General features: G+C 48.5%; 3 protein-coding genes and 1 long non-coding RNA gene across 4 annotated transcripts in view; 3 read left to right on the top strand and 1 right to left on the bottom strand.

The window, feature by feature from the left end:
• Nucleotides 1–256, top strand: part of LOC144112390 (uncharacterized) — a 5,115-nt gene extending 4,859 nt beyond the window's left edge. The window contains exon 3 of the long non-coding RNA XR_013310242.1: nt 190–256. This is a non-coding gene — a long non-coding RNA (uncharacterized LOC144112390). The remainder of the gene's footprint in view (nt 1–189) is intronic.
• A 55-nt stretch (nt 257–311) lies between these two features.
• Nucleotides 312–7,502, top strand: LOC144112393 (uncharacterized). Its single transcript, XM_077645234.1, has 5 exons — nt 312–514; nt 1,890–2,015; nt 4,478–4,707; nt 6,437–6,596; nt 7,084–7,502. The coding sequence occupies exons 2-5, from the start codon at nt 1,910–1,912 to the stop codon at nt 7,500–7,502; spliced, it is 915 nt and encodes a 304-aa protein (XP_077501360.1). The 5' UTR covers nt 312–514; nt 1,890–1,909.
• Nucleotides 7,503–8,123: 621 nt separating this feature from the next.
• Nucleotides 8,124–10,553, bottom strand: LOC144112394 (uncharacterized). Its single transcript, XM_077645235.1, has one exon. The coding sequence runs from the start codon at nt 10,366–10,368 to the stop codon at nt 8,569–8,571; it is 1,800 nt and encodes a 599-aa protein (XP_077501361.1). The 5' UTR covers nt 10,369–10,553; the 3' UTR covers nt 8,124–8,568.
• Nucleotides 10,554–13,211: 2,658 nt separating this feature from the next.
• Nucleotides 13,212–25,616, top strand: LOC144112389 (uncharacterized). Its single transcript, XM_077645232.1, has 8 exons — nt 13,212–13,368; nt 13,709–13,923; nt 18,307–18,381; nt 18,461–18,610; nt 19,988–20,113; nt 22,576–22,805; nt 24,536–24,695; nt 25,183–25,616. Exons 2-8 carry the CDS (start codon nt 13,710–13,712, stop codon nt 25,599–25,601), a joined length of 1,374 nt encoding a protein of 457 aa, XP_077501358.1. The 5' UTR covers nt 13,212–13,368; nt 13,709; the 3' UTR covers nt 25,602–25,616.
• Nucleotides 25,617–71,588: the final 45,972 nt, after the last annotated feature.

Raw genomic sequence — 71,588 nt, forward strand, 5'->3', positions numbered from 1 at the left:
TTTCATAGCCCACAGGCTGCTTCAAGATGCCTACTGTAAAGTGTTTTTGTTTGCAATAGCCAGGAATTATTGCATTAAAAGTAATATCCAGGAATTGTTGCATTAAATGTTTGCCTTATTTTCATGTGAAGCAGCAATTTTAGTGTGGACTGCACTTGAGTTGGGTGTTTGATCTCTAACCTTTTGCAGGATCATACAAGAATGCAGAGAAAAAAGCTAAGAAATATGAGATGAGCTCTGCAGTGGAAAGCTCTGCCATTTCTGGTAAGTGGAAAATCCTAAATTTTTAAACATTAGTAAAATTAATGCATATTCAAAATATGCACGCATTTTTCTGTTTTAGGCAATGAAGGTCCGGATGGGCCTGACGTCCGGCTGCCATCGCCACCACCCCGGCTGCCATCGCCACCACCCCGGCTGCCATCGCCACCACCCCGGCTGCCATCGCCACCACCCCGTCTCCCGTCGCCACCACCCCAGCTGCCATCGCCACCCCGGCTGATATCACCACCCTGTAAGCCTTTATCTGTGTTTAGCCTTTAGATTTGCATTGTTTCAGTTATGGCTTAGTGAATTTATGGTAATATCACATAGGAGAAAGGGGGGACACCCACCCTATAGCCGTGCCTGCTTTTTATTGATCGCAAAAAATGCATATGGGTGACTCATGAATTTGAGCTCAATTAAGACCCTGTTGCAAAACTGCATTAAGTCTGCTTTCCTGCATAGCAAAAACCCCTTTACCACAGAGTCCATGCGAGTCCTTGAAAACCTTTCAAGAGGGAGAAGTTATTTTCAAGGGCTGAAGAACAATTTGAGATGAAGGCAACGGAACAGATTCTTTCAGTTGTCAACACGTGTGCCCTATCCTTAGACGATGTCATGGCCAGTTGATACAGTGTTAGGTGGTAGCTTTAGAGATCACTTCTTGGTTTTTATCGTTGTTACAATGTTCTTTTTGGTGCCTTTAAAATCACCAGTCACACCTCTGTAGGCATGCGCTGTACCCTCAGAAGACCGAAGCATGCGGTGATTGATGTCAGACGTTCTTTCTGAGAAAAATGTACCCGGGCGTTGTTTACGGCGTCCCGTGTTCCGAATGTGAGTGTCTACATTGGCGAGACTGGCAATTTTAAAAGGCACCTAAAAAAACATTGCAACGATAAGTTTGCCGAGAAGAGCAATTGTAGTGAGGTACTGTAAAAATTGAGTCATGAAGTTTAGCATTTCATTGTTTTCAAGCAAAGGATGGAAGGTAGAATATAGTTTTTGTACTGAAAATTTAAAAGTGCACAGAAGACAGGGACAAGAGGACTGGATGGGACAAACGCTGCTCACAACTGGGTTTATAAACATTTTTCATTAACAGCCCACCTGTGAAGTCATAGTCAGCATTGACTTGCACAATGTAACTGCCAAAGGCAGGAGAGAATTTTAAAATTGTAATTCATCAGAATGTAATCAATTGCCAGCAGAATAAGCAAGGCTAATCCCACCTGTAGCATGCAACTCAACTCTGTGGTTCTCTCATTCAAGTTGTTCTTGTGCTTTCAAATTTGCAGCATGATACCAGCTGGGGCAGCATACAGCTTCGTTAAGGCTTTTTGTGTTTTTGAGGGTCCGCCAGAATAAAGGAGCAGTTTAAATTACTAAATCTGGTAGAATGAGATGACACCCTGAACAAGCATGGTCTTAATGAATGGGAGCTCATAAATGCTTGATGCTAATTCTGTACGAGGCAGTTACGGTGTATATATATGTATCCTTTCAGCAGAAGTGCTGATGTAGCATTTTGGCATTATCTGTGTAGCATTACCTGTTTTATACTGAGTAATTTTTCCGTTCTTCCTGCATCAACACTAATGCTTCATGTTCGTGTCCAACTTCAGCCCTGCTTAGCAGCCACTCAATGGAGGCGGCCACACCAGCTGGTGCAAATTGCACTGCGGGCTGCCCGGCTGGTTCGGCCTCCACTGCAGGTGACCTTGAGGATGTGGAGGAAGCAACTAGCGATCGTAAGGCTTTTCGCTTTCTTTACTTGTATATGAAGAGCCTGAAAAGACGAGAATGCAGTGAGAGGATAGGATGAGAATCTATTTTTTTGAAGTATGAGCCTAAACAGGCCTTGGTAGAAGTTCTGTTTTGCCTTAAAGGAGACCTAGTTGGTGGATATTTCAAAACGTGTGCTTTGAAAATGACCACTGTTTGTATAAATATGCCTGCTGCAAGTAATTCTTAATAGAAGTACTGAACCTAAGCGGTGATAAAATTTGCTACTTGACACTTCCACAGCTCTATCTCATTCCTACTAACTAGTTGCAGTGTGTTTTCCCGGCGAGTAGCAGTTTGTTTCCTTTAATTTCTTTTTATGGTTCTGGATTGTGGTTTTGGTTCTGTTATTGTTGTTTCCCTTGGCCTATGCCACTAGAAAGCCACAACCTTTTAAAGACGGACCAATAGAAATAAAACAAACATTACAGATTGTGGCTCAGGACTGCAAAGTGGTCACTGTACTCTATACAGTTTCTCTAGTTTTTGTGCATATATTTTTTATGTGCCCAGCCTGCTGTGCTTTCTCACTACCACTGGCAGCTGTTGTCACAATGGAAGAATACACTTATGGCTGTTTCCATCCTTGCCATGATGTGACGGCAATCAAAATGGCAACCAAGCTGAATAGAAAACTGGTGGTACATAGAAGGAACAGTATTCAGAGCAGCTATTTTTAACTAAGGCATTGTCAGTGCATGGTGCATTTTTGATATATAGATCTGCAAGGGATAGAGCAGCTGTGCCTTGTGGTGGAATCAATGGCAATTTAGTAGCTTAATGCAGAGCATGTTGACGCCCAGTGTTGGTTTACATTACCATCATCGATGCTGCAGTCCCACAGGGTGTTAATTGTTCTGACGTCCAGTGAAATCTTCCACAGCAGTTCATCATCCTGCAGAATCTCGCACTTCACAAACAACCTCACCATGACATCGTGTAGAACAGCCACAAATATGTTCCCTCGAGGCATCCACCACATTTGCATTACCCGTCCTGATATGTCAAACTTGCGGCCAGGTGCGCAGTTGTTCTCTGAAGGATGACAGCCATCTTGAACATATTCGTGAAGAAGCACCGAATGCTTAAGGGGCATTCACTCTTGGACACTCGGCGGAGAGAGCAAGCGAAATCCTCTGCCACCGAAAAAGCTGCATCGTTCACACTTCCCAACCACCTCGTCTGCGCTCATCGTCTGTGTGTCGTCTGCTCAAGGCGTACACAGATATGGCAAGAGGTTAATCCATGCTGTCTACGTACAATAACTGTATGCACGCTTACTTACGCTAAATGCAGCTATTTTGCCAGACGTTACGCCATTTCTAGCATTGTCGCTTTTAAATACATAAGATTAGCCTAGTGGCGCCATCTGGTGGTTACTCTCAAGCCTTTTTAAAAAAGGAAAGGATCGTCACCTAAAATAAAAAAAGAACACATTTATCACTCACACTTTTTTTATGGGTGAGATGAGACAAAGCGAAAGAGCGCTGGCGCTTTTATGGGCATTGAACGCGCTCAAACAGGCAGTAACAGCGACGAATTCAGTCCCAAACGAGGCGTCCCGCACCGAAGGGCGTCGCCATGTTTGTTGCCGAACTTCGTACTCTCCTTCCTATTGGCTGACGGGATTCGGCGGATTTTTTTCCGGTGGCAGAATTCGGTCCTGGACCGATCAGGCTTACCGCTTGGTATTTCGGCGCAATCTCTGCCGCGGCAGCGGATTCCGCTCGTTCTCTCTGCCGAATGTCCACTAAGTGTGAACGCGCCATTACTTGGCCCTGAGCACAATTGATGAAGCACCGCATTACAAACTGGTAAAATATGTAGCCAGGAGACATTACATGCATCAAACAGCCACAGAGAAACTGTGTGCGTGGCATCAGCTCTTTTGTCAGCTGCAGAAGAACCAACAACAGAGTGAGCTGGTGCATCAGTGAAGAACCAAAAACAGCGCTCGCCCATCTTCTAGTCTGTCTTTATGGCGCTGTTTTTAGGTTTTCATCAGGTACCGGCACTCCCTGCAAGCGTTGCTGTTCTGAGTGGCAGTTCCACTGCAATTGGAACAGTGCCCCTTTCATCAACTATCAACACTCCCAAGAGTGCTGAGCATACAGCTAAAAGTAGAAAGGAAAACGAAAAATCGTTCTCAAGAACCATGCAGAAAATTCTGGGCAGAGCTGTGGAGCAAACATAAAATTTCATTTACCGCATCATCCCTGATGCTAGTTTGTCTCCCCTTTATTTATGGTGCCATGCTCTGATTTTCGATTGCAAGCCAACACCCGCATTTCGGATTTTCAAATTTGAAAACAATAGGTCGACTTGCAAGCGTGTAAATGCAGTATATTGCTCATATTGCGTCCTTGAGGTGTAAATATATACATCTGCTGTGAAAGCCTGCCCTCACTGGAAACCTTGCTCGTTTCAGCGACAATGCTCAAGGTGCTGCGGCTGCTGCTAGAAATACGGCAGCAGCAGCGGGAAATCCTGCAGAGGGTGAGCCGGCTGGAGCAAGCTCGGCAAGAGCCGAGGACACGGTCGCCGTCTCCTCCTGTGAGCTCCCTCCCGCCACTGTGCCCTCAGCTGCCAGCCTTCAGTATTGAAGATTTTGAGGCGGCAGAAGCTGCTGTCAGAGATGACAGAGTAGCAGCTGCCCTGGTAATTTAATTTTTCATTCAATGTTTTATTACAGTAGTCTGTTGGGTGCTTAATGTATATAGTTGAGATATTTATTGAAAAATCTGAGCCCCAGAAGTAGATGCTTGCCATGCCTAAGCCATAATCATGCTGTTCTTGTATAAGTTTTCAGCTAATATAGTGGGAATGGATGAATTTTGAAAAGTCCGCACATAGTAGGGTTACTGTGACATTGTTAATAGTCTGTTTTATTACAACTGAAAATTCCGGAAACAGTCGCGCCCACTTATACCGAACATGACAGTTGCATAGATTACTTTATACTAAGTCTAATTCCTGTATTACAGTGAAAAATTCAAACTCTCGTACAGAATTAACATTTGTTTCTTTTTTATTCGAAATAAGTGCCTTAATTGTTTTTGCTTCTTCTACATTGGAAAGGAATGCATTGTTTCTGTTCCTTCTAAAATCGGATTGAACGTTTCTTCAAAATAGACCCTATTTAATGCACTTTATAAGCTCCCAAGCGCAGCCGTGTGCTCCTTATCAAGATCCTTGGCTATAAGCGGACTGCAGGCACTATGCAATTAATCCCCATTGCCGCTTTCACGGCAGCTAGTGGTAGGTCAGGCCTGTTGTCATTAGCTTCCTACTAGTTCAGTGCTTGTAGTTCACATGGCATATTCGTTTAAAAGCATCAACTATAGGGTTCATGACCTCTGCAACAAAGCACACAAGATGGTACAAAGGAAAGAAATTAACACGGACAGCACAGCTGTATCGGGGTATATAGCACAATTTCAGCTGATGGAAAAGGTGCGAAGGAAACAGGGCGAGAATTAACAAGAGTAATTAACATTTTGATTAGTAATTATATGCTGTCATTGACATATAGCACATTCTTGGCCACATGAGCAAGTTCTTCACTGATACTGATGGGGTACTAAGGCAAGGTTTACCTGCTTGGATATATGAGGGTGCAACTCTGATGATTCAGACGAAAATCTCTGTTACCTTGAAGTTTGAATTACAGAGTACTGTATCTGTGCTGCTAACAATGCTTTCAAGAGATATTTTAAGGCTGTCTTGATTTATTTAATCACAGGACTATGTTATGCTCTACTATACTATTTGTGGCACATTCCATCAAAGTATTGAGCCTCATGAAGCTAGTGTAGTGTAATGTTAAGTCTATATTTTGGTATGTATTTTGTTCACAAAGTTTGGCTGAGTTAAGGTGGCACACAAATTATTTTAATTATTGGTTTGAGACGATTGACTGGGAGTGTTGTTTCGGAGCTAATTTTTTACATTATTCGTTGTTTTCCAATTAAGGAGACAGCTTTGATCAGTCTTTTGCCTGGCTATTGCTTTTTATGCCTTTCATTAATTGAAGTGCAGTACTCCACTCCAACCAGGACAGTTTCAAGAACCATAGATGCTAATTTTAGTTGCATATTTTCCCTGTAGTGATGCATAAGACATGAATCACCGTGGAGTATTCCCTTACGAGTGCTAAACAATTTAATATTGAACTTCTTGATGCTGTTACGGTGGTCAAAATGTAAGATAAGAAGTGTTTCACATGAGGTGTAAAAAAACACTATAATTGCTGCTGTGTTGTAGCAGGTATACTACGATTACTTTCGAAGTCACACCGTTGTCTTTGCTATTGCGTTCTACAAGTGGTTATAGAATGTGATTTTTCATGTGAAATAACCGTTGGGCAACTGCAAATTTTTCCTTTCAGAAGAAGCAGCTTCTCCGCCTAGGCGGAAACAATTTAAAGGAGGTGGCGGCGAATGTCATGGGTGCTGTGATGGGGGTGGCTGTGCAGAGACTATTCAGCCTGCGGGGGAGGAAAGGAAAACGGCCATTCGTTGGCACAAAGCTGTGCAGGGTGGCAACAGGTATACCTGATTTTGAATTGCTGTAGCTTTTAATTTAGAAATATTGAGATTCCTGCTTTTAAACATGTACAAGTTTTTCCAAGCTATTTTCTTGCTGTATCTTACTGTAATTTTTTATAACAGCTGATGAATATTCTGTTGCTGTGTTTATGTGATTAGTTTGGGGGTCTTAGTCATAAAACTCCATAAAGAAGCAGCAGATGCCCTCAATCAAACCAATCATTTCCATTTGTCATATTGTAATCCGTTGTCATAAACTTCCCTGCAATGGCCACTTTGACGTTGACTGCAGTGCCTTCATGATAGCTCAATTTTTTTGCATTTCACTACTGTACAGTACTTGTGTTGTTTGTTGGGATACCTTGCGTGTCAGTAACGTGTGGTTTTTCTGTGTCAAATCATGAACTTGGATTTCCATATGCTTGCAGGAAGTGTATCGTTTTAAAAGTTGCATTTCTTGGTCTTAATGCACACTCACCTTGCACAGATGCCATCTGCGAGAGGCAGGGTGTCGACATCCTGGCAGCACAGGGTTTTATTGGCAGGTGGCTGCCCGGTGCGTGCGACCGAGGGGGCGGCCGAAAGAGGCGCTATGCCCAAGCTTTAGAGCCTCCTGGGTCTCACGCTCAAGCGCCACCTGCTAACCCCTGTGCTGGGTCAGCACCCTGCCCAGGCGCGCCCTCAGCCTCCTGCCCTGCAACCCCTCCAGGCATGGCCATCCTGTCCCCCTCAGGGGTCCACCCAAGCTCTGCCCCCCCACAGCCTCCTCCTCACGCCCAGCCACCCTCCACCCAAGCTCTGCCCCTTCCCCTGCCCCCCCCCCCCACAGCCTCCTCGTCACGCCCAGCCACCCCACGTAGCACCCTTGCCACATGGGTTATTGCCCCACGGGCACATGAGAAATAAAAAAACATTTTTCTGAAATTCCTGTTTGCTTGTTTCATTTGGTAGCTGCTGGACATTAAGTAAAAAATGTGCATGAAATATTGTTTGCAAGTCAAAATACATATGCAATGAAAATACTGCATGCAGTTTTGAAATTTTAATGGGAGTTCGAACCAATTGCATATATATACAGCTAGAAGTCGCACGGTATTGAAAGCCACGGACGGGACCTCTAAATGCATGCGATAATTCTGCACTGGTCTCGGAAAATAATGGAAATGCCTAGAGGTAGCCAAGATATGCCGGTATCCGAAAGGCCACTATTCGGCCATATTGGGGCCACTATTCGGCCATATTGGAGCCACTATTCGGCCATATTGGAGCCACTATTCGGCCATATTGGAGCCACTATTCGGCCATACTGGAGCCATATTGGGCCCTATATTGGCAGTGATGTTTGGGCCATTCTTGGCATTCAGATTGGCTGAACATCGGCCCAATCTTGGCGGGAATGTTGGGCCATGCTTGGAAAGAGTTGCAATTTGCCTAAATGCCAATGAAGGGCCGATATTCGCGCCAATTTTCGCCAATGATATGCCAACGGTGGCCCGATATTGGCGTGCTGCTTGGGTTGGGTGGCCCTGAAGAGGGCCATTATAGCTTCAAAGTTGATGTTCCCCAAAAGATGAAATTCCAAGTGCTTCAATGCAGATCTAGTATGCAACGGTGGCTCAGTGGTTATGGTGCTTGGCTGCCGACTTGAAAGATTCAGATTCCATCCGGGCTGCAGCAGTCACATTTTGATGAGCATTGAATACTATAGAGGCCTTTGTACAGTGCGATGTCAGTGCATGTTAAAGAACTGCATGGCGGTCGAAATTTCTGGACCCCTCAACTATGGCGTCTGTCATAGCCTGAGTCGCTATGGGATGTTAAGCCCCATACAACCAAATCCAAACCATGCAAAGGATGGTGATGTAGAAGTTGCTGTCTTCAGCACCAATTAACACTTCAAGCAAGATGCTGCAATCTGCAGCTATCTTAATAGAGGCACATAATCCTTCAGGCACCACAGAAATGTAAAGCCTCACTGAAGGTGAAGCAAAGGGAAAACGACATGCCCCCTCTTGTACTGAAGCTTTATACATCGAACTTTATTCTTGATGTACGAAATGGGCCAGATTTTGGTTTCTTGACCAAGAGCACTGTAGCGACGCACGTCCATCCTTGAAGAGTCAATTGGGACTCTAAAAAACTCTCTGCCATTTGGCAAGATGCCAGCTTTGGCATTGCCCCCCAGGAGATCAACAATGACTACAGCGCAGTTATCCACCAGAAAGCAGTCACCGACTTTCACGTCACCACCCACTTGTCCTGTAGAGAGCGGTGTGCACGCCCTCACCTCTGACATTCGTCGGCTGAGTTGCGCCAGAGGCTTATTTGTCGTCCGCAGTCTCTTCTTTACCTTTCCTAGGTAACTTTCAAATGGAAATGCACTGAACTCATCGACAGTGCCATGCTCCAGGCATTGCTCTGCCAAGTGTGCAAGGGTGTGCACATTGTACACGAGTTGTTTTTGTCCGTACAGTCTGCCAAATTCTTGCACAAAGTACCGCAGCAGGTCGTGAGCAAACTGGTTGAGGTCTCTGTGATGCTGAGGAGAGGCAAGTACCCTAACAGATACATGCAAATATAAAAAATGCTTATAAAGCTCATCAGGCAGGATGGATTTCAGGAGAACAGGCCCCAGGTATAGTAAAAAAGTCCTGAACTCTGTGGCCTTCCATCTGTCGAGTTCTTCGGTGCCCCTTGGTTTCCTCTGAAAGTACTTTGGAAATGCAGTTGCTGCTTCTCGCAGCTTGTCGTTGAGTGCACTCCTGTCAGCCCGGCTCAGCCTGGCAGCGTGCCCCTTGCATATCCAATTCCTAAGGAGCCGCCGCATAACCCCCAAACAGACTAAATGCATATACTCTGTAGGAAAGCATTTCACCATATCTACGTTCAGAGATGTAAATGGTGAAACACCAGTGTGATGGCGCCGATCCTCTTGCGAACGAAAAGAGGAGTCTGTTCGCTGTGGTGCATGCAGGTCAGGGAAAGTCATCCTGTTTTCCAGATAGTGCCCTTTTTGGCTGCAACGTTCACAGGCATGATAGCCTGTGTGGCCAGTGATTGCCTTCACGAAACTCCTTGCTGGAGCGTCACAGATCACGGCTTTTAAGCACACATTGACGTGCACCCCTTTCACCATCAGTCCGTTGCAACTAAGGTTGCGCACTTCATCAATGAAAGGCCTGAGGTATTCCTGGAGGCACGGAGGTTTCCCTGCACCGCAGTACGCACTGACCATAAATGGTTCAGATTTCTTGATGTTAATTACTCTGCACAGAATTGGCCAGAGTGCAGTCTGGCTACTCCTATGCAGAGGCAGCCCATCAATATTTGCGTGCAGCTCGACATTCTCAGGCGCTGGTCCTTGGCCAACAGCATGCTGAATTCCCTCAGCAAGGCCAAAATGCACAAACGAGTCGCCGTGTTCTAAATTAGCTTTCCGCTTCGTCTGCATGATGGTCCTTGCATCTTTCGGGAGCTCTACAATCCCACGCCGACGGCAGAAGTCCAGCAAATCGTTGATGCAGGCGTGCGTCAAATTGTGCTTGCTAGCTATGCTAGCTAACTCCTGCGCTGTCGAGAGATGGCGATAACAAAGCTCAGGAGACTCCTCACGAGGCTGGCCCATTTCCACGTTCTCAGCAGTAAGGCTGTTCGTGGACGAGGTCTCATCGCTTGAGTTGCACGAGGTAGCGGTATGCTCGCTAGAAAGGCTTTCAGCGCAACTCTCGGACACATAAGCCTGCTCGTTGAGCTCGCTCTGAACAGATGGCATCGACGGGTCTGCAGGTAGCGACGAAGTAGCTCGTCCGCTGCCACTAGCGCAAGCGCCGCTTGCGTAGGCTTCGCTATTCGGCCGTTTGCTTGCTCCGGACGGTAGCGGGAGTGGAGGGGCGCTGACGACGTCCAAGGCCGCTTCGCCGCCCGTTCTCTTGCTTCCGGAGGATTTCAGATGCGTAGACGGTGGCCGTCGGATACCGAGCTCTCCAAAAAGTTCCCTGTACTCTTTTTCGATGATACGGTACCTCCGCCACTTGCTCATGACCTCCGTCTCCATGCTCATGACGGAGCGCTAAAGATCAGAGTGACGAACAATCAACAAACCTAACCGCTCAGAGCTACAGTTAAAAAGGAAAAGAGGCCTAACAATGAAGATACTCGCAGCGCACAAAAGCACAAACATCACAAAAAGGCGTTAACACTGTGCATAAAAAAGACCTCCGGTTGCGAATTATTCGGTATTATATTAGGTCACTATCTTTAGTAAATAAAAAAAATAGTTGAGTTGTTTTTATTTTTAATTCACGGAGAAAATAAGTGGCCGCAGCGGCACGTCTTAGTAGAATGCGTCTAAAATACGGTCGTGCCGCACCTCCATATTTACCACCACTCGCTAATAACTGTTCAGGTCATATAGCCTCCTTGACTCGCTCATCCATCCACTCCAGTGAGAGCTACACTCTACTGTAGTTGCCGGAGCAAATGTAGTCACTGTCTGTAATTTATATTTTTTTGTGATTTGTTTACAGCCTTTCTCGGCTTTGTGCCAGTGATCGATGCAGATCGAGGCTATTTTCTCTATTTAAGCGCTGATAGCTGGTAGAAAACTTGTCGTGAAATATTGTGTGGGCCTCGGGACAGACGGGGCATCAGCCCAACAGCCTTTACACAAAACTCAAGGCACAAAATGCGTGGTTCTAGCGTGGTCCTAAAGTGCGTGGGCTACCCCCACATTGACTGCTTTTCATATAATGTACTAGAATCCTTTACGTCAGGCTTTCAAATGAAGCACAGGTACTCCAAAACGGCAGCATGAGTACGGAGAAACGTACGCCGGCCTCATGTGACGCCGCTGATTATTCGTAATATAGTCCGAGGTGATGGCGGCCGTGCTAGACATCTTATCTTCCCGCATACACCTAACGGCTTGTGTGCGTCAAGTTGGCTCAGCATAGCACCTGCCTTGCGATTAATTGTGAATAAATTGGCTATACTGGAAGGCCGCTTTAATCAGTGCATTGAAAAGTAGAGAACGCTGCTACGCAGAAAGAATACATATGGAAATATACACCGATGATCAACATTTGCCTTTTGTTGGATTTGTAATCGGTGAAATTAATTTGAGCGAATGAACAAGGGCTTCGGTGGAAGACCCCGGCCCCTGTCCGGCGAGCTTTAGCTCTACCGTACGGTAACTACGCCAATTCTTTTGCGAAAACGCTGAGTTGCGTGCAGCTACGCAGAACGACAACACCGAATGGGAGCAGCACATATGTTACATTTCAGGGCATGCGGTAGGGTTTTTTCTAGACAGCCCCGAAATATCTTCCCCTGATCAGCATCTCTGACAAACGATTCCTGCTGGATAGGTGCCGCAGCGTTTCTTCTTTTTTTTCCTGCATTAAATGTGAGCTGAAGAGGCATTACTGCGAACCTAAAGCTTCTGAGTGACCGGCGCCGACCCGAACTCCATCGGTTTTGTCTATTGTCCATTCGGTGATTTCGTAGCAACAAAGTCAATTTATGCAATCGAATCTGACAATCGCGTGCTCAAACGAAAGTTGACGATCTGTCAGACAATACCCGGTTCTGCGTGATAACTGCAAAAAATGTTGGAAAGCCGATAGACGTTCCCGCTGATGAAGTTGAAGGTCACATGACCGCGCATGTCGAGATGATGAGCCGTACGTATGGGTTCAGAAACGTCTATCGTAACCTGGACATGGTCAGTGACTTTCAAATTCATCAGTATATCATGCCTCCAGACGGACTTTCCCATTGATGTCTGAGCTGGCACTCTCTTTGTTGTCACTGCCGTCATCAAACGCAGCCGTCAAACAAATGCTCAGCTAAGTCTTAGGGCTGAGACGGGACAAAAATTCTTGGCCGGTTTAAAATCCTAGCAGCCTCCATTCCCGGCGATACCAAACTTCACGTACATGGAGGAGCGCTTGCAAAGTCTTGTTATAGATCTACATTCTATTTCGCAGGTAGGTTTTATAGTGAACGAGACCTGGCTGAACATTTGTTCGGTGGCTGCGTTTGATGACGGTAGGGACAACAAAGATAATGCCAGCTCAGACATCAATGGGAACACATATATGCTAGGGCTCGACGAAAGTTCGTCTCCATGGTCAGGCATGATACTGATGAATTTGAAGGTCACTGACCATGTATGGGCCAAACTTTTCCCCTTCGAATCAGGTCACGATGCCTGAGATCTCTCTCTAGACTACTTCCGTCTATTGTGCTATATCTTGTCTAGCCGCGACCTCTGTACTAGAGTTTGTCTTGGAATTTATTGCAGTGTATTTATTTTATTGTGTTTAGTGAAAATGTCGTGAGCTGTACCTATATGCATTGCTGAATGCATATCATTACTGAGTGTGTTTATTGTGCGATGTTTTTTGCGTGTTGTTATTTTCCCGATACTGCTATGCTTTGAGAAAAAAATAAAACACGACGTTTATGATAAACACCACATTTGCTTAATCATGAACTCGCTTGCAGGCAAGCCTTGCGCTACTTCTAATAGTATTATGTAGATATACTTGCGAAAAATCGTTTAATATGGCTAAGGAGTTTTCCATGCAAAAACAAAGTTTTTTGGCTTTATTTGGGCTACTACGGAGGCCAGCTTGGCTACCTGTGCTTGGAGCTATCTGGCAACCCTTGCTGCCCGTCCGACCGCTCCGACGGATGCCATCTCTTTCTTTGTTCGGTCGTCGCTGTGTATACATCGTGTTTTCCCGTGATCTTCAAGCCCGCCACTTGCGTAAATATTTACGCTTTTTTGTTAGTAGCTTCTTTTGTTTCCTCATGAGCCTACTGTCATGAGTAGCAATAAGGGGAGAGGCGTCATTTGTTGCCCTGTTCTGTAATTGTACTATTTTATAGTCATGTGGGAGGCTAGCTTGCCACATGGGTTCGGACCGACATGTGCACCTTCAATTGTATGCCTTTTTCATGCACTTATTTTCTTAACGCTGCGTTGTATTGCTTCTGAGATGTGTCGCGAGACCTTCGTGCGACAGGAACATGAGAATAGGGCGAGCGAGCTTGTGAAAAATCAGTTTACGCACTAATCTTTGTTTGCATCGCTTTACTCCTTGCAGCATGCCACCAAAACCGTTTGCGGTAGTGAAGTTCCCGATGGAGGACGACAGCTTGGCTGTCGTCCCTGTCGGGTGGCTGTCCCACGACTGGCAGCATTGCCACTGGCCGAAAAGGCGAGCCGCGGAGGTAATCCGCCTCGCTCGAGAGGAGGCGGACCCATCCGCCCCAGGGTGCGAGTGGTTCCGCTGCCCAGTCGCTGTCGTCACAACATGCAGTAAGTGGTTTTATTGCCGGGATAACGCTATGTGTGCAATTGTGAATTGTGGTGTCTAGCATCCCGAAGCGACGCATGGGCTGTGACGGGCGCTGTATTGGAGGGTCCCGGATTTTTTAACCGGCTTTAACGTGCGCCAACACTTCACAGCACACGGGCGCCTTTTGCTAGCCTGTCAAGTGACTAATCTTTTCAAAACTCGGAGGCTAATGAATGATGCACACATGCATTTGTGAGCTGATATCATTGCTTCATCTGCATCAAAAGCGATTGCCAGTCCAAATTCGCATGTGATCTCAAACACTGCAATGCCTTGTTATATGGTGATATCCAGTTTTCCAGGTCACTGGACTCTACAGATTTGAAAACATTTAGGACTGACTGTGCTTTGTTCTTGTCCAAGTTTATCGCTCGTGATTGAAAAGATATCTCTATCACATGGGCATTTCAATGACTTTCAAACCAATTGTCTACGACTCAGGAGATGAACACTAGTTGCTGCACAGTTAGCTGCAGCAGCAATTGAGTCAATATATGGCTTGCTCGTGACGTGACTTCTGCTCCTATCAAGCGCTGGCGGCCATGCCGCCAAACCACTCGATCCCAGACCGTCCGCCTTGCGTGGCCTGACTGCTCCTTAGATGCTTTGGATTATTTCCTTATCCTTTCAGGCGTGATGCTGCCTCCACAGGGGAATTGGCTATTCAATGCAGGCTATTACTTTGAACTTGCTGGATCGGTGCATGTGCGCTGCACAAAAAAGGTGGAAATGTGCGACAATATGCATGCATACATAGTGTGGCCGGGTTACGATGCAATGATAGATGATGATGTGGTCTGAAGTGACCCACAGGGATCGTGAACTATCTAGTTTACTCTTCCAGCTTTGTGACATTAGAAAGAATGGAAACCTCAAATCATTGGAGGTACAAAAATATTTCACGAGCTGCTGGTCGAGGATCCTGTCTGCAACGAGTCTACGATACCTAAAGCTCGGCCTCAGCATGCTGTCCTTTCTGCCGTTGTTGCTGGCTGTGGCCGTGGTGATGAGCCACTTTGCCTAGTGCTGTAGCCAAGGTATATGCAGTGACGCAGGGCCCAGTCTGTGTTTGGGTTGTCAAACAAGTCAGATGGCTTCACTCGAAACAAAAACATTCACTTCTTCAGGGTGTAGTCCTTGCTCACCATAGCTTTGCAGACATTAAGTTCACGACCCAAACCTCTTATCTGTCACAAAGTGCACTCTGTACTCTTGTAAATTGAGACTCTTGGGGTCCAAATTGTCTTGCTTAGTCCGAGCCAGCCACAACCTGCAGCTCTTTGTGCTCTGGGATCTTGGAGTTCTTGTGCTAAGTTCATGTTAGTCTGCTTCTTCTTGTACCTGTACCTGTCGCTATGATTGGAGCCACTGAGGATAATGCACAAAACCATAGTGAAGCTGCGGATGGACGGGAATCAACTCTGTGTGAGCAAACAGAGGCAGCGGTAAGCTAGAGGCAGTCTGGCAGTGGTTCAGCACAGCATGGCCGCCTGGCAACCGATGGGCACTGAATGCGACATGCGGGCCATGTATAATGTATTGAGACAGTGAAGCAGCACGAAACTTGGTGGTGATTTCGAAGGCCTTCAAGAGCGGCAGTGTGCGCTCTTGAATTTGGAAATCAGAGCCTTATAATTGGCGAATAATTGCTGATGTTTAAAAATATTCAGTTGAACCTTGCTGTAACGAAGGAAACCCCAAAATGTCTGTTTTAGCCGTTCCATTTTTATGGCAGTCATCGACCTTTGTTGCAAATGGATTTCATGCTAACAAGCTTATCTACTACAATGTTTTGCTAATGTGCATGAAATTTGACTCCACATTGCAGTGGCACTGTGAACTAGTCGAAGAAAGATAGGTGTACAGAATCGGGTGGTTTGCTTTGTCACTTGAAGGCTCCACTGGTACTTTCTTGCATCACTTTTGCTGTGACAATATATATTTGTAACGCTGTTCCACGAATTGCTTGAAAGTAATGAGATAGAAGAGCTGCTGATATCATTATGAAATTTTTCTGCTGCCAGCAAGCAGCACAGAGAAATCATACAAACAGGAGGATGTCTCTCTGCATTGCAACATTTGCTGCACCATGACAGTGCAGTTATCAGGAACCCAGTCTATATAATAATGTTCAATTATCGAGTGATTTCTTCTGTAGGGTTATATGCTAAACTGACGGGACCAAAATATGCTTCACTTCTAATTAACTGGAAATTCCAATTAAGCGGCTTAAAAATATCGGGAGTCAACTGTATAAATTATTTAGCGGTTTTAGGCGAATAATACGCAGTGATCTGTGTATACACTGATGTCTACCGCATCATTTGAAAGTGCGCACCAACAAGCTGTGGTGTCAGTCGATGCATGCGCATGTACCTGTTAGTTTTAAGTAAGCAAAAGCATTGGGCGCACAAGACAGGGGCAGCTTTGAAACCAAAATTACTGCACGTGGTTGGTGATCAGTCATTAAAAGCCTTACAAAAAATTAACACAGATTTTGTCTTTTATACACAGATAGCTTAGTGTGTCACCAGTGTGCGTTGCGGGAGCTTTCAACACACACAAGTGCCTGCCTCATGCCCTAATTTAAGTAGATCAACTGAATATGTCAGCCTTGCCAACGCTTGCCTGTTTCTTGCAGAGCCCACATGAGAACGGCTAGCTGTCTTCCCACAGGCCTAATCGCCTGCATGTAGTCATAATGACCAGGCAGTGGAAAGCTTCTGTGAAATGTAGAATTGGCAATGGGGAAAGTAAAAATGCAGTATTCTGTACTAATGGGAGGCTTCAGTGCCAATGTTGGCAAAAAGCAGGCTGGAGACCAGGCAGTAGATGAATATGGCATTGGCACTAGGAATAGCAGAAGGTAGGTATTGAGTTCGCTGAACGCAATAACTTGAGAATCATGAATACTTTCTTCAGAAAACGGAAGAGCCGAAAGTGGACATCGAAAAGCCCTAACGAGGAGACTAAAAATAAAATTGACTTCAAACTGTGTTCTAACCCTGGCATTGTGCAGCATGTGGAAGTAATCAGAAAGGTGTGATGCAGTGACCACAGATTGGTAAGGTCTCAAATTAGTCTGGACTTGAAGAGGGAACGGAAAAGACTAGTAAAGAAGTCCATCAACAAATTAGCGGTAAGAGGGGAGGTAGAATAATTCAGGATTTCGCTACAGAACACATATTCAGCTTTAACCGAGGAAGACAACCTCAGTGTAGACGCAGTGAACAATAAAATTTCAGAGATATTACCGAGTGCAGTGAAGAAGTAGTTCAGGGGGAGGAGTGCAGGGAAGAAGTTCTTTACCAGTAAACTATCCAAGCAGATGAAAGATTTGATTAAGACATGAGAAAGTGTGAAAGCCTCCAACCCAACAGACAAGATAGAACTGGCAGAGCTATCAAAGCTGATCAACAGGCGTAAAGTATACGACATAAGGAAGTATAATATGGAGAAAATCGAGCATTCTTAAAGAACTGTGGCAGCCTGGAAGCAGTGACAAGAAGATTAGGCGTAGGCAGAGATCAGATATATAGGCGCTTAGGGACAATTAAGGGGGCAATGTCATTACTAATATGGACAAGTTTGTCAAAGTAGCAGAGCAGTTCTATACTGACCTATACATTATTCAGAGTAGTGAGGACAATGAGATTGGCAGTAGAGAAGAGCAATCAAACGTTCTGCCAGTAACGAAGACCGAGGTTAAGAAAGCTTTAGAAGCTATGAAAAAGGGGAAAGCAGCTGCGTAGGACGCGGTAACTACAGATTTGTTGAAGGATGGTGGGGCTATTGTGCTAGAAAAACTGGCCACCCTGTATAAGCAGTGCCTCTTGGCATCGACGGTACCGCAGTGAAACTGCCCACATTCAGGGCCACTGCACAGAATGCCTCCACGACAAAGTAGTCCGTTGTTAAAAGTTCTTTCAGCGCAAGCTAGAAGCTAATCACAGGAAAAACTTATAAGGTCTGTATTCTAGAATTTTGGTGCCTGGCTGGTTTCATAATTCAATATAGTTGCATTATCGTTTACCACCTTCCAGCCTAGCAGGAAATAAACCACATATGCAGCAAAGGCCACTGATGCTACCACAGAGGCTGTGTGCTTGGCCACCAAGGTCACATGATAATCTACATCCCTTCCCTACATTTCCTTTCATAGCCCACAGGCTGCTTCAAGATGCCTACTGTAAAGTGTTTGTGTTTGCAATAGCCAGGAATTATTGCATTAAAAGTAATATCCAGGAATTGTTGCATTAAATGTTTGCCTTATTTTCATGTGAAGCAGCAATTTTAGTGTGGACTGCACTTGAGTTGGGTGTTTGATCTCTAACCTTTTGCAGGATCATACAAGAATGCAGAGAAAAAAGCTAAGAAATATGAGATGAGCTCTGCAGTGGAAAGCTCTGCAATTTCTGGTAAGTGGAAAATCCTAAATTTTTAAACATTAGTAAAATTAATGCATATTCAAAATATGCACGCATTTTTCTGTTTTAGGCAATGAAGGTCCGGATGGGCCTGACGTCCGGCTGCCATCGCCACCACCCCGGCTGCCATCGCCACCACCCCGGCTGCCATCGCCACCACCCCGGCTCCCGTCGCCACCACCCCAGCTGCCATCGCCACCCCGGCTGATATCACCACCCTGTAAGCCTTTATCTGTGTTTCGCCTTTAGATTTGCATTGTTTCAGTTATGGCTTAGTGAATTTATGGTAATATCACATAGGAGAAAGGGGGGACACCCACCCTCTAGCCGTGCCTGCTTTTTATTGATCGCAAAAAATGCATATGGGTGACTCATGAATTTGAGCTCAATTAAGACCCTGTTGCAAAACTGCATTAAGTCTGCTTTCCTGCATAGCAAAAACCCCTTTACCACAGAGTCCATGCGAGTCCTTGAAAACCTTTCAAGAGGGAGAAGTTATTTTCAAGGGCTGAAGAACAATTTGAGGTGAAGGCAACGGAACAGATTCTTTCAGTTGTCAACACGTGTGCCCTATCCTTAGACGATGTCATGGCCAGTTGATACAGTGTTAGGTGGTAGCTTTAGAGATCACTTCTTGGTTTTTATCGTTGTTACAATGTTCTTTTTGGTGCCTTTAAAATCACCAGTCACACCTGTGTAGGCATGCGCTGTACCCTCAGAAGACCGAAGCATGCGGTGATTGATGTCAGACGTTCTTTCTGAGAAAAATGTACCCGGGCGTTGTTTACGGCGTCCCGTGTTCCGAATGTGACAGTGTCTACATTGGCGAGACTGGCAATTTTAAAAGGCACCTAAAAAAACATTGCAACGATAGGTTTGCCGAGAAGAGCAATTGTAGTGAGGTACTGTAAAAATTGAGTCATGAAGTTTAGCATTTCATTGTTTTCAAGCAAAGGATGGAAGGTAGAATATAGTTTTTGTACTGAAAATTTAAAAGTGCACAGAAGACAGGGACAAGAGGACTGGATGGGACAAACGCTGCTCACAACTGGGTTTATAAACATTTTTCATTAACAGCCCACCTGTGAAGTCATAGTCAGCATTGACTTGCACAATGTAACTGCCAAAGGCAGGAGAGAATTTTAAAATTGTAATTCATCAGAATGTAATCAATTGCCAGCAGAATAAGCAAGGCTAATCCCACCTGTAGCATACAACTCAACTCTGCGGTTCTCTCATTCAAGTTGTTCTTGTGCTTTCAAATTTGCAGCATGATACCAGCTGGGGCAGCATACAGCTTCGTTAAGGCTTTTTGTGTTTTTGAGGGTCCGCCAGAATAAAGGAGCAGTTTAAATTACTAAATCTGGTAGAATGAGATGACACCCTGAACAAGCATGGTCTTAATGAATGGGAGCTCATAAATGCTTAATGCTAATTCTGTACGAGGCAGTTACGGTGTATATATATGTATCCTTTCAGCAGAAGTGCTGATGTAGCATTTTGGCATTATCTGTGTAGCATTACCTGTGTTATACTGAGTAATTTTTCCGTTCTTCCTGCATCAACACTAATGCTTCATGTTCGTGTCCAACTTCAGCCCTGCTTAGCAGCCACTCAATGGAGGCGGCCACACCAGCTGGTGCAAATTGCACTGCGGGCTGCCCGGCTGGTTCGGCCTCCACTGCAGGTGACCTTGAGGATGTGGAGGAAGCAACTAGCGATCGTAAGGCTTTTCGCTTTCTTTACTTGTATATGAAGAGCCTGAAAAGACGAGAATGCAGTGAGAGGATAGGATGAGAATCTATTTTTTTGAAGTATGAGCCTAAACAGGCCTTGGTAGAAGTTCTGTTTTGCCTTAAAGGAGACCTAGTTGGTGGATATTTCAAAACGTGTGCCTTGAAAATGACCACTGTTTGTATAAATATGCCTGCTGCAAGTAATTCTTAATAGAAGTACTGAACCTAAGCGGTGATAAAATTTGCTACTTGACACTTCCACAGCTCTATCTCATTCCTACTTACTAGTTGCAGTGTGTTTTCCCGGCGAGTAGCAGTTTGTTTCCTTTAATTTCTTTTTTTGGTTCTGGATTGTGGTTTTGGTTCTGTTATTGTTGTTTCCCTTGGCCTATGCCACTAGAAAGCCACAACCTTTTAAAGACGGACCAATAGAAATAAAACAAACATTACAGATTGTGGCTCAGGACTGCAAAGTGGTCACTGTACTCTATACAGTTTCTCTAGTTTTTGTGCATATATTTTTTATGTGCCCAGCCTGCTGTGCTTTCTCACTACCACTGGCAGCTGTTGTCACAATGGAAGAATACACTTATGGCTGTTTCCATCCTTGCCATGATGTGACGGCAATCAAAATGGCAACCAAGCTGAATAGAAAACTGGTGGTACATAGAAGGAACAGTATTCAGAGCAGCTATTTTTAACTAAGGCATTGTCAGTGCATGGTGCATTTTTGATATATAGATCTGCAAGGGATAGAGCAGCTGTGCCTTGTGGTGGAATCAATGGCAATTTAGTAGCTTAATGCAGAGCATGTTGACGCCCAGTGTTGGTTTACATTACCATCATCGATGCTGCAGTCCCACAGGGTGTTAATTGTTCTGACGTCCAGTGAAATCTTCCACAGCAGTTCATCATCCTGCAGAATCTCGCACTTCACAAACAACCTCACCATGACATCGTGTAGAACAGCCACAAATATGTTCCCTCGAGGCATCCACCACATTTGCATTACCCGTCCTGATATGTCAAACTTGCGGCCAGGTGCGCAGTTGTTCTCTGAAGGATGACAGCCATCTTGAACATATTCGTGAAGAAGCACCGAATGCTTAAGGGGCATTCACTCTTGGACACTCGGCGGAGAGAGCAAGTGAAATCCTCTGCCACCGAAAAAGCTGCATCGTTCACACTTCCCAACCACCTCGTCTGCGCTCATCGTCTGTGTGTCGTCTGCTCAAGGCGTACACAGATATGGCAAGAGGTTAATCCATGCTGTCTACGTACAATAACTGTATGCACGCTTACTTACGCTAAATGCAGCTATTTTGCCAGACGTTACGCCATTTCTAGCATTGTCGCTTTTAAATACATAAGATTAGCCTAGTGGCGCCATCTGGTGGTTACTCTCAAGCCTTTTTAAAAAAGGAAAGGATCGTCACCTAAAATAAAAAAAGAACACATTTATCACTCACACTTTTTTTATGGGTGAGATGAGACAAAGCGAAAGAGCGCTGGCGCTTTTATGGGCATTGAACGCGCTCAAACAGGCAGTAACAGCGACGAATTCAGTCCCAAACGAGGCGTCCCGCACCGAAGGGCGTCGCCATGTTTGTTGCCGAACTTCGTACTCTCCTTCCTATTGGCTGACGGGATTCGGCGGATTTTTTTCCGGTGGCAGAATTCGGTCCTGGACCGATCAGGCTTACCGCTTGGTATTTCGGCGCAATCTCTGCCGCGGCAGCGGATTCCGCTCGTTCTCTCTGCCGAATGTCCACCAAGTGTGAACGCGCCATTACTTGGCCCTGAGCACAATTGATGATGCACCGCATTACAAACTGGTAAAATATGTAGCCAGGAGACATTACATGCATCAAACAGCCACAGAGAAACTGTGTGCGTGGCATCAGCTCTTTTGTCAGCTGCAGAAGAACCAACAACAGAGTGAGCTGGTGCATCAGTGAAGAACCAAAAACAGCGCTCGCCCATCTTCTAGTCTGTCTTTATGGCGCTGTTTTTAGGTTTTCATCAGGTACCGGCACTCCCTGCAAGCGTTGCTGTTCTGAGTGGCAGTTCCACTGCAATTGGAACAGTGCCCCTTTCATCAACTATCAACACTCCCAAGAGTGCTGAGCATACAGCTAAAAGTAGAAAGGAAAACGAAAAATCGTTCTCAAGAACCATGCAGAAAATTCTGGGCAGAGCTGTGGAGCAAACATAAAATTTCATTTACCGCATCATCCCTGATGCTAGTTTGTCTCCCCTTTATTTATGGTGCCATGCTCTGATTTTCGATTGCAAGCCAACACCCGCATTTCGGATTTTCAAATTTGAAAACAATAGGTCGACTTGCAAGCGTGTAAATGCAGTATATTGCTCATATTGCGTCCTTGAGGTGTAAATATATACATCTGCTGTGAAAGCCTGCCCTCACTGGAAACCTTGCTCGTTTCAGCGACAATGCTCAAGGTGCTGCGGCTGCTGCTAGAAATACGGCAGCAGCAGCGGGAAATCCTGCAGAGGGTGAGCCGGCTGGAGCAAGCTCGGCAAGAGCCGAGGACACGGTCGCCGTCTCCTCCTGTGAGCTCCCTCCCGCCACTGTGCCCTCAGCTGCCAGCCTTCAGTATTGAAGATTTTGAGGCGGCAGAAGCTGCTGTCAGAGATGACAGAGTAGCAGCTGCCCTGGTAATTTAATTTTTCATTCAATGTTTTATTACAGTAGTCTGTTGGGTGCTTAATGTATATAGTTGAGATATTTATTGAAAAATCTGAGCCCCAGAAGTAGATGCTTGCCATGCCTAAGCCATAATCATGCTGTTCTTGTATAAGTTTTCAGCTAATATAGTGGGAATGGATGAATTTTGAAAAGTCCGCACATAGTAGGGTTACTGTGACATTGTTAATAGTCTGTTTTATTACAACTGAAAATTCCGGAAACAGTCGCGCCCACTTATACCGAACATGACAGTTGCATAGATTACTTTATACTAAGTCTAATTCCTGTATTACAGTGAAAAATCCAAACTCTCGTACAGAATTAACATTTGTTTCTTTTTTATTCGAAATAAGTGCCTTAATTGTTTTTGCTTCTTCTACATTCGAAAGGAATGCATTGTTTCTGTTCCTTCTAAAATCGGATTGAACGTTTCTTCAAAATAGACCCTATTTAATGCACTTTATAAGCTCCCAAGCGCAGCCGTGTGCTCCTTATCAAGATCCTTGGCTATAAGCTGACTGCAGGCACTATGCAATTAATCCCCATTGCCGCTTTCACGGCAGCTAGTGGTAGGTCAGGCCTGTTGTCATTAGCTTCCTACTAGTTCAGTGCTTGTAGTTCACATGGCATATTCGTTTAAAAGCATCAACTATAGGGTTCATGACCTCTGCAACAAAGCACACAAGATGGTACAAAGGAAAGAAATTAACACGGACAGCACAGCTGTATCGGGGTATATAGCACAATTTCAGCTGATGGAAAAGGTGCGAAGGAAACAGGGCGAGAATTAACAAGAGTAATTAACATTTTGATTAGTAATTATATGCTGTCATTGACATATAGCACATTCTTGGCCACATGAGCAAGTTCTTCACTGATACTGATGGGGTACTAAGGCAAGGTTTACCTGCTTGGATATATGAGGGTGCAACTCTGATGATTCAGACGAAAATCTCTGTTACCTTGAAGTTTGAATTACAGAGTACTGTATCTGTGCTGCTAACAATGCTTTCAAGAGATATTTTAAGGCTGTCTTGATTTATTTAATCACAGGACTATGTTATGCTCTACTATACTATTTGTGGCACATTCCATCAAAGTATTGAGCCTCATGAAGCTAGTGTAGTGTAATGTTAAGTCTATTTTTTGGTATGTATTTTGTTCACAAAGTTTGGCTGAGTTAAGGTGGCACACAAATTATTTTAATTATTGGTTTGAGACGATTGACTGGGAGTGCTGTTTCGGAGCTAATTTTTTACATTATTCGTTGTTTTCCAATTAAGGAGACAGCTTTGATCAGTCTTTTGCCTGGCTATTGCTTTTTATGCCTTTCATTAATTGAAGTGCAGTACTCCACTCCAACCAGGACAGTTTCAAGAACGATAGATGCTAATTTTAGTTGCATATTTTCCCTGTAGTGATGCATAAGACATGAATCACCGTGGAGTATTCCCTTACGAGTGCTAAACAATTTAATATTGAACTTCTTGATGCTGTTACGGTGGTCAAAATGTAAGAAGTGTTTCACATGAGGTGTAAAAAAAACACTATAATTGCTGCTGTGTTGTAGCAGGTATACTACGATTACTTTCGAAGTCACACCGTTGTCTTTGCTATTGCGTTCTACAAGTTAAGTGGTTATAGAATGTGATTTTTCATGTGAAATAACCGTTGGGCAACTGCAAATTTTTCTTTTCAGAAGAAGCAGCTTCTCCGCCTAGGCGGAAACAATTTAAAGGAGGTGGCGGCGAATGTCATGGGTGCTGTGATGGGGGTGGCTGTGCAGAGACTATTCAGCCTGCGGGGGAGGAAAGGAAAACGGCCATTCGTTGGCACAAAGCTGTGCAGGGTGGCAACAGGTATACCTGATTTTGAATTGCTGTAGCTTTTAATTTAGAAATATTGAGATTCCTGCTTTTAAACATGTACAAGTTTTTCCAAGCTATTTTCTTGCTGTATCTTACTGTAATTTTTTATAACAGCTGATGAATATTCTGTTGCTGTGTTTATGTGATTAGTTTGGGGGTCTTAGTCATAAAACTCCATAAAGAAGCAGCAGATGCCCTCAATCAAACCAATCATTTCCATTTGTCATATTGTAATCCGTTGTCATGAACTTCCCTGCAATGGCCACTTTGACGTTGACTGCAGTGCCTTCATGATAGCTCATTTTTTTTGCATTTCACTACTGTACAGTACTTGTGTTGTTTGTTGGGATACCTTGCGTGTCAGTAACGTGTGGTTTTTCTGTGTCAAATCATGAACTTGGATTTCCATATGCTTGCAGGAAGTGTATCGTTTTAAAAGTTGCATTTCTTGGTCTTAATGCACACTCACCTTGTACAGATGCCATCTGCGAGAGGCAGGGTGTCGACATCCTGGCAGCACAGGGTTTTATTGGCAGGTGGCTGCCCGGTGCGTGCGACCGAGGGGGCGGCCGAAAGAGGCGCTATGCCCAAACTTTAGAGCCTCCTGAGTCTCACGCTCAAGCGCCACCTGCTAACCCCTGTGCTGGGTCAGCACCCTGCCCAGGCGCGCCCTCAGCCTCCTGCCCTGCAACCCCTCCAGGCATGGCCATCCTGTCCCCCTCAGGGGTCCACCCAAGCTCTGCCCCCCCCCACAGCCTCCTCCTCACGCCCAGCCACCCTCCACCCAAGCTCTGCCCCTTCCCCTGCCCCCCCCCCACAGCCTCCTCGTCACGCCCAGCCACCCCACGTAGCACCCTTGCCACATGGGTTATTGCCCCACGGGCACATGAGAAATAAAAAAACATTTTTCTGAAATTCCTGTTTGCTTGATTCATTTGGTAGCTGCTGGACATTAAGTAAAAAATGTGCATGAAATATTGTTTGCAAATCAAAATACATATGCAATGAAAATACTGCATGCAGTTTTGAAATTTTAATGGGAGTTCGAACCAATTGCATATATATACAGCTAGAAGTCGCACGGTATTGAAAGCCACGGACGGGAACTCTAAATGCATGCGATAATTCTGCACTGGTCTCGGAAAATAATGGAAATGCCTAGAGGTAGCCAAGATATGCCGGTATCCGAAAGGCCACTATTCGGCCATATTGGGGCCACTATTCGGCCATATTGGGGCCACTATTCGGCCATATTGGAGCCACTATTCAGCCATATTGGAGCCACTATTCGGCCATATTGGAGCCACTATTCGGCCATACTGGAGCCATATTGGGCCCTATATTGGCAGTGATGTTTGGGCCATTCTTGGCATTCAGATTGGCTGAACATCGGCCCAATCTTGGCGGGAATGTTGGGCCATGCTTGGAAAGAGTTGCGATTTGCCTAAATGCCAATGAAGGGCCGATATTCGCGCCAATTTTCGCCAATGATATGCCAACGGTGGCCCGATATTGGCGTGCTGCTTGGGAAGACACAGCGACAAACAGCGACGGGCTTCGGGGAACGTTTTGACCACAGCTTAAGATCGCTATAATTTCCAATTCCTCTCTTTGAGGCGGCGCGTGCTTCAAAGCAGCGCTAGGCAATGATGCGGAATGATGCGTGAATGAAGGAGATCACAGATCACAAGGCACAGCGACAAACAGCGACGGGCTTGGGGAACGTTTTGACCACAGCTCAAGATCGCTGTCATTTCCACTTCCTCTCTTTGAGGCGGCGCGTGCTCAAATCAGTGCTAGGCAATGATGCGGAATCATGCATGAATGAAGCAGATCAAAGATCACAAGAAAGAGCGCCGGGCTTCGACGAACGTTTTGACCACAGCTCAAGATCGCTGTCATTTCCACTTCCTCACTTTGAGGCGGCGCGTGCTCAAATCAGTGCTAGGCAACGATGCGGAATCATGCATGAATGCACGAGATCAAAGATCACAAGACACAGCGCCGGGCTTCGACGAACGTCTTGAGCACAGCTCAAGATCGCTATAATTTTCAATTCCTCTTTTTGAGGCGGCGCGTGCTTCAAAGCAGCGCTAGGCAATGATGCGGAATGATGCGTGAATGAAGGAGATCACAGATCACAAGACACTGCGACAAACCGCGACGGGCTTCGGGGAACGTTTTGACCACAGCTCAAGATCGCTGTAATTTCCACTTGCTCTTTTTGAGGCAGCGCGTGCTTCAAATCAGCGCTAGGAAAAGATGCGGAATCATGCATGAATGAAGATCAAAGATCACAAGAAACAGCGCCGGGCTTCGACGAATGTCTTGAGCACAGCTCAAGATCGCTATAATTTCCAATTCCTCTCTTTGAGGCGGCGCGTGCTCAAATCAGTGCTAGGCAATGATGCGGAATCATGCATGAATGAAGGAGATCAAAGATCACAAGACACAGCGCTGGGCTTCGACGAACGTCTTGAGCACAGCTCAAGATCGCTATAATTTCCAATCCCTCTCTTTGAGGCGGCGCGTGCTTCAAAGCAGCGCTAGGCAATGATGCGGAATGATGCGTGAATGAAGGAGATCACAGATCACAAGACACAGCGACAAACAGCGACGGGCTTCGGGGAACGTTTTGACCACAGCTTAAGATCGCTATAATTTCCAATTCCTCTCTTTGAGGCGGCGCGTGCTTCAAAGCAGCGCTAGGCAATGATGCGGAATGATGCGTGAATGAAGGAGATCACAGATCACAAGGCACAGCGACAAACAGCGACGGGCTTGGGGAACGTTTTGACCACAGCTCAAGATCGCTGTCATTTCCACTTCCTCTCTTTGAGGCGGCGCGTGCTCAAATCAGTGCTAGGCAATGATGCGGAATCATGCATGAATGAAGCAGATCAAAGATCACAAGACACAGCGCCGGGCTTCGACGAACGTCCTGAGCACAGCTCAAGATCGCTATAATTTCCAATTCCTCTTTTTGGGGCGGCGCGTGCTTCAAAGCAGCGCTAGGCAATGATGCGGAATGATGCGTGAATGAAGATCACAGATCACAAGACACTGCGACAAACCGCGACGGGCTTCGGGGAACGTTTGGCCACAGCTCAAGATCGCTGTAATTTCCACTTGCTCTTTTTGAGGCAGCGCGTGCTTCAAATCAGCGCTAGGAAAAGATGCGGAATCATGCATGAATGAAGGAGATCAAAGATCACAAGAAACAGCGCCGGGCTTCGACGAACGTCTTGAGCACAGCTCAAGATTGCTGTAATTTCCACTGCCTCTCTTTGAGGCGGCGCGTGCTTCAAAGCAGCGCTAGGCAATGATGCGGAATGATGCGTGAATGAAGGAGATCACAGATCACAACACACAGCGACAAACAGCGACGGGCTTCGGGGAACGTTTTGACCACAGCTCAAGATCGCTGTAATTTCCACTTCCTCTCTTTGAGGCAGCGCGTGCTTCAAATCAGCGCTAGAAAAAGATGCGGAATCACGCGTGAATGAGGGAGATCACAGATCACAAGACACAGCGACAAACAGCGACGGGCTTCGGAGAACGTTTTGACCACAGCTCAAGATCGCTGTAATTTCCACTTCCTCTCTTTGAGACAGCGCGTGCTTCAAATCAGCGCTAGGAAAAGATGCGGAATCACGCGTGAATGAGGGAGATCACAGATCACAAGACACAGCGACAAACAGCGACGGGCTTCGGGGAACGTTTTGACCACAGCTCAAGATCGCTGTAATTTCCACTTCCTCTATTTGAGGCGGCGCGTGCTTCAAATCAGCGCTAGGAAATGATGCGGAATCACGCGTTAATGAGGGAGATCACAGATCACAAAAACCAGCGGCGGGCTTCGAGGAACGCCTTGACCACAGCTCAAGATCGCTGTAATTTCTACTTCCTCTCTTTGAGGCAGCGCGTGCTTCAAATCAGCGCTAGGAAATGATGCGGAATCACGCGTTAATGAGGGAGATCACAGATCACAAGAACCAGCGGCGGGCTTCGAGGAACGTCTTGACCACAGCTCAAAATCGCTGTAATTTCCACTTCCTCTCTTTGAGGCGGCGCGTGCTTCAAATCAGCGCTAGGCAATGATGCGGAATCATGCGTGAATGAAGGAGATCACAGATCACAAGATACAGCGGCGGGCTTCGACGAACATCATGGCCATAGCTCAAGATTGCTGTAATTTCCACTGCCTCTCTTTAACGCAGCGCGTGCTTCAAATCAGCGCTAGGAAAAGATGCGGAATCACGCGTGAATGAGGGAGATCACAGATCACAACACACAGCGACAAACAGCGACGGGCTTCGGGGAACGTTTTGACCACAGCTCAAGATCGCTGTAATTTCCACTTCCTCTCTTTGAGGCAGCGCGTGCTTCAAATCAGCGCTAGGAAAAGATGCGGAATCACGCGTGAATGAGGGAGATCACAGATCACAAGACACAGCGACAAACAGCGACAGGCTTCGGAGAACGTTTTGACCACAGCTCAAGATCGCTGTAATTTCCACTTCCTCTCTTTGAGGCAGCGCGTGCTTCAAATCAGCGCTAGGAAAAGATGCGGAATCACGCGTGAATGAGGGAGATCACAGATCACAAGACAGCGACAAACAGCGACGGGCTTCGGGGAACGTTTTGACCACAGCTCAAGATCGCTGTAATTTCCACTTCCTCTATTTGAGGCGGCGCGTGCTTCAAATCAGCGCTAGGCAATGATGCTGAATCACGCGTTAAAGAGGGAGATCACAGATCACAAGATACAGCGGCGAGCTTCGACGAACGTCTTGACGATAGCTCAAGATTACTGTCATTTCCACTTCTCTTTCAGGCGGCGCGTGCTTCAAATCACTGCTAGGCATAATGCCGAATCATGCGGGAATGAGTGAGATCACAGATCACAAGAACCAGTGGCGGGCTTCGACGAACGTCTTGACCACAGCTCGAGATCACTGTATTTTCCTCTTCCTCTGTTTGAGGCGGCGCGTGCTTCAAATCGTCACTAGGCAATCATGCGGAATCATGCGTGAATGAAGGAGATCACAGATCACAAGAAACAGCAGCGGGCTTCGACGAACGTTTTGACCACAGCTCAAGATCGCTGTCATTTCCACTTCCTCTCGTTGAGGCGGCGCGTGCTCAAATCAGTGCTAGGCAATGATGCGGAATCATGCATTAATGAAGGAGACCAAAGATCACAAGACACAGCGCCGGGCTTCGACGAACGTCTTGAGCACAGCTCAAGATCGCTATAATTTCCAATTCCTCTCTTTGAGGCGGCGCGTGCTTCAAAGCAGCGCTAGGCAATGATGCGGAATGATGCGTGAATGAAGGAGATCACAGATCACAAGACACAGCGACAAACAGCGACGGGCTTCGGGGAACGTTTTGACCACAGCTTAAGATCGCTATAATTTCCAATTCCTCTCTTTGAGGCGGCGCGTGCTTCAAAGCAGCGCTAGGCAATGATGCGGAATGATGCGTGAATGAAGGAGATCACAGATCACAAGGCACAGCGACAAACAGCGACGGGCTTGGGGAACGTTTTGACCACAGCTCAAGATCGCTGTCATTTCCACTTCCTCTCTTTGAGGCGGCGCGTGCTCAAATCAGTGCTAGGCAATGATGCGGAATCATGCATGAATGAAGCAGATCAAAGATCACAAGAAAGAGCGCCGGGCTTCGACGAACGTTTTGACCACAGCTCAAGATCGCTGTCATTTCCACTTCCTCACTTTGAGGCGGCGCGTGCTCAAATCAGTGCTAGGCAACGATGCGGAATCATGCATGAATGCACGAGATCAAAGATCACAAGACACAGCGCCGGGCTTCGACGAACGTCTTGAGCACAGCTCAAGATCGCTATAATTTCCAATTCCTCTTTTTGAGGCGGCGCGTGCTTCAAAGCAGCGCTAGGCAATGATGCGGAATGATGCGTGAATGAAGGAGATCACAGATCACAAGACACTGCGACAAACCGCGACGGGCTTCGGGGAACGTTTTGACCACAGCTCAAGATCGCTGTAATTTCCACTTGCTCTTTTTGAGGCAGCGCGTGCTTCAAATCAGCGCTAGGAAAAGATGCGGAATCATGCATGAATGAAGGAGATCAAAGATCACAAGAAACAGCGCCGGGCTTCGACGAACGTCTTGAGCACAGCTCAAGATCGCTATAATTTCCAATTCCTCTCTTTGAGGCGGCGCGTGCTTCAAAGCAGCGCTAGGCAATGATGCGGAATGATGCGTGAATGAAGGAGATGACAGATCACAAGACACAGCGACAAACCGCGACGGGCTTCGGGGAACGTTTTGACCACAGCTCAAGATCGCTATAATTTCCAATTCCTCTCTTTGAGGCGGCGCGTGCTTCAAAGCAGCGCTAGGCAATGATGCGGAATGATGCGTGAATGAAGGAGATCACAAATCACAAGACACAGCGACAAACAGCGACAGGCTTCGGGGAACGTTTTGACCACAGCTCAACATCGCTGTCATTTCCACTTCCTCTCTTTGAGGCGGCGCGTGCTCAAATCAGTGCTAGGCAATGATGCGGAATCATGCATGAATGAAGCAGATCAAAGATCACAAGAAACAGCGCCGGGCTTCGACGAACGTTTTGACCAAAGCTAAGATCGCTGTCATTTCCGCTTCCTCTCTTTGAGGCGGCGCGTGCTCAAATCAGTGCTGCGCAACGATGCGGAATCATGCATGAATGAACGAGATCAAAGATCACAAGACACAGCGCCGGGCTTCGACGAACGTCTTGAGCACAGCTCAAGATCGCTGTAATTTCCAATTCCCCTCTTTGAGGCGGCGCGTGCTTCAAAGCAGCGCTAAGCAATGATGCGGAATGATGCGTGAATGAAGGAGATAACAGATCACAATTCACAGCGACAAACAACGACGGGCTTCGTGGAACGTTTTGACCACAGCTTAAGATCGCTATAATTTCCAATTCCTCTCTTTGAGGCGGCGCGTGCTTCGAAGCAGAGCTAGAAAAAGATGCGGAATCACGCGTGAGTGAGGGAGATCACAGATCACAAGAAACCGCGGCGGGATCCGACGAACATCTTGGCCACAGCTCAAGATCGATGTAATTTCCACTTCCTCTCTTTGAGGCAGCGCGTGCTTCAAATCAGCGATAGGAAAAGATGCGGAATCACGCGTGAATGAGGGAGATCACAGATCACAAGACACAGCGACAAACAGCGACGGGCTTCGGGGAACGTTTTGACCACAGCTCAAGATCGCTGTCATTTCCACTTCCTCTCTTTGAGGCGGCGCGTGCTCAAATCAGTGCTAGGCAATGATGCGGAATCATGCATGAATGAAGGAGATCAAAGATCACAAGACACAGCGCCGGGCTTCGACGAACGTCTTGAGCACAGCTCAAGATCGCTATAATTTCCAATTCCTCTCTTTGAGGCGGCGCGTGCTTCAAAGCAGCGCTAGGCAATGATGCGGAATGATGCGTGAATGAAGGAGATCACAGATCACAAGACACAGCGACAAACAGCGACGGGCTTCGGGGAACGTTTTGACCACAGCTTAAGATCGCTATAATTTCCAATTCCTCTCTTTCAGGTGGCGCGTGCTTCAAAGCAGCGCTAGGCAATGATGCGGAATGATGCGTGAATGAAGGAGATCACAGATCACAAGGCACAGCGACAAACAGCGACGGGCTTGGGGAACGTTTTGACCACAGCTCAAGATCGCTGTCATTTCCACTTCCACTCTTTGAGGCGGCGCGTGCTCAAATCAGTGCTAGGCAATGATGCAGAATCATGCATGAATGAAGCAGATAAAAGATCACAAGAAACAGCGCCGGGCTTCGACGAACGTTTTGACCACAGCTCAAGATCGCTGTCATTTCCACTTCCTCACTTTGAGGCGGCGCGTGCTCAAATCAGTGCAAGGCAACGATGCGGAATCATGCACGAATGCACGAGATCAAAGATCACAAGACACAGCGCCGGGCTTCGACGAACGTCTTGAGCACAGCTCAAGATCGCTATAATTTCCAATTCCTCTTTTTGAGGCGGCGCGTGCTCAAATCAGTGCTAGGCAATGATGCGGAATCATGCATCAATGAAGGAGATCAAAGATCACAAGACACAGCGCCGGGCTTCGACGAACGTCTTGAGCACAGCTCAAGATCGCTATAATTTCCAATTCCTCTCTTTGAGGCGGCGCGTGCTTCAAAGCAGCGCTAGGCAATGATGCGGAATGATGCGTGAATGAAGGAGATCACAGATCACAAGACACAGCGACAAACCGCGACGGGCTTCGGGAAACGTTTTGACCACAGCTTAAGATCGCTGTAATTTCCACTTCCTCTCTTTGAGGCAGCGCGTGCTTCAAATCAGCGCTAGGAAATGATGCGGAATCACGCGTTAATGAGGGAGATCACAGATCACAAAAACCAGCGGCGGGCTTCGAGGAACGCCTTGACCACAGCTCAAGATCGCTGTAATTTCTACTTCCTCTCTTTGAGGCAGCGCGTGCTTCAAATCAGCGCTAGGAAATGATGCGGAATCACGCGTTAATGAGGGAGATCACAGATCACAAGAACCAGCGGCGGGCTTCGAGGAACGTCTTGACCACAGCTCGAAATCGCTGTAATTTCCACTTCCTCACTTTGAGGCGGCGCGTGCTCAAATCAGTGCTAGGCAACGATGCAGAATCATGCATGAATGCACGAGATCAAAGATCACAAGACACAGCGCCGGGCTTCGACGAACGTCTTGAGCACAGCTCAAGATCGCTATAATTTCCAATTCCTCTTTTTGAGGCGGCGCGTGCTTCAAAGCAGCGCTAGGCAATGATGCGGAATGATGCGTGAATGAAGGAGATCACAGATCACAAGACACTGCGACAAACCGCGACGGGATTCGGGGAACGATTTGACCACAGCTCAAGATCGCTGTAATTTCCACTTGCTCTTTTTGAGGCAGCGCGCGCTTCAAATCAGCGCTAGGAAAAGATGCGGAATCATGCATGAATGAAGGAGATCAATGATCACAAGAAACAGCGCCGGGCTTCGACGAACGTCTTGAGCACAGCTCAAGATCGCTATAATTTCCAATTCCTCTCTTTGAGGCGGCGCGTGCTTCAAAGCAGCGCTAGGCAATGATGCGGAATGATGCGTGAATGAAGGAGATCACAGATCACAAGACACAGCGACAAACCGCGACGGGCTTCGGGAAACGTTTTGACCACAGCTTAAGATCGCTGTAATTTCCACTTCCTCTCTTTGAGGCAGCGCGTGCTTCAAATCAGCGCTAGGAAATGATGCGGAATCACGCGTTAATGAGGGAGATCACAGATCACAAAAACCAGCGGCGGGCTTCGAGGAAGGCCTTGACCACAGCTCAAGATCGCTGTAATTTCTACTTCCTCTCTTTGAGGCAGCGCGTGCTTCAAATCAGCGCTAGGAAATGATGCGGAATCACGCGTTAATGAGGGAGATCACAGATCACAAGAACCAGCGGCGGGCTTCGAGGAACGTCTTGACCACAGCTCAAAATCGCTGTAATTTCCACTTCCTCACTTTGAGGCGGCGCGTGCTCAAATCAGTGCTAGGCAACGATGGGGAATCATGCATGAATGCACGAGATCAAAGATCACAAGACACAGCGCCGGGCTTCGACGAACGTCTTGAGCACAGCTCAAGATCGCTATAATTTCCAATTCCTCTTTTTGAGGCGACGCGTGCTTCAAAGCAGCGCTAGGCAATGATGCGGAATGATGCGTGAATGAAGGAGATCACAGATCACAAGACACTGCGACAAACCGCGACGGGCTTCGGGGAACGATTTGACCACAGCTCAAGATCGCTGTAATTTCCACTTGCTCTTTTTGAGGCAGCGCGTGCTTCAAATCAGCGCTAGGAAAAGATGCGGAATCATGCATGAATGAAGGAGATCAAAGATCACAAGAAACAGCGCCGGGCTTCGACGAACATCATGGCCATAGCTCAAGATTGCTGTAATTTCCACTGCCTCTCTTTAACGCAGCGCTTGCTTCAAATCAGCGCTAGGAAAAGATGCGGAATCACGCGTGAATGAGGGAGATCACAGATCACAAGACACAGCGACAAACAGCGACGGGCTTCGGGGAACGTTTTGACCACAGCTCAAGATCGCTGTAATTTCCACTTCCTCTCTTTGAGGCAGCGCGTGCTTCAAATCAGCGCTAGGCAATGATGCGGAATGATGCGTGAATGAAGGAGATCACAGATCACAAGGCACAGCGACAAACAGCGACGGGCTTGGGGAACGTTTTGACCACAGCTCAAGATCGCTGTCATTTCCACTTCCTCTCTTTGAGGCGGCGCGTGCTCAAATCAGTGCTAGGCAATGATGCGGAATCATGCATGAATGAAGCAGATCAAAGATCACAAGAAAGAGCGCCGGGCTTCGACGAACGTTTTGACCACAGCTCAAGATCGCTGTCATTTCCACTTCCTCACTTTGAGGCGGCGCGTGCTCAAATCAGTGCTAGGCAACGATGCGGAATCATGCATGAATGCACGAGATCAAAGATCACAAGACACAGCGCCGGGCTTCGACGAACGTCTTGAGCACAGCTCAAGATCGCTATAATTTCCAATTCCTCTTTTTGAGGCGGCGCGTGCTTCAAACCAGCGCTAGGCAATGATGCGGAATGATGCGTGAATGAAGGAGATCACAGATCACAAGACACTGCGACAAACCGCGACGGGCTTCGGGGAACGTTTTGACCACAGCTCAAGATCGCTGTAATTTCCACTTGCTCTTTTTGAGGCAGCGCGTGCTTCAAATCAGCGCTAGGAAAAGATGCGGAATCATGCATGAATGAAGGAGATCAAAGATCACAAGAAACAGCGCCGGGCTTCGACGAACGTCTTGAGCACAGCTCAAGATCGCTATAATTTCCAATTCCTCTCTTTGAGGCGGCGCGTGCTTCAAAGCAGCGCTAGGCAATGATGCGGAATGATGCGTGAATGAAGGAGATGACAGATCACAAGACACAGCGACAAACCGCGACGGGCTTCGGGGAACGTTTTGACCACAGCTCAAGATCGCTATAATTTTCAATTCCTCTCTTTGAGGCGGCGCGTGCTTCAAAGCAGCGCTAGGCAATGATGCGGAATGATGCGTGAATGAAGGAGATCACAAATCACAAGACACAGCGACAAACAGCGACAGGCTTCGGGGAACGTTTTGACCAGAGCTCAACATCGCTGTCATTTCCACTTCCTCTCTTTGAGGCGGCGCGTGCTCAAATCAGTGCTAGGCAATGATGCGGAATCATGCATGAATGAAGCAGATCAAAGATCACAAGAAACAGCGCCGGGCTTCGACGAACGTTTTGACCAAAGCTCAAGATCGCTGTCATTTCCGCTTCCTCTCTTTGAGGCGGCGCGTGCTCAAATCAGTGCTGCGCAACGATGCGGAATCATGCATGAATGAACGAGATCAAAGATCACAAGACACAGCGCCGGGCTTCGACGAACGTCTTGAGCACAGCTCAAGATCGCTGTAATTTCCAATTCCCCTCTTTGAGGCGGCGCGTGCTTCAAAGCAGCGCTAAGCAATGATGCGGAATGATGCGTGAATGAAGGAGATAACAGATCACAATTCACAGCGACAAACAACGACGGGCTTCGTGGAACGTTTTGACCACAGCTTAAGATCGCTATAATTTCCAATTCCTCTCTTTGAGGCGGCGCGTGCTTCGAAGCAGAGCTAAAAAAAGATGCGGAATCACGCGTGAGTGAGGGAGATCACAGATCACAAGAAACCGCGGCGGGATCCGACGAACATCTTGGCCACAGCTCAAGATCGATGTAATTTCCACTTCCTCTCTTTGAGGCAGCGCGTGCTTCAAATCAGCGATAGGAAAAGATGCGGAATCACGCGTGAATGAGGGAGATCACAGATCACAAGACACAGCGACAAACAGCGACGGGCTTCGGGGAACGTTTTGACCACAGCTCAAGATCGGTGTCATTTCCACTTCCTCTCTTTGAGGCGGCGCGTGCTCAAATCAGTGCTAGGCAATGATGCGGAATCATGCATGAATGAAGGAGATCAAAGATCACAAGACACAGCGCCGGGCTTCGACGAACGTCTTGAGCACAGCTCAAGATCGCTATAATTTCCAATTCCTCTCTTTGAGGCGGCGCGTGCTTCAAAGCAGCGCTAGGCAATGATGCGGAATGATGCGTGAATGAAGGAGATCACAGATCACAAGACACAGCGACAAACAGCGACGGGCTTCGGGGAACGTTTTGACCACAGCTTAAGATCGCTATAATTTCCAATTCCTCTCTTTCAGGTGGCGCGTGCTTCAAAGCAGCGCTAGGCAATGATGCGGAATGATGCGTGAATGAAGGAGATCACAGATCACAAGGCACAGCGACAAACAGCGACGGGCTTGGGGAACGTTTTGACCACAGCTCAAGATCGCTGTCATTTCCACTTCCACTCTTTGAGGCGGCGCGTGCTCAAATCAGTGCTAGGCAATGATGCAGAATCATGCATGAATGAAGCAGATAAAAGATCACAAGAAACAGCGCCGGGCTTCGACGAACGTTTTGACCACAGCTCAAGATCGCTGTCATTTCCACTTCCTCACTTTGAGGCGGCGCGTGCTCAAATCAGTGCTAGGCAACGATGCGGAATCATGCACGAATGCACGAGATCAAAGATCACAAGACACAGCGCCGGGCTTCGACGAACGTCTTGAGCACAGCTCAAGATCGCTATAATTTCCAATTCCTCTTTTTTAGGCGGCGCGTGCTCAAATCAGTGCTAGGCAATGATGCGGAATCATGCATCAATGAAGGAGATCAAAGATCACAAGACACAGCGCCGGGCTTCGACGAACGTCTTGAGCACAGCTCAAGATCGCTATAATTTCCAATTCCTCTCTTTGAGGCGGCGCGTGCTTCAAAGCAGCGCTAGGCAATGATGCGGAATGATGCGTGAATGAAGGAGATCACAGATCACAAGACACAGCGACAAACCGCGACGGGCTTCGGGAAACGTTTTGACCACAGCTTAAGATCGCTGTAATTTCCACTTCCTCTCTTTGAGGCAGCGCGTGCTTCAAATCAGCGCTAGGAAATGATGCGGAATCACGCGTTAATGAGGGAGATCACAGATCACAAAAACCAGCGGCGGGCTTCGAGGAACGCCTTGACCACAGCTCAAGATCGCTGTAATTTCTACTTCCTCTCTTTGAGGCAGCGCGTGCTTCAAATCAGCGCTAGGAAATGATGCGGAATCACGCGTTAATGAGGGAGATCACAGATCACAAGAACCAGCGGCGGGCTTCGAGGAACGTCTTGACCACAGCTCGAAATCGCTGTAATTTCCACTTCCTCACTTTGAGGCGGCGCGTGCTCAAATCAGTGCTAGGCAACGATGCGGAATCATGCATGAATGCACGAGATCAAAGATCACAAGACACAGCGCCGGGCTTCGACGAACGTCTTGAGCACAGCTCAAGATCGCTATAATTTCCAATTCCTCTTTTTGAGGCGGCGCGTGCTTCAAAGCAGCGCTAGGCAATGATGCGGAATGATGCGTGAATGAAGGAGATCACAGATCACAAGACACTGCGACAAACCGCGACGGGCTTCGGGGAACGATTTGACCACAGCTCAAGATCGCTGTAATTTCCACTTGCTCTTTTTGAGGCAGCGCGCGCTTCAAATCAGCGCTAGGAAAAGATGCGGAATCATGCATGAATGAAGGAGATCAATGATCACAAGAAACAGCGCCGGGCTTCGACGAACGTCTTGAGCACAGCTCAAGATCGCTATAATTTCCAATTCCTCTCTTTGAGGCGGCGCGTGCTTCAAAGCAGCGCTAGGCAATGATGCGGAATGATGCGTGAATGAAGGAGATCACAGATCACAAGACACAGCGACAAACCGCGACGGGCTTCGGGAAACGTTTTGACCACAGCTTAAGATCGCTGTAATTTCCACTTCCTCTCTTTGAGGCAGCGCGTGCTTCAAATCAGCGCTAGGAAATGATGCGGAATCACGCGTTAATGAGGGAGATCACAGATCACAAAAACCAGCGGCGGGCTTCGAGGAAGGCCTTGACCACAGCTCAAGATCGCTGTAATTTCTACTTCCTCTCTTTGAGGCAGCGCGTGCTTCAAATCAGCGCTAGGAAATGATGCGGAATCACGCGTTAATGAGGGAGATCACAGATCACAAGAACCAGCGGCGGGCTTAGAGGAACGTCTTGACCACAGCTCAAAATCGCTGTAATTTCCACTTCCTCACTTTGAGGCGGCGCGTGCTCAAATCAGTGCTAGGCAACGATGGGGAATCATGCATGAATGCACGAGATCAAAGATCACAAGACACAGCGCCGGGCTTCGACGAACGTCTTGAGCACAGCTCAAGATCGCTATAATTTCCAATTCCTCTTTTTGAGGCGGCGCGTGCTTCAAAGCAGCGCTAGGCAATGATGCGGAATGATGCGTGAATGAAGGAGATCACAGATCACAAGACACTGCGACAAACCGCGACGGGCTTCGGGGAACGATTTGACCACAGCTCAAGATCGCTGTAATTTCCACTTGCTCTTTTTGAGGCAGCGCGTGCTTCAAATCAGCGCTAGGAAAAGATGCGGAATCATGCATGAATGAAGGAGATCAAAGATCACAAGAAACAGCGCCGGGCTTCGACGAACATCATGGCCATAGCTCAAGATTGCTGTAATTTCCACTGCCTCTCTTTAACGCAGCGCGTGCTTCAAATCAGCGCTAGGAAAAGATGCGGAATCACGCGTGAATGAGGGAGATCACAGATCACAAGACACAGCGACAAACAGCGACGGGCTTCGGGAAACGTTTTGACCACAGCTCAAGATCGCTGTAATTTCCACTTCCTCTCTTTGAGGCAGCGCGTGCTTCAAATCAGCGCTAGGAAAAGATGCGGAATCACGCGTGAATGAGGGAGATCACAGATCACAAGACACAGCGACAAACAGCGACGGGCTTCGGGGAACGTTTTGACCACAGCTCAAGATCGCTGTAATTTCCACTTCCTCTATTTGAGGCGGCGCGTGCTTCAAATCAGCGCTAGGCAATGATGCTGAATCACGCGTTAAAGAGGGAGATCACAGATCACAAGATACAGCGGCGAGCTTCGACGAACGTCTTGACGATAGCTCAAGATTACTGTCATTTCCACTTCTCTTTCAGGCGGCGCGTGCTTCAAATCACTGCTAGGCATAATGCCGAATCATGCGGGAATGAGTGAGATCACAGATCACAAGAACCAGTGGCGGGCTTCGACGAACGTCTTGACCACAGCTCGAGATCACTGTATTTTCCTCTTCCTCTGTTTGAGGCGGCGCGTGCTTCAAGTCGTCACTAGGCAATCATGCGGAATCATGCGTGAATGAAGGAGATCACAGATCACAAGAAACAGCAGCGGGCTTCGACGAACGTTTTGACCACAGCTCAAGATCGCTGTCATTTCCACTTCCTCTCGTTGAGGCGGCGCGTGCTCAAATCAGTGCTAGGCAATGATGCGGAATCATGCATTAATGAAGGAGATCAAAGATCACAAGACACAGCGCCGGGCTTCGACGAATGTCTTGAGCACAGCTCAAGATCGCTATAATTTCCAATTCCTCTCTTTGAGGCAGCGCGTGCTTCAAAGCAGCGCTAGGCAATGATGCGGAATGATGCGTGAATGAAGGAGATCACAGATCACAAGACACAGCGACAAACAGCGACGGGCTTCGGGGAACGTTTTGACCACAGCTTAAGATCGCTATAATTTCCAATTCCTCTCTTTGAGGCGGCGCGTGCTTCAAAGCAGCGCTAGGCAATGATGCGGAATGATGCGTGAATGAAGGAGATCACAGATCACAAGGCACAGCGACAAACAGCGACGGGCTTGGGGAACGTTTTGACCACAGCTCAAGATCGCTGTCATTTCCACTTCCTCTCTTTGAGGCGGCGCGTGCTCAAATCAGTGCTAGGCAATGATGCGGAATCATGCATGAATGAAGCAGATCAAAGATCACAAGAAAGAGCGCCGGGCTTCGACGAACGTTTTGACCACAGCTCAAGATCGCTGTCATTTCCACTTCCTCACTTTGAGGCGGCGCGTGCTCAAATCAGTGCTAGGCAACGATGCGGAATCATGCATGAATGCACGAGATCAAAGATCACAAGACACAGCGCCGGGCTTCGACGAACGTCTTGAGCACAGCTCAAGATCGCTATAATTTCCAATTCCTCTTTTTGAGGCGGCGCGTGCTTCAAAGCAGCGCTAGGCAATGATGCGGAATGATGCGTGAATGAAGGAGATCACAGATCACAAGACACTGCGACAAACCGCGACGGGCTTCGGGGAACGTTTTGACCACAGCTCAAGATCGCTGTAATTTCCACTTGCTCTTTTTGAGGCAGCGCGTGCTTCAAATCAGCGCTAGGAAAAGATGCGGAATCATGCATGAATGAAGATCAAAGATAACAAGAAACAGCGCCGGGCTTCGACGAATGTCTTGAGCACAGCTCAAGATCGCTATAATTTCCAATTCCTCTCTTTGAGGCGGCGCGTGCTCAAATCAGTGCTAGGCAATGATGCGGAATCATGCATGAATGAAGGAGATCAAAGATCACAAGACACAGCGCTGGGCTTCGACGAACGTCTTGAGCACAGCTCAAGATCGCTATAATTTCCAATCCCTCTCTTTGAGGCGGCGCGTGCTTCAAAGCAGCGCTAGGCAATGATGCGGAATGATGCGTGAATGAAGGAGATCACAGATCACAAGACACAGCGACAAACAGCGACGGGCTTCGGGGAACGTTTTGACCACAGCTTAAGATCGCTATAATTTCCAATTCCTCTCTTTGAGGCGGCGCGTGCTTCAAAGCAGCGCTAGGCAATGATGCGGAATGATGCGTGAATGAAGGAGATCACAGATCACAAGGCACAGCGACAAACAGCGACGGGCTTGGGGAACGTTTTGACCACAGCTCAAGATCGCTGTCATTTCCACTTCCTCTCTTTGAGGCGGCGCGTGCTCAAATCAGTGCTAGGCAATGATGCGGAATCATGCATGAATGAAGCAGATCAAAGATCACAAGACACAGCGCCGGGCTTCGACGAACGTCCTGAGCACAGCTCAAGATCGCTATAATTTCCAATTCCTCTTTTTGGGGCGGCGCGTGCTTCAAAGCAGCGCTAGGCAATGATGCGGAATGATGCGTGAATGAAGATCACAGATCACAAGACACTGCGACAAACCGCGACGGGCTTCGGGGAACGTTTGGCCGCAGCTCAAGATCGCTGTAATTTCCACTTGCTCTTTTTGAGGCAGCGCGTGCTTCAAATCAGCGCTAGGAAAAGATGCGGAATCATGCATGAATGAAGGAGATCAAAGATCACAAGAAACAGCGCCGGGCTTCGACGAACGTCTTGAGCACAGCTCAAGATTGCTGTAATTTCCACTGCCTCTCTTTGAGGCGGCGCGTGCTTCAAAGCAGCGCTAGGCAATGATGCGGAATGATGCGTGAATGAAGGAGATCACAGATCACAACACACAGCGACAAACAGCGACGGGCTTCGGGGAACGTTTTGACCACAGCTCAAGATCGCTGTAATTTCCACTTCCTCTCTTTGAGGCAGCGCGTGCTTCAAATCAGCGCTAGAAAAAGATGCGGAATCACGCGTGAATGAGGGAGATCACAGATCACAAGACACAGCGACAAACAGCGACGGGCTTCGGAGAACGTTTTGACCACAGCTCAAGATCGCTGTAATTTCCACTTCCTCTCTTTGAGACAGCGCGTGCTTCAAATCAGCGCTAGGAAAAGATGCGGAATCACGCGTGAATGAGGGAGATCACAGATCACAAGACACAGCGACAAACAGCGACGGGCTTCGGGGAACGTTTTGACCACAGCTCAAGATCGCTGTAATTTCCACTTCCTCTATTTGAGGCGGCGCGTGCTTCAAATCAGCGCTAGGAAATGATGCGGAATCACGCGTTAATGAGGGAGATCACAGATCACAAAAACCAGCGGCGGGCTTCGAGGAACGCCTTGACCACAGCTCAAGATCGCTGTAATTTCTACTTCCTCTCTTTGAGGCAGCGCGTGCTTCAAATCAGCGCTAGGAAATGATGCGGAATCACGCGTTAATGAGGGAAATCACAGATCACAAGAACCAGCGGCGGGCTTCGAGGAACGTCTTGACCACAGCTCAAAATCGCTGTAATTTCCACTTCCTCTCTTTGAGGCGGCGCGTGCTTCAAATCAGCGCTAGGCAATGATGCGGAATCATGCGTGAATGAAGGAGATCACAGATCACAAGATACAGCGGCGGGCTTCGACGAACATCATGGCCATAGCTCAAGATTGCTGTAATTTCCACTGCCTCTCTTTAACGCAGCGCGTGCTTCAAATCAGCGCTAGGAAAAGATGCGGAATCACGCGTGAATGAGGGAGATCACAGATCACAACACACAGCGACAAACAGCGACGGGCTTCGGGGAACGTTTTGATCACAGCTCAAGATCGCTGTAATTTCCACTTCCTCTCTTTGAGGCAGCGCGTGCTTCAAATCAGCGCTAGGAAAAGATGCGGAATCACGCGTGAATGAGGGAGATCACAGATCACAAGACACAGCGACAAACAGCGACAGGCTTCGGAGAACGTTTTGACCACAGCTCAAGATCGCTGTAATTTCCACTTCCTCTCTTTGAGGCAGCGCGTGCTTCAAATCAGCGCTAGGAAAAGATGCGGAATCACGCGTGAATGAGGGAGATCACAGATCACAAGACAGCGACAAACAGCGACGGGCTTCGGGGAACGTTTTGACCACAGCTCAAGATCGCTGTAATTTCCACTTCCTCTATTTGAGGCGGCGCGTGCTTCAAATCAGCGCTAGGCAATGATGCTGAATCACGCGTTAAAGAGGGAGATCACAGATCACAAGATACAGCGGTGAGCTTCGACGAACGTCTTGACGATAGCTCAAGATTACTGTCATTTCCACTTCTCTTTCAGGCGGCGCGTGCTTCAAATCACTGCTAGGCATAATGCCGAATCATGCGGGAATGAGTGAGATCACAGATCACAAGAACCAGTGGCGGGCTTCGACGAACGTCTTGACCACAGCTCGAGATCACTGTATTTTCCTCTTCCTCTGTTTGAGGCGGCGCGTGCTTCAAATCGTCACTAGGCAATCATGCGGAATCATGCGTGAATGAAGGAGATCACAGATCACAAGAAACAGCAGCGGGCTTCGACGAACGTTTTGACCACAGCTCAAGATCGCTGTCATTTCCACTTCCTCTCGTTGAGGCGGCGCGTGCTCAAATCAGTGCTAGGCAATGATGCGGAATCATGCATTAATGAAGGAGATCAAAGATCACAAGACACAGCGCCGGGCTTCGACGAACGTCTTGAGCACAGCTCAAGATCGCTATAATTTCCAATTCCTCTCTTTGAGGCGGCGCGTGCTTCAAAGCAGCGCTAGGCAATGATGCGGAATGATGCGTGAATGAAGGAGATCACAGATCACAAGACACAGCGACAAACAGCGACGGGCTTCGGGGAACGTTTTGACCACAGCTTAAGATCGCTATAGTTTCCAATTCCTCTCTTTGAGGCGGCGCGTGCTTCAAAGCAGCGCTAGGCAATGATGCGGAATGATGCGTGAATGAAGGAGATCACAGATCACAAGGCACAGCGACAAACAGCGACGGGCTTGGGGAACGTTTTGACCACAGCTCAAGATCGCTGTCATTTCCACTTCCTCTCTTTGAGGCGGCGCGTGCTCAAATCAGTGCTAGGCAATGATGCGGAATCATGCATGAATGAAGCAGATCAAAGATCACAAGAAAGAGCGCCGGGCTTCGACGAACGTTTTGACCACAGCTCAAGATCGCTGTCATTTCCACTTCCTCACTTTGAGGCGGCGCGTGCTCAAATCAGTGCTAGGCAACGATGCGGAATCATGCATGAATGCACGAGATCAAAGATCACAAGACACAGCGCCGGGCTTCGACGAACGTCTTGAGCACAGCTCAAGATCGCTATAATTTCCAATTCCTCTTTTTGAGGCGGCGCGTGCTTCAAAGCAGCGCTAGGCAATGATGCGGAATGATGCGTGAATGAAGGAGATCACAGATCACAAGACACTGCGACAAACCGCGACGGGCTTCGGGGAACGTTTTGACCACAGCTCAAGATCGCTGTAATTTCCACTTGCTCTTTTTGAGGCAGCGCGTGCTTCAAATCAGCGCTAGGAAAAGATGCGGAATCATGCATGAATGAAGGAGATCAAAGATCACAAGAAACAGCGCCGGGCTTCGACGAACGTCTTGAGCACAGCTCAAGATCGCTATAATTTCCAATTCCTCTCTTTGAGGCGGCGCGTGCTTCAAAGCAGCGCTAGGCAATGATGCGGAATGATGCGTGAATGAAGGAGATGACAGATCACAAGACACAGCGACAAACCGCGACGGGCTTCGGGGAACGTTTTGACCACAGCTCAAGATCGCTATAATTTCCAATTCCTCTCTTTGAGGCGGCGCGTGCTTCAAAGCAGCGCTAGACAATGATGCGGAATGATGCGTGAATGAAGGAGATCACAAATCACAAGACACAGCGACAAACAGCGACAGGCTTCGGGGAACGTTTTGACCACAGCTCAACATCGCTGTCATTTCCACTTCCTCTCTTTGAGGCGGCGCGTGCTCAAATCAGTGCTAGGCAATGATGCGGAATCATGCATGAATGAAGCAGATCAAAGATCACAAGAAACAGCGCCGGGCTTCGACGAACGTTTTGACCAAAGCTCAAGATCGCTGTCATTTCCGCTTCCTCTCTTTGAGGCGGCGCGTGCTCAAATCAGTGCTGCGCAACGATGCGGAATCATGCATGAATGAACGAGATCAAAGATCACAAGACACAGCGCCGGGCTTCGACGAACGTCTTGAGCACAGCTCAAGATCGCTGTAATTTCCAATTCCCCTCTTTGAGGCGGCGCGTGCTTCAAAGCAGCGCTAAGCAATGATGCGGAATGATGCGTGAATGAAGGAGATAACAGATCACAATTCACAGCGACAAACAACGACGGGCTTCGTGGAACGTTTTGACCACAGCTTAAGATCGCTATAATTTCCAATTCCTCTCTTTGAGGCGGCGCGTGCTTCGAAGCAGAGCTAGAAAAAGATGCGGAATCACGCGTGAGTGAGGGAGATCACAGATCACAAGAAACCGCGGCGGGATCCGACGAACATCTTGGCCACAGCTCAAGATCGATGTAATTTCCACTTCCTCTCTTTGAGGCAGCGCGTGCTTCAAATCAGCGATAGGAAAAGATGCGGAATCACGCGTGAATGAGGGAGATCACAGATCACAAGACACAGCGACAAACAGCGACGGGCTTCGGGGAACGTTTTGACCACAGCTCAAGATCGCTGTCATTTCCACTTCCTCTCTTTGAGGCGGCGCGTGCTCAAATCAGTGCTAGGCAATGATGCGGAATCATGCATGAATGAAGGAGATCAAAGATCACAAGACACAGCGCCGGGCTTCGACGAACGTCTTGAGCACAGCTCAAGATCGCTATAATTTCCAATTCCTCTCTTTGAGGCGGCGCGTGCTTCAAAGCAGCGCTAGGCAATGATGCGGAATGATGCGTGAATGAAGGAGATCACAGATCACAAGACACAGCGACAAACAGCGACGGGCTTCGGGGAACGTTTTGACCACAGCTTAAGATCGCTATAATTTCCAATTCCTCTCTTTCACGTGGCGCGTGCTTCAAAGCAGCGCTAGGCAATGATGCGGAATGATGCGTGAATGAAGGAGATCACAGATCACAAGGCACAGCGACAAACAGCGACGGGCTTGGGGAACGTTTTGACCACAGCTCAAGATCGCTGTCATTTCCACTTCCACTCTTTGAGGCGGCGCGTGCTCAAATCAGTGCTAGGCAATGATGCAGAATCATGCATGAATGAAGCAGATAAAAGATCACAAGAAACAGCGCCGGGCTTCGACGAACGTTTTGACCACAGCTCAAGATCGCTGTCATTTCCACTTCCTCACTTTGAGGCGGCGCGTGCTCAAATCAGTGCTAGGCAACGATGCGGAATCATGCACGAATGCACGAGATCAAAGATCACAAGACACAGCGCCGGGATTCGACGAACGTCTTGAGCACAGCTCAAGATCGCTATAATTTCCAATTCCTCTTTTTGAGGCGGCGCGTGCTCAAATCAGTGCTAGGCAATGATGCGGAATCATGCATCAATGAAGGAGATCAAAGATCACAAGACACAGCGCCGGGCTTCGACGAACGTCTTGAGCACAGCTCAAGATCGCTATAATTTCCAATTCCTCTCTTTGAGGCGGCGCGTGCTTCAAAGCAGCGCTAGGCAATGATGCGGAATGATGCGTGAATGAAGGAGATCACAGATCACAAGGCACAGCGACAAACAGCGACGGGCTTGGGGAACGTTTTGACCACAGCTCAAGATCGCTGTCATTTCCACTTCCTCTCTTTGAGGCGGCGCGTGCTCAAATCAGTGCTAGGCAATGATGCGGAATCATGCATGAATGAAGCAGATCAAAGATCACAAGAAAGAGCGCCGGGCTTCGACGAACGTTTTGACCACAGCTCAAGATCGCTGTCATTTCCACTTCCTCACTTTGAGGCGGCGCGTGCTCAAATCAGTGCTAGGCAACGATGCGGAATCATGCATGAATGCACGAGATCAAAGATCACAAGACACAGCGCCGGGCTTCGACGAACGTCTTGAGCACAGCTCAAGATCGCTATAATTTCCAATTCCTCTTTTTGAGGCGGCGCGTGCTTCAAAGCAGCGCTAGGCAATGATGCGGAATGATGCGTGAATGAAGGAGATCACAGATCACAAGACACTGCGACAAACCGCGACGGGCTTCGGGGAACGTTTTGACCACAGCTCAAGATCGCTGTAATTTCCACTTGCTCTTTTTGAGGCAGCGCGTGCTTCAAATCAGCGCTAGGAAAAGATGCGGAATCATGCATGAATGAAGGAGATCAAAGATCACAAGAAACCGCGCCGGGCTTCGACGAACGTCTTGAGCACAGCTCAAGATCGCTATAATTTCCAATTCCTCTCTTTGAGGCGGCGCGTGCTTCAAAGCAGCGCTAGGCAATGATGCGGAATGATGCGTGAATGAAGGAGATGACAGATCACAAGACACAGCGACAAACCGCGACGGGCTTCGGGGAACGTTTTGACCACAGCTCAAGATCGCTATAATTTCCAATTCCTCTCTTTGAGGCGGCGCGTGCTTCAAAGCAGCGCTAGACAATGATGCGGAATGATGCGTGAATGAAGGAGATCACAAATCACAAGACACAGCGACAAACAGCGACAGGCTTCGGGGAACGTTTTGACCACAGCTCAACATCGCTGTCATTTCCACTTCCTCTCTTTGAGGCGGCGCGTGCTCAAATCAGTGCTAGGCAATGATGCGGAATCATGCATGAATGAAGCAGATCAAAGATCACAAGAAACAGCGCCGGGCTTCGACGAACGTTTTGACCAAAGCTCAAGATCGCTGTCATTTCCGCTTCCTCTCTTTGAGGCGGCGCGTGCTCAAATCAGTGCTGCGCAACGATGCGGAATCATGCATGAATGAACGAGATCAAAGATCACAAGACACAGCGCCGGGCTTCGACGAACGTCTTGAGCACAGCTCAAGATCGCTGTAATTTCCAATTCCCCTCTTTGAGGCGGCGCGTGCTTCAAAGCAGCGCTAAGCAATGATGCGGAATGATGCGTGAATGAAGGAGATAACAGATCACAATTCACAGCGACAAACAACGACGGGCTTCGTGGAACGTTTTGACCACAGCTTAAGATCGCTATAATTTCCAATTCCTCTCTTTGAGGCGGCGCGTGCTTCGAAGCAGAGCTAGAAAAAGATGCGGAATCACGCGTGAGTGAGGGAGATCACAGATCACAAGAAACCGCGGCGGGATCCGACGAACATCTTGGCCACAGCTCAAGATCGATGTAATTTCCACTTCCTCTCTTTGAGGCAGCGCGTGCTTCAAATCAGCGATAGGAAAAGATGCGGAATCACGCGTGAATGAGGGAGATCACAGATCACAAGACACAGCGACAAACAGCGACGGGCTTCGGGGAACGTTTTGACCATAGCTCAAGATCGCTGTCATTTCCACTTCCTCTCTTTGAGGCGGCGCGTGCTCAAATCAGTGCTAGGCAATGATGCGGAATCATGCATGAATGAAGGAGATCAAAGATCACAAGACACAGCGCCGGGCTTCGACGAACGTCTTGAGCACAGCTCAAGATCGCTATAATTTCCAATTCCTCTCTTTGAGGCGGCGCGTGCTTCAAAGCAGCGCTAGGCAATGATGCGGAATGATGCGTGAATGAAGGAGATCACAGATCACAAGACACAGCGACAAACAGCGACGGGCTTCGGGGAACGTTTTGACCACAGCTTAAGATCGCTATAATTTCCAATTCCTCTCTTTCACGTGGCGCGTGCTTCAAAGCAGCGCTAGGCAATGATGCGGAATGATGCGTGAATGAAGGAGATCACAGATCACAAGGCACAGCGACAAACAGCGACGGGCTTGGGGAACGTTTTGACCACAGCTCAAGATCGCTGTCATTTCCACTTCCACTCTTTGAGGCGGCGCGTGCTCAAATCAGTGCTAGGCAATGATGCAGAATCATGCATGAATGAAGCAGATAAAAGATCACAAGAAACAGCGCCGGGCTTCGACGAACGTTTTGACCACAGCTCAAGATCGCTGTCATTTCCACTTCCTCACTTTGAGGCGGCGCGTGCTCAAATCAGTGCTAGGCAACGATGCGGAATCATGCACGAATGCACGAGATCAAAGATCACAAGACACAGCGCCGGGATTCGACGAACGTCTTGAGCACAGCTCAAGATCGCTATAATTTCCAATTCCTCTTTTTGAGGCGGCGCGTGCTCAAATCAGTGCTAGGCAATGATGCGGAATCATGCATCAATGAAGGAGATCAAAGATCACAAGACACAGCGCCGGGCTTCGACGAACGTCTTGAGCACAGCTCAAGATCGCTATAATTTCCAATTCCTCTCTTTGAGGCGGCGCGTGCTTCAAAGCAGCGCTAGGCAATGATGCGGAATGATGCGTGAATGAAGGAGATCACAGATCACAAGACACAGCGACAAACCGCGACGGGCTTCGGGAAACGTTTTGACCACAGCTTAAGATCGCTGTAATTTCCACTTCCTCTCTTTGAGGCAGCGCGTGCTTCAAATCAGCGCTAGGAAATGATGCGGAGTCACGCGTTAATGAGGGAGATCACAGATCACAAAAACCAGCGGCGGGCTTCGAGGAACGCCTTGACCACAGCTCAAGATCGCTGTAATTTCTACTTCCTCTCTTTGAGGCAGCGCGTGCTTCAAATCAGCGCTAGGAAATGATGCGGAATCACGCGTTAATGAGGGAGATCACAGATCACAAGAACCAGCGGCGGGCTTCGAGGAACGTCTTGACCACAGCTCGAAATCGCTGTAATTTCCACTTCCTCACTTTGAGGCGGCGCGTGCTCAAATCAGTGCTAGGCAACGATGCGGAATCATGCATGAATGCACGAGATCAAAGATCACAAGACACAGCGCCGGGCTTCGACGAACGTCTTGAGCACAGCTCAAGATCGCTATAATTTCCAATTCCTCTTTTTGAGGCGGCGCGTGCTTCAAAGCAGCGCTAGGCAATGATGCGGAATGATGCGTGAATGAAGGAGATCACAGATCACAAGACACTGCGACAAACCGCGACGGGCTTCGGGGAACGATTTGACCACAGCTCAAGATCGCTGTAATTTCCACTTGCTCTTTTCGAGGCAGCGCGTGCTTCAAATCAGCGCTAGGAAAAGATGCGGAATCATGCATGAATGAAGGAGATCAATGATCACAAGAAACAGCGCCGGGCTTCGACGAACGTCTTGAGCACAGCTCAAGATCGCTATAATTTCCAATTCCTCTCTTTGAGGCGGCGCGTGCTTCAAAGCAGCGCTAGGCAATGATGCGGAATGATGCGTGAATGAAGGAGATCACAGATCACAAGACACAGCGACAAACCGCGACGGGCTTCGGGAAACGTTTTGACCACAGCTTAAGATCGCTGTAATTTCCAGTTCCTCTCTTTGAGGCAGCGCGTGCTTCAAATCAGCGCTAGGAAATGATGCGGAATCACGCGTTAATGAGGGAGATCACAGATCACAAAAACCAGCGGCGGGCTTCGAGGAAGGCCTTGACCACAGCTCAAGATCGCTGTAATTTCTACTTCCTCTCTTTGAGGCAGCGCGTGCTTCAAATCAGCGCTAGGAAATGATGCGGAATCACGCGTTAATGAGGGAGATCACAGATCACAAGAACCAGCGGCGGGCTTCGAGGAACGTCTTGACCACAGCTCAAAATCGCTGTAATTTCCACTTCCTCACTTTGAGGCGGCGCGTGCTCAAATCAGTGCTAGGCAACGATGGGGAATCATGCATGAATGCACGAGATCAAAGATCACAAGACACAGCGCCGGGCTTCGACGAACGTCTTGAGCACAGCTCAAGATCGCTATAATTTCCAATTCCTCTTTTTGAGGCGGCGCGTGCTTCAAAGCAGCGCTAGGCAATGATGCGGAATGATGCGTGAATGAAGGAGATCACAGATCACAAGACACTGCGACAAACCGCGACGGGCTTCGGGGAACGATTTGACCGCAGCTCAAGATCGCTGTAATTTCCACTTGCTCTTTTTGAGGCAGCGCGTGCTTCAAATCAGCGCTAGGAAAAGATGCGGAATCATGCATGAATGAAGGAGATCAAAGATCACAAGAAACAGCGCCGGGCTTCGACGAACGTCTTGAGCACAGCTCAAGATCGCTATAATTTCCAATTCCTCTCTTTGAGGCGGCGCGTGCTTCAAAGCAGCGTTAGGCAATGATGCGGAATGATGCGCGAATGAAGGAGATCACAGATCACAAGACACAGCGACAAACCGCGACGGGCTTCGGGAAACGTTTTGACCACAGCTTAAGATCGCTGTAATTTCCACTTCCTCTCTTTGAGGCAGCGCGTGCTTCAAATCAGCGCTAGGAAATGATGCCGAATCACGCGTTAATGAGGGAGATCACAGATCACAAAAACCAGCGGCGGGCTTCGAGGAACGCCTTGACCACAGCTCAAGATCGCTGTAATTTCTACATCCTCTCTTTGAGGCAGCGCGTGCTTCAAATCAGCGCTAGGAAATGATGCGGAATCACGCGTTAATGAGGGAGATCACAGATCACAAGAACCAGCGGCGGGCTTCGAGGAACGTCTTGACCACAGCTCAAAATCGCTGTAATTTCCACTTCCTCTCTTTGAGGCGGCGCGTGCTTCAAATCAGCGCGAGGCAATGACGCGGAATCATGCGTGAATGAAGGAGATCACAGATCACAAGATACAGCGGCGGGCTTCGACGAACATCTTGGCCATAGCTAAAGATTGCTGTAAATTCCATTTCCTCTCTTTGAGGCAGCGCGTGCTTCAAATCAGCGCTAGGAAAAGATGCGGAATCACGCGTGAATGAGGGAGATCACAGATCACAAGGCACAGCGACAAACAGCGACGGGCTTCGGGGAACGTTTTGACCACAGCTCAAGATCGCTGTAATTTCCACTTCCTCTATTTGAGGCGGCGCGTGCTTCAAATCAGCGCTAGGCAATGATGCGGAATCACGCGTTAATGAGGGAGATCACAGATCACAAGATACAGCGGCGAGCTTCGACGAACGTCTTGACGATAGCTCAAGATTACTGTCATTTCCACTTCTCTTTCAGGCGGCGCGTGCTTCAAATCACTGCTAGGCATAATGCCGAATCATGCGGGAATGAGTGAGATCACAGATCACAAGAACCAGCGGCGGGCTTCGACGAACGTCTTGACCACAGCTCGAGATCACTGTATTTTCCTCTTCCTCTGTTTGAGGCGGCGCGTGCTCAGATCAGTGCTAGGCAATGATGCGGAATCATGCATGAATGAAGCAGATCAAAGACCACAAGAAACAGCGCCGGGCTTCGACGAACGTTTTGACCAAAGCTCAAGATCGCTGTCATTTCCGCTTCCTCTCTTTGAGGTGGCGCGTGCTCAAATCAGTGCTACGCAACGATGCGGAATCATGCATGAATGAACGAGATCAAAGATCACAAGACACAGCGCCGGGCTTCGACGAACGTCTTGAGCACAGCTCAAGATCGCTATAATTTCCAATTCCCCTCTTTGAGGCGGCGCGTGCTTCGAAGCAGAGCTAGAAAAAGATGCGGAATCACGCGTGAGTGAGGGAGATCACAGATCACAAGAAACCGCGGCGGGATCCGACGAACATCTTGGCCACAGCTCAAGATCGATGTAATTTCCACTTCCTCTCTTTGAGGCAGCGCGTGCTTCAAATCAGCGATAGGAAAAGATGCGGAATCACGCGTGAATGAGGGAGATCACAGATCACAAGACACAGCGACAAACAGCGACGGGCTTCGGGGAACGTTTTGACCACAGCTCAAGATCGCTGTCATTTCCACTTCCTCTCTTTGAGGCGGCGCGTGCTCAAATCAGTGCTAGGCAATGATGCGGAATCATGCATGAATGAAGGAGATCAAAGATCACAAGACACAGCGCCGGGCTTCGACGAACGTCTTGAGCACAGCTCAAGATCGCTATAATTTCCAATTCCTCTCTTTGAGGCGGCGCGTGCTTCAAAGCAGCGCTAGGCAATGATGCGGAATGATGCGTGAATGAAGGAGATCACAGATCACAAGACACAGCGACAAACAGCGACGGGCTTCGGGGAACGTTTTGACCACAGCTTAAGATCGCTATAATTTCCAATTCCTCTCTTTCAGGTGGCGCGTGCTTCAAAGCAGCGCTAGGCAATGATGCGGAATGATGCGTGAATGAAGGAGATCACAGATCACAAGACACAGCGACAAACAGCGACGGGCTTCGGGGAACGTTTTGACCACAGCTTAAGATCGCTGTCATTTCCACTTCCACTCTTTGAGGCGGCGCGTGCTCAAATCAGTGGTAGGCAACGATGCGGAATCATGCATGAATGCACGAGATCAAAGATCACAAGACACAGCGCCGGGCTTCGACGAACGTCTTGAGCACAGCTCAAGATCGCTATAATTTCCAATTCCTCTTTTTGAGGCGGCGCGTGCTTCAAAGCAGCGCTAGGCCATGGTGCGGAATGATGCGTGAATGAAGGAGATAACAGATCACAATTCACAGCGACAAACAGCGACGGGCTTCGGGGAACGTTTTGACCACAGCTTAAGATTGCTATAATTTCCAATTCCTCTCTTTGAGGCGGCGAATGCTTCAAATCAGCGATAGGAAAAGATGCGGAATCACGCGTGAATGAGGGAGATCACAGATCACTAGACACAGCGAAAAACAGCGACGGGCTTCGGGGAACGTTTTGACCACAGCTCAAGATCGCTGTCATTTCCACTTCCTCTCTTTGAGGCAGCGCGTGCTTCAAATCAGCGATAGGAAAAGATGCGGAATCACGCGTGAATGAGGGAAATCACAGATCACAAGACACAGCGACAAACAGCGACAGGCTTCGGGGAACGTTTTGACCACAGCTCATGATCGCTGTCATTTCCACTTCCTCTCTTTGAGGCGGCGCGGGCTTCAAATCAGAGCTAGGTAATGATGCGGAATGACGCGTGAATGAAAGAGATCAAAGATCACAAGAAACAGTGGCAGGCTTCAAGGAACGCCTTGACCACAGCTCAAGATCGCTGTAATTTCCACTTCCTCTCTTTGAGGCAGCGCGTGCTTCAAATCAGCGATACGAAAAGATGCGGAATCACGCGTGAATGAGGGAGATCACAGATCACAAGACACAGCGACAAACAGCGACGGGCTTCGGGGAACGTTTTGACCACAACTCAAGATCGCTGTCATTTCCACTTCCTCTCTTTGAGGCGGCGCGTGCTCAAATCAGTGCTAGGCAATGATGCGGAATCATGCATCAATGAAGGAAATCAAAGATCACAAGACACAGCGCCGGGCTTCGACGAACTTCTTGAGCACAGCTCAAGATCGCTATAATTTCCAATTCCTCTCTTTGAGGCGGCGCGTGCTTCAAAGCAGCGCTAGGCAATGATGCTGAATGATGCGTGAATGAAGATCACAGATCACAAGACACAGCGACAAACCGCGACGGGCTTCGGGAAACGTTTTGACCACAGCTTAAGATCGCTGTAATTTCCACTTCCTCTCTTTGAGGCAGCGCGTGCTTCAAATCAGCGCTAGGAAATGATGCGGAATCACGCGTTAATGAGGGAGATCACAGATCACAAAAACCAGCGGCGGGCTTCGAGGAACGCCTTGACCACAGCTCAAGATCGCTGTAATTTCTACTTCCTCTCTTTGAGGCAGCGCGTGCTTCAAATCAGCGCTAGGAAATGATGCGGAATCACGCGTTAATGAGGGAGATCACAGATCACAAGAACCAGCGGCGGGCTTCGAGGAACGTCTTGACCACAGCTCAAAATCGCTGTAATTTCCACTTCCTCACTTTGAGGCGGCGCGTGCTCAAATCAGTGCTAGGCAACGATGCGGAATCATGCATGGATGCACGAGATCAAAGATCACAAGACACAGCGCCGGGCTTCGACGAACGTCTTGAGCACAGCTCAAGATCGCTATAATTTCCAATTCCTCTTTTTGAGGCGGCGCGTGCTTCAAAGCAGCGCTAGGCAATGATGCGGAATGATGCGTGAATGAAGGAGATCACAGATCACAAGACACTGCGACAAACCGCGATGGGCTTCGGGGAACGATTTGACCACAGCTCAAGATCGCTGTAATTTCCACTTGCTCTTTTTGAGGCAGCGCGTGCTTCAAATCAGCGCTAGGAAAAGATGCGGAATCATGCATGAATGAAGGAGATCAAAGATCACAAGAAACAGCGCCGGGCTTCGACGAACGTCTTGAGCACAGCTCAAGATCGCTATAATTTCCAATTCCTCTCTTTGAGGCGGCGCGTGCTTCAAAGCAGCGCTAGGCAATGATGCGGAATGATGCGTGAATGAAGGAGATCACAGATCACAAGACACAGCGACAAACCGCGACGGGCTTCGGGAAACGTTTTGACCACAGCTTAAGATCGCTGTAATTTCCACTTCCTCTCTTTGAGGCAGCGCGTGCTTCAAATCAGCGCTAGGAAATGATGCGGAATCACGCGTTAATGAGGGAGATCACAGATCACAAAAACCAGCGGCGGGCTTCGAGGAACGCCTTGACCACAGCTCAAGATCGCTGTAATTTCTACTACCTCTCTTTGAGGCAGCGCGTGCTTCAAATCAGCGCTAGGAAATGATGCGGAATCACGCGTTAATGAAGGAGATCACAGATCACAAGAACCAGCGGCGGGCTTCGAGGAACGTCTTGACCACAGCTCAAAATCGCTGTAATTTCCACTTCCTCACTTTGAGGCGGCGCGTGCTCAAATCAGTGCTAGGCAACGATGCGGAATCATGCGTGAATGAAGGAGATCACAGATCACAAGAAACAGCGCCGGGCTTCGAGGAACGTCTTGAGCACAGCTCAAGATCGCTATAATTTCCAATTCCTCTCTTTGAGGCGGCGCGTGCTTCAAAGCAGCGTTAGGCAATGATGCGGAATGATGCGTGAATGAAGGAGATCACAGATCACAAGACACAGCGACAAACCGCGACGGGCTTCGGGAAACGTTTTGACCACAGCTTAAGATCGCTGTAATTTCCACTTCCTCTCTTTGAGGCAGCGCGTGCTTCAAATCAGCGCTAGGAAATGATGCGGAATCACGCGTTAATGAGGGAGATCACAGATCACAAAAACCAGCGGCGGGCTTCGAGGAACGCCTTGACCACAGCTCAAGATCGCTGTAATTTCTACTTCCTCTCTTTGAGGCAGCGCGTGCTTCAAATCAGCGCTAGGAAATGATGCGGAATCACGCGTTAATGAGGGAGACCACAGATCACAAGAACCAGCGGCGGGCTTCGAGGAAAGTCTTGACGATAGCTCAAGATTACTGTCATTTCCACTTCTCTTTCAGGCGGCGCGTGCTTCAAATCACTGCTAGGAATAATGCCGAATCATGCGGGAATGAGTGAGATCACAGATCACAAGAACAGGCGGCGGGCTTCGACGAACGTCTTGACCGCAGCTCGAGATCACTGTATTTTCCTCTTCCTCTGTTTGAGGCGGCGCGTGCTTCAAATCGTCACTAGGCAATGATGCGGAATCATGCGTAAATGAAGGAGATCACAGATCACAAGAAACAGCAGCGGGCATCGACGAACATCTTGGCCACAGCTCAAGATGGCTGTAATTTCCACTTCCTCTCTTTGAGGAAGCGCGTGCTTCAAATCAGCGATAGGAAAAGATGCGGAATCACGCGTGAATGAGGGAGATCACAAATCACAAGACACAGCGACAAACAGCGACGGGCTTCGGGGAACGTTTTGACCACAGCTCAAGATCGCTGTAATTTCCACTTCCTCTCTTTGAGGCGGCGCGTGCTCAAATCAGTGCTAGGCAATGATGCGGAATCATGCATGAATAAAGCAGATCAAAGATCACAAGAAACAGCGCCGGGGTTCGACGAACGTTTTGACCACAGCTCAAGATCGCTGTCATTTCCGCTTCCTCTCTTTGAGGCGGCGCGTGCTCAAATCAGTGCTACGCAACGATGCGGAATTATGCATGAATGAACGAGATCAAAGTTTATGGTACACAGCGCCGGGCTTCGACGAACGTCTTGAGCACAGCTCAAGATCGCTATAATTTCCAATTCCTCTCTTTGAGGCGGCGCATGCTTCAAAGCAGCGCTAGGCAATGATGCGGAAAGATGCGTGAATGAAGGAGATCACAGATCACAATTCACAGCGACAAACAGCGACGGGCTTCGGGGAACGTTTTGACCACAGCTTAAGATCGCTATAATTTCCAATTCCTCTCTTTGAGGCGGCGAATGCTTCAAATGAGCGATAGGAAAAGATGCGGAATCACGCGTGAATGAGGGAGATCACAGATCACTAGACACAGCGAAAAACAGCGACGGGCTTCGGGGAACGTTTTGACCACAGCTCAAGATCGCTGTCACTTCCACTTCCTCTCTTTGAGGCAGCGCGTGCTTCGAATCAGCGCTAGGAAAAGATGCGGAATCACGCGTGAATGAGGGAGATCACAGATCACTAGACACAGCGAAAAACAGCGACGGGCTTCGGGGAACGTTTTGACCACAGCTCAAGATCGCTGTCATTTCCACTTCCTCTCTTTGAGGGGGCGCGTGCTCAAATCAGTGCTAGGCAATGATGCGGAATCATGCATGAATGAACGAGATCAAAGATCACAAGAAACAGTGCCGGGCTTCGACGAACGTCTTGAGCACAGCTCTAGATCGCTATAATTTCCAATTCCTCTCATTGAGGCGGCGCGTGCTTCAAAGCAGCGCTAGGCAATGATGCGGAATGATGCGTGAATGAAGGAGATAACAGATCACAATTCACAGCGACAAACAGCGACGGGCTTCGGGGAACGTTTTGACCACAGCTTAAGATCGCTATAATTTCCAATTCCTCTCTTTGAGGCAGCGCGTGCTTCAAATCAGCGCTAGGAAATGATGCGGAATCACGCGTTAATGAGGGAGATCACAGATCACAAGAACCAGCGGCGGGCTTCGAGGAACGTCTTGACCACAGCTCAAAATCGCTGTAATTTCCACTTCCTCTCTTTGAGGCGGCGCGTGCTTCAAATCAGCGCTAGGCAATGATGCGGAATCATGCGTGAATGAAGGAGATCACAGATCACAAGATACAGCGGCGGGCTTCGACGAACATCTTGGCCATAGCTCGAGATCACTGTATTTTCCTCTTCCTCTGTTTGAGGCGGCGCGTGCTTCAAATCGTCACTAGGCAATGATGCGGAATCATGCGTGAATGAAGGAGATCACAGATCACAAGATACAGCGGCGGGCTTCGACGAACATCTTGGCCATAGCTAAAGATTGCTGTAATTTCCATTTCCTCTCTTTGAGGCAGCGCGTGCTTCAAATCAGCGCTAGGAAAAGATGCGGAATCACGCGTGAATGAGGGAGATCACAGATCACAAGGCACAGCGACAAACAGCGACGGGCTTCGGGGAACGTTTTGACCACAGCTCAAGATCGCTGTAATTTCCACTTCCTCTATTTGAGGCGGCGCGTGCTTCAAATCAGCGCTAGGCAATGATGCGGAATCACGCGTTAATGAGGGAGATCACAGATCAGAAGATACAGCGGCGAGCTTCGACGAACGTCTTGACGATAGCTCAAGATTACTGTCATTTCCACTTCTCTTTCAGGCGGCGCGTGCTTCAAATCACTGCTAGGCATAATGCCGAATCATGCGGGAATGAGTGAGATCACAGATCACAAGAACCAGCGGCGGGCTTCGACGAACGTCTTGACCACAGCTCGAGATCACTGTATTTTCCTCTTCCTCTGTTTGAGGCGGCGCGTGCTCAGATCAGTGCTAGGCAATGATGCGGAATCATGCATGAATGAAGCAGATCAAAGACCACAAGAAACAGCGCCGGGCTTCGACGAACGTTTTGACCAAAGCTCAAGATCGCTGTCATTTCCGCTTCCTCTCTTTGAGGCGGCGCGTGCTCAAATCAGTGCTACGCAACGATGCGGAATCATGCATGAATGAACGAGATCAAAGATCACAAGACACAGCGCCGGGCTTCGACGAACGTCTTGAGCACAGCTCAAGATCGCTATAATTTCCAATTCCCCTCTTTGAGGCGGCGCGTGCTTCAAAGCAGCGCTAGGCAATGATGCGGAATGATGCGTGAATGAAGGAGATAACAGATCACAATTCACAGCGACAAACAACGACGGGCTTCGTGGAACGTTTTGACCACAGCTTAAGATCGCTATAATTTCCAATTCCTCTCTTTGAGGCGGCGCGTGCTTCGAAGCAGAGCTAGAAAAAGATGCGGAATCACGCGTGAGTGAGGGAGATCACAGATCACAAGAAACCGCGGCGGGATCCGACGAACATCTTGGCCACAGCTCAAGATCGATGTAATTTCCACTTCCTCTCTTTGAGGCAGCGCGTGCTTCAAATCAGCGATAGGAAAAGATGCGGAATCACGCGTGAATGAGGGAGATCACAGATCACAAGACACAGCGACAAACAGCGACGGGCTTCGGGGAACGTTTTGACCACAGCTCAAGATCGCTGTCATTTCCACTTCCTCTCTTTGAGGCGGCGCGTGCTCAAATCAGTGCTAGGCAATGATGCGGAATCATGCATGAATGAAGGAGATCAAAGATCACAAGACACAGCGCCGGGCTTCGACGAACGTCTTGAGCACAGCTCAAGATCGCTATAATTTCCAATTCCTCTCTTTGAGGCGGCGCGTGCTTCAAAGCAGCGCTAGGCAATGATGCGGAATGATGCGTGAATGAAGGAGATCACAGATCACAAGACACAGCGACAAACAGCGACGGGCTTCGGGGAACGTTTTGACCACAGCTTAAGATCGCTATAATTTCCAATTCCTCTCTTTCAGGTGGCGCGTGCTTCAAAGCAGCGCTAGGCAATGATGCGGAATGATGCGTGAATGAAGGAGATCACAGATCACAAGACACAGCGACAAACAGCGACGGGCTTCGGGGAACGTTTTGACCACAGCTTAAGATCGCTGTCATTTCCACTTCCACTCTTTGAGGCGGCGCGTGCTCAAATCAGTGGTAGGCAACGATGCGGAATCATGCATGAATGCACGAGATCAAAGATCACAAGACACAGCGCCGGGCTTCGACGAACGTCTTGAGCACAGCTCAAGATCGCTATAATTTCCAATTCCTCTTTTTGAGGCGGCGCGTGCTTCAAAGCAGCGCTAGGCCATGGTGCGGAATGATGCGTGAATGAAGGAGATAACAGATCACAATTCACAGCGACAAACAGCGACGGGCTTCGGGGAACGTTTTGACCACAGCTTAAGATTGCTATAATTTCCAATTCCTCTCTTTGAGGCGGCGAATGCTTCAAATCAGCGATAGGAAAAGATGCGGAATCACGCGTGAATGAGGGAGATCACAGATCACTAGACACAGCGAAAAACAGCGACGGGCTTCGGGGAACGTTTTGACCACAGCTCAAGATCGCTGTCATTTCCACTTCCTCTCTTTGAGGCAGCGCGTGCTTCAAATCAGCGATAGGAAAAGATGCGGAATCACGCGTGAATGAGGGAAATCACAGATCACAAGACACAGCGACAAACAGCGACAGGCTTCGGGGAACGTTTTGACCACAGCTCATGATCGCTGTCATTTCCACTTCCTCTCTTTGAGGCGGCGCGGGCTTCAAATCAGAGCTAGGTAATGATGCGGAATGACGCGTGAATGAAAGAGATCAAAGATCACAAGAAACAGTGGCAGGCTTCAAGGAACGCCTTGACCACAGCTCAAGATCGCTGTAATTTCCACTTCCTCTCTTTGAGGCAGCGCGTGCTTCAAATCAGCGATACGAAAAGATGCGGAATCACGCGTGAATGAGGGAGATCACAGATCACAAGACACAGCGACAAACAGCGACGGGCTTCGGGGAACGTTTTGACCACAACTCAAGATCGCTGTCATTTCCACTTCCTCTCTTTGAGGCGGCGCGTGCTCAAATCAGTGCTAGGCAATGATGCGGAATCATGCATCAATGAAGGAAATCAAAGATCACAAGACACAGCGCCGGGCTTCGACGAACTTCTTGAGCACAGCTCAAGATCGCTATAATTTCCAATTCCTCTCTTTGAGGCGGCGCGTGCTTCAAAGCAGCGCTAGGCAATGATGCTGAATGATGCGTGAATGAAGATCACAGATCACAAGACACAGCGACAAACCGCGACGGGCTTCGGGAAACGTTTTGACCACAGCTTAAGATCGCTGTAATTTCCACTTCCTCTCTTTGAGGCAGCGCGTGCTTCAAATCAGCGCTAGGAAATGATGCGGAATCACGCGTTAATGAGGGAGATCACAGATCACAAAAACCAGCGGCGGGCTTCGAGGAACGCCTTGACCACAGCTCAAGATCGCTGTAATTTCTACTTCCTCTCTTTGAGGCAGCGCGTGCTTCAAATCAGCGCTAGGAAATGATGCGGAATCACGCGTTAATGAGGGAGATCACAGATCACAAGAACCAGCGGCGGGCTTCGAGGAACGTCTTGACCACAGCTCAAAATCGCTGTAATTTCCACTTCCTCACTTTGAGGCGGCGCGTGCTCAAATCAGTGCTAGGCAACGATGCGGAATCATGCATGGATGCACGAGATCAAAGATCACAAGACACAGCGCCGGGCTTCGACGAACGTCTTGAGCACAGCTCAAGATCGCTATAATTTCCAATTCCTCTTTTTGAGGCGGCGCGTGCTTCAAAGCAGCGCTAGGCAATGATGCGGAATGATGCGTGAATGAAGGAGATCACAGATCACAAGACACTGCGACAAACCGCGATGGGCTTCGGGGAACGATTTGACCACAGCTCAAGATCGCTGTAATTTCCACTTGCTCTTTTTGAGGCAGCGCGTGCTTCAAATCAGCGCTAGGAAAAGATGCGGAATCATGCATGAATGAAGGAGATCAAAGATCACAAGAAACAGCGCCGGGCTTCGACGAACGTCTTGAGCACAGCTCAAGATCGCTATAATTTCCAATTCCTCTCTTTGAGGCGGCGCGTGCTTCAAAGCAGCGCTAGGCAATGATGCGGAATGATGCGTGAATGAAGGAGATCACAGATCACAAGACACAGCGACAAACCGCGACGGGCTTCGGGAAACGTTTTGACCACAGCTTAAGATCGCTGTAATTTCCACTTCCTCTCTTTGAGGCAGCGCGTGCTTCAAATCAGCGCTAGGAAATGATGCGGAATCACGCGTTAATGAGGGAGATCACAGATCACAAAAACCAGCGGCGGGCTTCGAGGAACGCCTTGACCACAGCTCAAGATCGCTGTAATTTCTACTACCTCTCTTTGAGGCAGCGCGTGCTTCAAATCAGCGCTAGGAAATGATGCGGAATCACGCGTTAATGAAGGAGATCACAGATCACAAGAACCAGCGGCGGGCTTCGAGGAACGTCTTGACCACAGCTCAAAATCGCTGTAATTTCCACTTCCTCACTTTGAGGCGGCGCGTGCTCAAATCAGTGCTAGGCAACGATGCGGAATCATGCGTGAATGAAGGAGATCACAGATCACAAGAAACAGCGCCGGGCTTCGAGGAACGTCTTGAGCACAGCTCAAGATCGCTATAATTTCCAATTCCTCTCTTTGAGGCGGCGCGTGCTTCAAAGCAGCGTTAGGCAATGATGCGGAATGATGCGTGAATGAAGGAGATCACAGATCACAAGACACAGCGACAAACCGCGACGGGCTTCGGGAAACGTTTTGACCACAGCTTAAGATCGCTGTAATTTCCACTTCCTCTCTTTGAGGCAGCGCGTGCTTCAAATCAGCGCTAGGAAATGATGCGGAATCACGCGTTAATGAGGGAGATCACAGATCACAAAAACCAGCGGCGGGCTTCGAGGAACGCCTTGACCACAGCTCAAGATCGCTGTAATTTCTACTTCCTCTCTTTGAGGCAGCGCGTGCTTCAAATCAGCGCTAGGAAATGATGCGGAATCACGCGTTAATGAGGGAGACCACAGATCACAAGAACCAGCGGCGGGCTTCGAGGAACGTCTTGACGATAGCTCAAGATTACTGTCATTTCCACTTCTCTTTCAGGCGGCGCGTGCTTCAAATCACTGCTAGGAATAATGCCGAATCATGCGGGAATGAGTGAGATCACAGATCACAAGAACAGGCGGCGGGCTTCGACGAACGTCTTGACCGCAGCTCGAGATCACTGTATTTTCCTCTTCCTCTGTTTGAGGCGGCGCGTGCTTCAAATCGTCACTAGGCAATGATGCGGAATCATGCGTAAATGAAGGAGATCACAGATCACAAGAAACAGCAGCGGGCATCGACGAACATCTTGGCCACAGCTCAAGATGGCTGTAATTTCCACTTCCTCTCTTTGAGGAAGCGCGTGCTTCAAATCAGCGATAGGAAAAGATGCGGAATCACGCGTGAATGAGGGAGATCACAAATCACAAGACACAGCGACAAACAGCGACGGGCTTCGGGGAACGTTTTGACCACAGCTCAAGATCGCTGTAATTTCCACTTCCTCTCTTTGAGGCGGCGCGTGCTCAAATCAGTGCTAGGCAATGATGCGGAATCATGCATGAATAAAGCAGATCAAAGATCACAAGAAACAGCGCCGGGGTTCGACGAACGTTTTGACCACAGCTCAAGATCGCTGTCATTTCCGCTTCCTCTCTTTGAGGCGGCGCGTGCTCAAATCAGTGCTACGCAACGATGCGGAATTATGCATGAATGAACGAGATCAAAGTTTATGGTACACAGCGCCGGGCTTCGACGAACGTCTTGAGCACAGCTCAAGATCGCTATAATTTCCAATTCCTCTCTTTGAGGCGGCGCATGCTTCAAAGCAGCGCTAGGCAATGATGCGGAAAGATGCGTGAATGAAGGAGATCACAGATCACAATTCACAGCGACAAACAGCGACGGGCTTCGGGGAACGTTTTGACCACAGCTTAAGATCGCTATAATTTCCAATTCCTCTCTTTGAGGCGGCGAATGCTTCAAATCAGCGATAGGAAAAGATGCGGAATCACGCGTGAATGAGGGAGATCACAGATCACTAGACACAGCGAAAAACAGCGACGGGCTTCGGGGAACGTTTTGACCACAGCTCAAGATCGCTGTCACTTCCACTTCCTCTCTTTGAGGCAGCGCGTGCTTCGAATCAGCGCTAGGAAAAGATGCGGAATCACGCGTGAATGAGGGAGATCACAGATCACTAGACACAGCGAAAAACAGCGACGGGCTTCGGGGAACGTTTTGACCACAGCTCAAGATCGCTGTCATTTCCACTTCCTCTCTTTGAGGGGGCGCGTGCTCAAATCAGTGCTAGGCAATGATGCGGAATCATGCATGAATGAACGAGATCAAAGATCACAAGAAACAGTGCCGGGCTTCGACGAACGTCTTGAGCACAGCTCTAGATCGCTATAATTTCCAATTCCTCTCATTGAGGCGGCGCGTGCTTCAAAGCAGCGCTAGGCAATGATGCGGAATGATGCGTGAATGAAGGAGATAACAGATCACAATTCACAGCGACAAACAGCGACGGGCTTCGGGGAACGTTTTGACCACAGCTTAAGATCGCTATAATTTCCAATTCCTCTCTTTGAGGCAGCGCGTGCTTCAAATCAGCGCTAGGAAATGATGCGGAATCACGCGTTAATGAGGGAGATCACAGATCACAAGAACCAGCGGCGGGCTTCGAGGAACGTCTTGACCACAGCTCAAAATCGCTGTAATTTCCACTTCCTCTCTTTGAGGCGGCGCGTGCTTCAAATCAGCGCTAGGCAATGATGCGGAATCATGCGTGAATGAAGGAGATCACAGATCACAAGATACAGCGGCGGGCTTCGACGAACATCTTGGCCATAGCTCGAGATCACTGTATTTTCCTCTTCCTCTGTTTGAGGCGGCGCGTGCTTCAAATCGTCACTAGGCAATGATGCGGAATCATGCGTGAATGAAGGAGATCACAGATCACAAGAAACAGCAGCGGGCTTCGGCGAACATCTTGGCCACAGCTCAAGATCGCTGTAATTTCCATTTCCTCTCTTTGAGGAAGCGCGTGCTCAAATCAGTGCTACGCAACGATGCGGAATCATGCATGAATGAACGAGATCAAAGTTCACAAGACAGAGCGCCGGGCTTCGACGAACGTCTTGAGCACAGCTCAAGATCGCTATAATTTCCAATTCCTCTCTTTGAGGCTGCGCGTGCTTCAAAGCAGCGCTAGGCAATGATGCGGAATGATGCGTGAATGAAGGAGATCACAGATCACAAGACACAGCGACAAACCGCGACGGGCTTCGGGGAACGTTTTGACCACAGCTCAAGATCGCTGTAATTTCCACTTCCTCTCTTTGAGGCAGCGCGTGCTTCAAATCAGCGCTAGGAAAAGATGCGGAATCATGCAGGAATGAAGGAGATCAAACATCACAAGAAACAGCGCCGGGCTTCGACGAACGTCTTGAGCACAGCTCAAGATCGCTATAATTTCCAATTCCTCTCTTTGAGGCGGCGCGTGCTTCAAAGCAGCGCTATAGGCAATGATGCGGAATGATGCGTGAATGAAGGAGATCACAGATCACAAGACACAGCGACAAACCGCGACGGGCTTCGGGAAACGTTTTGACCACAGCTTAAGATCGCTGTAATTTCCACTTCCTCTCTTTGAGGCAGCGCGTGCTTCAAATCAGCGCTAGGAAATGATGCGGAATCACGCGTTAATGAGGGAGATCACTGATCACAAAAACCAGCGGCGGGCTTCGAGGAACGCCTTGACCACAGCTCAAGATCGCTGTAATTTCTACTTCCTCTCTTTGAGGCAGCACGTGCTTCAAATCAGCGCTAGGAAATGATGCGGAATCACGCGTTAATGAGGGAGATCACAGATCACAAGAACCAGCGGCGGGCTTCGAGGAACGTCTTGACCACAGCTCAAAATCGCTGTAATTTCCACTTCCTCACTTTGAGGCGGCGCGTGCTCAAATCAGTGCAAGGCAACGATGCGGAATCATGCATGAATGCACGAGATCAAAGATCACAAGACACAGCGCCGGGCTTCGACGAACGTCTTGAGCACAGCTCAAGATCGCTATAATTTCCAATTCCTCTTTTTGAGGCGTCGCGTGCTTCAAAGCAGCGCTAGGCAATGATGCGGAATGATGCGTGAATGAAGGAGATCACAGATCACAAGACACTGCGACAAACCGCGACGGGCTTCGGGGAACGATTTGACCACAGCTCAAGATCGCTGTAATTTCCACTTGCTCTTTTTGAGGCAGCGCGTGCTTCAAATCAGCGCTAGGAAAAGATGCGGAATCATGCATGAATGAAGGAGATCAAAGATCACAAGAAACAGCGCCGGGCTTCGACGAACGTCTTGAGCACAGCTCAAGATCGCTATAATTTCCAATTCCTCTCTTTGAGGCGGCGCGTGCTTCAAAGCAGTGTTAGGCAATGATGCGGAATGATGCGTGAATGAAGGAGATCACAGATCACAAGACACAGCGACAAACCGCGACGGGCATCGGGAAACGTTTTGACCACAGCGTAAGATCGCTGTAATTTTCACTTCCTCTCTTTGAGGCAGCGCGTGCTTCAAATCAGCGCTAGGAAATGATGCGGAATCACGCGTTAATGAGGGAGATCACAGATCACAAAAACCAGCGGCGGGCTTCGAGGAACGCCTTGACCACAGCTCAAGATCGCTGTATATTCTACTTCCTCTCTTTCAGGCAGCGCGTGCTTCAAATCAGCGCTAGGAAATGATGCGGAATCACGCGTTAATGAGGGAGATCACAGATCACAAGAACCAGCTGCGGGCTTCGAGGAACGTCTTGACCACAGCTCAAAATCGCTGTAATTTCCACTTCCTCTCTTTGAGGCGGCGCGTGCTTCAAATCAGCGCGAGGCAATGACGCGGAATCATGCGTGAATGAAGGAGATCACAGATCACAAGATACAGCGGCGGGCTTCGACGAACATCTTGGCCATAGCTCAAGATTGCTGTAATTTCCATTTCCTCTCTTTGAGGCAGCGCGTGCTTCAAATCAGCGCTAGGAAAAGATGCGGAATCACGCGTGAATGAGGGAGATCACAGATCACAAGACACAGCGACAAACATCGACGGGCTTCAGGGAACGTTTTGACCACAGCTCAAGATCGCTGTAATTTCCACTTCCTCTCTTTGAGGCAGCGCGTGCTTCAAATCAGCGCTAGGAAAAGATGCGGAATCACGCGTTAATGAGGGAGATCACAGATCACAAGATACAGCGGCGAGCTTCGACGAACGTTTTGACCACAGCTCAAGATCGCTGTCATTTCCGCTTCCTCTCTTTGAGGCGGCGCATGCTCAAATCAGTGCTACGCAACGATGCGGAATCATGCATGAATGAACGAGATCAAAGTTCACAAGACACAGCGCCGGGCTTCGACGAACGTCTTGAGCACAGCTCAAGATCGCTATAATTTCCAATTCCTCTCTTTGAGGCGGCGCGTGCTTGAAAGCAGCGCTAGGCAATGATGCGGAAAGATGCGTGAATTAAGGAGATCACAGATCACAAGACACAGCGACAAACCGCGACGGGCTTCGGGGAACGTGTTGACCACAGCTCAAGATCGCTGTAATTTCCACTTCCTCTCTTTGAGGCAGCGCGTGCTTCAAATCAGCGCTAGGAAAAGAGTCGGAATCATGCAGGAATGAAGGAGATCAAAGATCACAAGAAACAGAGCCGGGCTTCGACGAATGTCTTGAGCACAGCTCAAGATCGCTATAATTTCCAATTCCTCTCTTTGAGGCGGCGCGTGATTCAAAGCGGCGCTATAGGCAATGATGCGGAATGATGCGTGAATGAAGGAGATCACAGATCACAAGAGACAGCGACAAACCGCGACGGGCTTCGGGGAACGTTTTGACCACAGCTTAAGATCGCTGTAATTTCCACTTCCTCTATTTGAGGCAGCGCGTGCTTCATATCAGCGCTAGGAAAAGTTGCGGAATTAGGCGTGAATGAGGGAGATCACAGATCACTAGACACAGCGAAAAACAGCTACGGGCTTCGGGGAACGTTTTGACCACAGCTCAAGATCGCTGTCATTTCCACTTCCTCTCTTTGAGGCAGCGCGTGCTACAAATCAGCGCTAGGAAAAGATGCGGAATCACGCGTGAATGATGGAGATCACAGATCACTAGACACAGCGACAAACAGCGACGGGCTTCGGAGAACGTTTTGACCACAGCTCAAGATCGCTGTCATTTCCACTACCTCTCTTTGAGGCAGTGCGTGCTTCAAATCAGCGCTAGGAAAAGATGCGGAATCACGCGTGAAGGAGGGAGATCACAGATCACTAGACACAGCGACAAACAGCGACGGGCTTCGGGGAACGTTTTGACCACAGCTCAAGATCGCTGTCATTTCCACTTCCTCTCTTTGAGGCGGCGCGTGCACAAATCAGTGCTAGCCAATGATGCGGAATCATGCATGAATGAACGAGATCAAAGATCACAAGAAACAGCGCCGGGCTTCGACGAACGTCTTGAGCACAGCTCTAGATCGCTATAATTTCCAATTCCTCTCTTTGAGGCGGCGCGTGCTTCAAAGCAGCGCTAGGCAATGGTGCGGAATGATGCGTGAATGAAGGAGATAACAGATCACAATTCACAGCGACAAACAGCGACGGGCTTCGGGGAACGTTTTGACCACAGCTTAAGATCGCTATAATTTCCAATTCCTCTCTTTGAGGCGGCGAATGCTTCAAATCAGCGATAGGAAAAGATGCGGAATCACGCGTGAATGAGGGAGATCACAGATCACTAGACACAGCGAAAAACAGCGACGGGCTTCGGGGAACGTTTTGACCACAGCTCAAGATCGCTGTCATTTCCACTTCCTCTCTTTGAGGCGGCGCGTGGTCAAATCAGTGCTAGGCAATGATGCGGAATCATGCATGAATGAACGACATCAAAGATCACAAGAATCAGTGCCGGGCTTCGACGAACGTCTTGAGCACAGCTCTAGATCGCTATAATTTCCAATTCCTCTCTTTGAGGCGGCGCGTGCTTCAAAGCAGCGCTAGGCAATGGTGCGGAATGATGCGTGAATGATGGAGATAACAGATCACAATTCACAGCGACAAACAGCGACGGGCTTCGGGGAACGTTTTGACCACAGCTTAAGATCGCTATAATTTCCAATTCCTCTCTTTGAGGCGGCGAATGCTTCAAATCAGCGATAGGAAAAGATGCGGAATCACGCGTGAATGAGGGAGATCACAGATCACTAGACACAGCGAAAAACAGCGACGGGCTTCGGGGAACGTTTTGACCACAGCTCAAGATCGCTGTCATTTCCACTTCCTCTCTTTGAGGCGGCGCGTGGTCAAATCAGTGCTAGGCAATGATGCGGAATCATGCATGAATGAACGACATCAAAGATCACAAGAATCAGTGCCGGGCTTCGACGAACGTCTTGAGCACAGCTCTAGATCGCTATAATTTCCAATTCCTCTCTTTGAGGCGGCGCGTGCTTCAAAGCAGCGCTAGGCAATGATGCGGAATGATGCGTGAATGAAGAGATAACAGATCACAATTCACAGCGACAAACAGCGACGGGCTTCGGGGAACGTTTTGACCACAGCTTAAGATCGCTGTCATTTCCACTTCCTCTCTTTGAGGCGGCGCGTGCTTCAAATCATAGCTAGGTAATGATGCGGAATGACGCGTGAATGAAGGAGATCAAAGATCACAAGAAACAGTGACAGGCTTCGAGGAACGCCCTGACCACAGCTCAAGATCGCTGTAATTTCCACTTCCTCTCTTTGAGGCATCGCGTGCTTCAAATCAGCGATAGGAAAAGATGCGGAATCACGCGTGAGTGAGGGAGATCACAGATCACAAGAAACCGCGGCGGGATCCGACGAACATCTTGGCCACAGCTCAAGATCGCTGTAATTTCCACTTCCTCTCTTTGAGGCAGCGCGTGCTTCAAATCAGCGATAGGAAAAGATGCGGAATCACGCGTGAATGAGGGAAATCACAGATCACAAGACACAGCGACAAACAGCGACAGGCTTCGGGGAACGTTTTGACCACAGCTCATGATCGCTGTCATTTCCACTTCCTCTCTTTGAGGCGGCGCGTGCTTCAAATCATAGCTAGGTAATGATGCGGAATGACGCGTGAATGAAGGAGATCAAAGATCACAAGAAACAGTGACAGGCTTCGAGGAACGCCCTGACCACAGCTCAAGATCGCTGTAATTTCCACTTCCTCTCTTTGAGGCATCGCGTGCTTCAAATCAGCGATAGGAAAAGATGCGGAATCACGCGTGAATGAGGGAGATCACAGATCACAAGACACAGCGACAAACAGCGACGGGCTTCGGGGAACGTTTTGACCACAGCTCAAGATCGCTGTCATTTCCACTTCCTCTCTTTGAGGCGGCGCATGCTGAACTCAGTGCTAGGCAATGATGCGGAATCATGCATGAATGAAGGAGATCAATGATCACAAGACACAGCGCCGGGCTTCGACGAACGTCTTGAGCACAGCTCAAGATCGCTATAATTTCCAATTCCTCTCTTTGAGGCGGCGCGTGCTTCAAAGCAGCGCTAGGCAATGATGCGGAATGATGCGTGAATGAAGGAGATCACAGATCACAAGACACAGCGACAAACAGCGACGGGCTTCGGGGAACGCTTTGACCACAGCTTAAGATCGCTATAATTTCCAATTCCTCTCTTTGAGGCGGCGCGTGCTTCAAAGCAGCGCTAGGCAATGATGCGGAATGATGCGTGAATGAAGGAGATCACAGATCACAAGGCACAGCGACAAACAGCGACGGGCTTGGGGAACGTTTTGACCACAGCTTAAGATCGCTGTAATTACCACTTCCTCTCTTTGAGGCAGCGCGTGCTTCAAATCAGCGCTAGGAAATGATGCCGAATCACGCGTTAATGAGGGAGATCACAGATCACAAAAACCAGCGGCGGGGTTCGAGGAACGCCTTGACCACAGCTCAAGATCGCTGTAATTTCTACTTCCTCTCTTTGAGGCAGCGCGTGCTTCAAATCAGCGCTAGGAAATG

Source organism: Amblyomma americanum, unplaced genomic scaffold, assembly GCF_052857255.1.
Source record: "Amblyomma americanum isolate KBUSLIRL-KWMA unplaced genomic scaffold, ASM5285725v1 scaffold_76, whole genome shotgun sequence".
In the NCBI taxonomy this organism is placed as follows: Eukaryota; Metazoa; Arthropoda; class Arachnida; order Ixodida; family Ixodidae; genus Amblyomma; species Amblyomma americanum.

What these genes read in the sequence shown, in the direction of transcription:
- LOC144112393 (XM_077645234.1), top strand. Translation starts at nt 1,910, where the DNA reads ATGGAGGCGGCCACACCAGCTGGTGCAAATTGCACTGCGGGCTGCCCG. An exon ending in ACAGAGTAGCAGCTGCCCTG is followed by an intron (nt 4,708 to 6,436) that starts GTAATTTAATTT and finishes TTTTCCTTTCAG; the next exon opens with AAGAAGCAGCTTCTCCGCCT. An exon ending in GCTGTGCAGGGTGGCAACAG is followed by an intron (nt 6,597 to 7,083) that starts GTATACCTGATT and finishes CACCTTGCACAG; the next exon opens with ATGCCATCTGCGAGAGGCAG.
- LOC144112394 (XM_077645235.1), bottom strand. Translation starts at nt 10,368, where the DNA reads ATGCCATCTGTTCAGAGCGAGCTCAACGAGCAGGCTTATGTGTCCGAG.
- LOC144112389 (XM_077645232.1), top strand. Translation starts at nt 13,710, where the DNA reads ATGCCACCAAAACCGTTTGCGGTAGTGAAGTTCCCGATGGAGGACGAC. An exon ending in GGAAAGCTCTGCAATTTCTG is followed by an intron (nt 18,382 to 18,460) that starts GTAAGTGGAAAA and finishes TTTCTGTTTTAG; the next exon opens with GCAATGAAGGTCCGGATGGG. An exon ending in GGAGGAAGCAACTAGCGATC is followed by an intron (nt 20,114 to 22,575) that starts GTAAGGCTTTTC and finishes TGCTCGTTTCAG; the next exon opens with CGACAATGCTCAAGGTGCTG.